General features: G+C 33.6%; 1 protein-coding gene across 3 annotated transcripts; it reads left to right on the forward strand.

Annotated features, from left to right (window-relative positions):
• The first annotated feature begins 7,041 nt into the window (after positions 1 to 7,041).
• LOC127718339 (organic cation transporter protein-like) lies at positions 7,042 to 54,931 on the forward strand. 3 transcript variants are annotated; one of them, XM_052224335.1, is made up of 9 exons: positions 7,042 to 7,088; positions 44,943 to 45,246; positions 47,027 to 47,448; positions 48,484 to 48,714; positions 50,214 to 50,345; positions 51,112 to 51,194; positions 53,289 to 53,406; positions 53,877 to 53,949; positions 54,619 to 54,931. In XM_052224335.1, exons 1-9 carry the CDS (start codon positions 7,084 to 7,086, stop codon positions 54,817 to 54,819), a joined length of 1,569 nt encoding a protein of 522 aa, XP_052080295.1. In that variant the 5' UTR covers positions 7,042 to 7,083; the 3' UTR covers positions 54,820 to 54,931. The 3 variants fall into 3 exon arrangements, with proteins under 3 accessions (XP_052080295.1, XP_052080296.1, XP_052080297.1); XM_052224336.1 differs by lacking the exon at positions 7,042 to 7,088 and adding an exon at positions 7,135 to 7,374; XM_052224337.1 differs by lacking the exon at positions 7,042 to 7,088 and adding an exon at positions 43,431 to 43,554.
• Positions 54,932 to 59,548: the final 4,617 nt, after the last annotated feature.

Here is a 59,548-nt window from a genome sequence, read left to right on the forward strand (position 1 = left end):
ACTGAGAACCTGCCGATAACGATTCAAATAATCATTCCCGGTGTAGATTCTGAAGACAACCACCATGATAGAAATTTCAAAGTTTTATCAACATCTGATATAATTCCATATAATTCAAAAGCTTCGTGGTTTGTCTATTAATGTCACGTGTTTGTATTATAAAAACATGTATTGCATGGATATAACTAAAAGTAAATGATAAAACGTCTTTTTGACAGGATAATTTTTTTAAATAGAAATGTCAATTAGATTGGATTGTGGCATTTAGCCAATCAGAATTGAGCTGTAAAAAATCGTTATGTGTGACTTATTGAAATGTGATATTCCGTTCTATATTAAAAGAACAATTCTAAAATATATATTCAAAAATTCACTAAGACTTAACTTTGATTATTTGGTAAATGATATAATTGACAATCTCGGTTTATAATACATATTGCTTCTGATTGAACCCTTGGTAGAATTAAATCTATGGTTTTCTTGAGGGGTAATGTTTTGCCAGCAAGGAGAAGACATGGTATAAAAGATTTAGAGGATACCAAGAGGACAAGTGGGTTGCAGTCTGGCATAATTATTTTCTCGTTTATAGTGTAAATCATGCCGTTGTCATAACTTTTCTTATATTGCTCACTATACGGTTTACGGCATGGGTCAGTTTGGTAAAAAAAAAAAGGCCATACGGTGACCAGTAATTCATTTGTTATTATTCACATCGTTGTCCGCAAGTCTTTCTGGATATTAACCTCATTGGCAATCATGACATGTCACATGACGTTTTGTTAGCTATTGTAATTGTAATTTTAACCTGCCCTTCATTGTTTTATATCCTTGTCTAGGATCAAACTTGTTAATATGTATAACTATATAAAAAATAAGGAGATGTGGTATGATTGCCAATGAGAAAACTATCTACCAAAGTTCAAATGAAGTGAATGTAAGCAATTTTAGGCAACTGTACAGCCTTTCAACAATGAGATTTACCCATACTGTATAGTTTGCAATAAAAGGCCCCGACATGAAAAATATGAAACAATTCAATACGGAAAACTAACGGCTTAATTTATAAAAAAAACAATTTACGAAAAACAAATACGACAGACATGAACCAAGGACAACCACTGAACTACAGGCTCCTGACTTGAGACAAGAACATACAGAATGTTGCTGAGTTAAACATGCTTGTGAGCGTTCATCCCTCCCCTAACCTGGAACAATGGTGCTACAGCACAACATAAGAACAAATACCTGTTTATTGGTAGGTTAATAAGATCACATACCTCTTCTTGTAATCCCTGAAGAACTACATCATATCAACATGTTTGTGAGCGTTCAACCCCCTCCCCCTAATGCGAGACAATGGTGCTACAGCACAACATAAGAACACATACCTGTTTATAGGTAGCTTCTTGTAATCCCTGAAGAACTACATCATATCAACATGTGTGTAAGCGTTCAACCCCCTCCCCCTAATGCGAGACAATGGTGCTACAGCACAACATAAGAACACATACCTGTTTATAGGTAGCTTCTTGTAATCCCTGAAGAACTACATCATATCAACATGTGTGTAAGCGTTCAACCCCCTCCCCCTAATGCGAGACAATGGTGCTACAGCACAACATAAGAACACATACCTGTTTATAGGTAGCTTCTTGTAATCCCTGAAGAACTACATCATATCAACATGTTTGTGAGCGTTCAACCCCCTCCCCCTAATGCGAGACAATGATGCTACAGCACAACATAAGAACACATACCTGTTTATAGGTAGCTTCATGTAATCCCTGAAGAACTGCATCATATCATTTGCGTATTTAGGATTAGTTTCATCATTAAACCTATTGGCCGTTACCACGTTAACATATACAAATGGATCCCTATTCCCATCATGCCATATCCGGATACCTGTCTTTACAATACAGTAGTAAACCTGTGTAAAAAGCAATAAAGGATCGTAAGACAAAGACTAACAATGAAAGTCTATCTAGACGAAATATAGCATTTAAGGATGTAGTCATTTCAGGTTTAGGAATTTTTTTGGCAGATTTTCGGACTTCTTTGGTTTTTTCCTATGATACAGGGTAAAATATTTTGCCCCATATCACCCACTTTTCTTTTTATAGAAGACTTCAATAATTCATTAAAGGTCATTTCCAAGATTTAAGCAAGATTTCTTTTCTTATGATTTGAGACCCAAATAATACCAAAGCTAAATGTAAGGTAATTAAAGTCCGAGTCAGCTTTTTCCCGCAATTTTTAAAAATCAAATATCTCGAAAAGAAGTTGTAACTCATCAACATGTTTAGCTTATTTTGTTCCTTAACTAACGCTCTTCTGATTTATAGTATCAATTTTAAATCCTAGATTTTTTTATTTCACCTGTCTACATCCTTAATATATCCTATATGTCATTCTATCAAATTGTTTTGATTTAAAAATTTTAAATAGGTTAAATGAGGAATCAATCACTCAAATTAAAAATTAAAGACTTCTTTTTGTAGTTTGTTCGGTTGTAAAAGCGTATTGTGTACGCTATGGACTGCTAGTGGTAGTAGAATTTGTTATTCTTATAATTGATTGATTGCTGTTGGTGTTTGCTAAACGTTCAATGGTAAATATTTCATTCATATTTTAGACGAAAACACACTTGCATGAGCTCCAAACGGTAGATATTGCAAAGTGCGTCGACCGATATGAAGCAATATTTAAGGAATAACTGTAATATTTTATCTGTCTATTCGAAATAACATCAAAAATGTGATGCACACTGAATAACCCGCGTAGCGGGTTATTTTAAAGTGTGCATCACATTTTTTATGTTATTTCGAATAGACAGATAAAATATTACAGTTATTTCTTATAATTTAATTCTAAATTCCATTTTAAACCGGAGTAAACCATGAAAAAACGTTGATGACGTCATGGTCACAAAGGCCAAATTATGTCTATGAGCTGATAAACAAAACAATGTCAGCCAATCAGAAGACGCGTTACATCCAAAATTAAATTATTTGTAAAAACACAACAAATATGTCACAGTTACCTCCAATGGATATTCCATAAGCTCCGCTAATTCCTTAGACACTGTTTCTTCAAATTTTTCTGGAAGCTCTTCATCCTTTAAGGTTGTGTGAATGACTACAATAACCATGGTGACGTCAACGTGTTTATGCTTAAAACTTTACTGAAACAATAAAGAATCCGAATTCATGAATTTGACCATTTCAATGGTACAGTTTATGCTATAACTACCACTGGGTCGATACCTCTGCTGGTGAAATGTTAGTCCCCGACGGTATCACTAGCTCAGTAACCAGTACTTCGGTACTGGCACGAAAATACGGATATTGTTTTATTGAAATTTGATGTTATATAATTTCGAAATCATTTAGAATTAAAGAATGTATCTACTTCATAGATATAAGAAGATGTGGTATGAGTGCCAATGAGACAACTCTCCATCCAAGTCACAATTTGTAAAAGTAAACCATTATAGATCAAAGTACGGCCTTCAACACGGAGCCTTGGTTACTTCATGTATAGCTCTTGTTTCTAGTCCGGATTTGTCATAACTTTTAGTTCTTTGATTTTATACGCTTGCGTTAGGTTTTAAACTGATTACTGAAGAGACATCAATTGTCGAAATGCGCATTGGATACAATAACATGGTTCCGTTTATTTTATTACAGCATGCGGGCCTAAACGAATAGTTGTTTACATTCACTCCATATGGTCTTTGGTAGTTATCTGTCTTATTAACAACATACCAAATATCTTTATTTTTACTTATTGACAACATACCAAATATCTTTATTTTTATATGCCAAAATATAAATTCATCAAAATATAAATACATAAGAATCAATGTTTTTCAATATGAAGAAACTGTAACAAGTTTTTAATTGACTGTTTTCTAAAATTACAAAAAAGGCAGCTAGAATTATTTTAAACGAACACGATATACGTTAACCATCTATTGAACTATTTAAGGAATCAGGAATTATTCCCGTTACTAAAAGAATATTTTACCACAAGTCATCATTAATGTATAAATCAAAACATGAACTGGCACCAAAATATTTATCAAATCTTATTGTGCCTACAAATAGTAAACAATCATACAATACTCAACTTTCATCATCAGATAATTTTATTGTTCTTAAATTAAATACAGAATTATACAAATCAAGTTTTTTTTTCTTTTAGGGGTCTAAAAGTGTGAAATTAAAAAAATCAAAAACTATATCTGCATTCAAATACTCTTACAAGTCATTATATTCTAAAATGTTAATTTTATAAGTTTAACTACAATGTATACTATAGGTGTATTATTCTTATTATATGTTTATATATATATATATTGTTTATATTTGTGTAATAGTAGATTGATTAAGTTTTATTCATGATGTAGTTAATATTGTATGTAGAGAGCCTTATTGAATATTGGTTTAATCCAAATGAGTTACTCTCTTCAGCATGTTTAGATAAAATTATTATTATTATTATTATTATTATTATTATTATTATTATTATAAATTTGTAGAAAACAAAACAACGACAAGCTTCTCCTAGAAAGAAGGATCCTGTTAAGGGAGAGTTTAATATTCATCGCTTGCATAGGTCAACCCTAAACCTTTTGGAAGGAATATCAAGGCTCCGTTCAGTGATTGAAGTTTGCAATTTATATAGTCAATGTGTTCGAAGCGCTTTTCTTTTTTTACCTTCATTGGGAACACTCAAATATATGTATGTACAGTAGTTGTCGTCTGTTTATGTAGTTCATACGTGTTTCTCGTTTCTCGTTTTTATATTGATTAGACCGTTGGTTTTCCCGTTTGAATGGTTTTACACTAGTCATTTTTTGGGGCCCTTTATAGCTTGCTGTTCGGTGTGAGCCAATGCTCCGTATTGAAGGCCGTACCTTGACCTATAATGGTTTACTTTTATAAATTGTTACTTGGATGGAGAGTTGTCTCATTGGCACTCATACCACATCTTCCTATATATATATACATCTGAATTCCTGGGGAGCTACATGTCCAAAATTGACATCAAAAGAAAGGAATTCAACTTCAACAAGTTCAATAATCAGTCAGTGGACGGTATATTTATGTGACAGTTATTTTTCAACACTATTTTTTTAAATAGTTCTGTAATACCTATATGTGTTTAAACAAAAAGGAAATACAGTAGATTAGCGTTTGGTTCGTTAAAAAAGAGGCATGAATCGAATTGTATCTTTACCAAGAACAAACGCCTATCAATTCTTTCTTTTTTCTTTTTTTTTTTAATATAGGTGCAAAATCATTTCCTAAGTTTCATTTCATTTGTTATTAATCCTTAGTATCGGTTAACTCAAGTAACCGGATGTGCACTTACATGAGCAAAATGAAGGGTGTGACATGTGGTGCAGGATCTGCTTACCCTTTCGGGTCACCTGAGATATTTCTGATGGGGTTCGTGCTGCGCATTCTTTATGTATCTTTGTTGTGTTTTGTAGACTGTTGGTTGTCTTTGTGTCGTTTTTGTCGGGGTTTTTTTTCTTTTTTTTTTTGTCATGGCATTGTCAGTTCGTTTTCGACTTATCCCTTATATTATATATTTGAATATCCCTTGGGTGTCTTTCGCCTCTCTTTTAAACACTTAACTCTCTTAAAATTGGGCACTCGCAAAAACTATTTATTTGTACATATAGAATACATGTAATAGTTTTAAATCATGAAAAATCTTTTTCTAATCCTGCAAACAGTATAAGTATTACGAACTTTTATTTCCGTTGAATGTTGATAATTTAGAAATGTATCCATAACTATGAAAAGGAAACTATCGAACCAATTATCAGGCTAGAAACTTTGTTCAGCAACTTCGACTTACATTCATAGTTATTCAATTATTGACCCGACAATAAATCGGATGAAAACCTGATAATATAAAGGGAAAATTCAGGAAATTCAGTAGTTTTTAACGGAATACCGTGTTACAAACATACAATTGGGAATTGAAGTGCTATAAAGCATTCAAGACACTGTGGAGACAAAAAATGAACAAATTATATGACATTATATGTAGTTAAGTCTGTGCAGGCTGACTGTATCGCCGACGTCAGCTGTTCTCCTAAATAATGTATCATATCATTTATATATCTATACATTATATCTATACGTTATGTTTAACGCTATAAAAAGGCTTTACAAATTCCTGTTTCTGCATGTGTAAAGTTCTACTAATTTACCCAAAGCCCCCCACCACCACCACCATTTTTATTTCTAACAAAGTACATTGTGAAGATCGGTCAATTCGCAGCTACTAAACAGAGCCAATAAAGAAACAAATCATTGAAAATAAATGTGGTATTCAATGTTTAAAATGTAAATTAGAAGACAAGAAATATAATATAAATGCCTATGGCCGGTAATGTAAACCTTGAGATGACCCTTCTAAAAAAATAAAAAAGGATACTTGTTGTCCTAGGCATAGGCGTAAGCGTAAGCGTCAGTATCGATTAGTTTTCGTAAATGTCTAATATTACGTCTGACGGGTTACTGTATACAAACATCGTATTTAGAAACAAATATGTACAAGATCTTACTGTAATTTTTTTTTGAAATATATTTCTGTTGATAAAAATGTAAGTTAATGAATATATTAGAATTGACATTAAATTCATTGAATGAAATATAAATAAACTCATCAAAGATACCAGAATTAAAATTGTGTACGCCAACCACGCGTTTTGTCTACATCAAAACTCACCAGTGGCGCTCGAACCAAAAAAGTTCTAAACCACTGTTTTCCCTTCTTTTAAATGTAATCTTCATGGTTACTAATAAGGCTGTAAACCCAAGCAAAAGAGATTTTTCTAAATTCAAGGAATATAAAAAGCAGACACTTACCTTCAACACAATCCACAGAAGCATGGGTAGTTCCTCATTACATCCGTCTCTTTTATAGTTCCTACATCGCATTTTTTTGACGTAGTAGGCTAATTGATATGACCCACTATAATGGATGCAAAACGCTGTCATCCTATCAAAATACCTGCTTTGATATACAAATAAGGAAGAGTGGGCATGGCTTTCAAGAATGAAGTAAGAACTTTACAGGTGCATGATACATTTAACTGCGCATGCCATATCTAATACGTTGTTTAAAAAAGTGCTCTTGATTAATGATCATATTTTCAACCCCTGCTTCTGTTTTTTGGAACGACTGAATTACGAGAATTAAAAATTCGTATCTAGTAACATTGTCAAATATAGTGAAAGAAATTCTATTGACCTTTTGCATGTTCTGTTATATCGACGCAAAATCTGACATTTAAAAACTCGTTTTGCGCAATATCGACAATTTCCGCAGAAGATAACAAATGTAAAGGTAAGAATGCGTACTTTTCTTTTGATATATATATATGTGTGCGTTTACTGTATAGTGTGCTTAGCCTTTTCAAGAAAAATGCTAATTTCAGTTTTCACTGTAGTCATGCAAGAACATGTATTGTATGACCCTAAGAGCTTAATTATGATATATATATATATATAATTTAATCTGTTAAATCCATGCAATGAATACAGTATTTTGATACGCAATATGTTGAATATCAACAAAAAAGTACACAAAAGCAGCAACAAATGGGGAAAAAAAAGATACATCTATAGACATGGTAGAAGGGCGCAAAAAACGTATTAATTTTTTTTCAAATAAGTCATTCAATAAAATATGTGTACTTATATGGATATTGTTTTATTGAAATTTGCTGTTATAAAATTTTGGAAATCATTTTAGATTAAGGAATGTATATCTGGTTCCTCGTCTGTTTTTGGTTTTACTTTTGATACTTTTTGGTTAAATCAGTTCTTAGAGGCTCATTTTTGCGCCTGTCCCAAGTCAGGAGCCTCTGGCCTTTGTTAGTTTTGTATGTTATTTAATTTTAGTTCATTTACATGTTTTGGAGTTTAGTGTACCGTCCATTTTCATTGAACTAGTACACATTTTTGTTCAGGGGGCCAGCTGAAGCCCGCCTTCGGGTGTGGGATTTTTTCGCTGTGTTGAAGACCCATTGGTGGCCTTGAGCTTTTTTCTGCTCTTTGGTCGGGTTGTTGTCTCTTTGACACATTCCCCATTTCCATTTTCAATCTTATTTCATTGTATTGGATTTTAAATTTCAAATAGTTTGGCCTTGAGGATCACTGAAGACATATTATTTGTCAAAATGCCCATTTGTGGCCGCGAGGATCACTGAAGGGATATATTATTTGTCAAAATGCCCATTGGTGGTCTCGAGGATCAGTGAAGAAATTTATTATTTGTCAAAATGCCCATGTGTGGCCTCGAGGATCACTGAAGAAATGTTATTTGTCAAAATGCCCATTGGTGGTCTAGGGGATCACTGAAGAGATATTATTTGTCAAAATACCTCTTGTGGCCTCGAGGATCACTGAAGAGATATTATTTGTCAAAATGCCCATTTGTGGCCTCGAGGATCACTGAAGAGATATTATGTCAAAATGCCCATTTGTGGCCTGGAGGATCATTGAAGAGATATTATTTGTCAAATGCCCATTTGTGGCCTCGAGGATCACTGAAGAGATATTATTTGTCAAATGCCCATTTGTGGCCTCGAGGATCACTGAAGAGATATAATTTGTCAAAATGCCCATTTTTTGCAATAAAATTAGTAGCGTCAATGTTACTATATAATAACTGATTTTTATAGTTTGTTCATATGTTGTGCTGTTACAACACTGCCCCAGGTTAAGGAAAGGGTTGGGCGCCCGCAAACATGTTTAACACCACCAAATTCTGTATGTGCATGTCCCAAGTCAGGAGCCTGTTATTCAGTGGTTGTTTGTTGCTGTTTATCATACATATTTGTTTTTCGTTCATTGTTTTGTACATGAATAAGGCCATTACTTTTCTCGTTTGAATTGTTTTACATTTGTCATTTCGGGGTCTTTTAAAGCTAGCTATGCGGTATGGGTTTTGATCATTGTTGAAGGTCGTACGGTGACATATTGTTGTTTATCTCTGTGTCATTTGGTCTCTGGTGGCTAGTTATATCATAGGCAATCATGCGACATCTTCTTATTTTTATATATGCAAGAGGAAAATACATTCTTTAGGTTAAAAAGAATTTTCAATTTGGTTTTAAACTGATACTTTGACATATACATTTTGTATATAAATGTGATTGTTATTTGCATCATCCAGATGTCAACTCTATGTTTATTCTTTATAGCTTATAAGTTTTTTTTTCTCATAGTTTCCCAGCACTTGTTCTTATTCTTGATAATAAAAACGGGCCGTTAGTTTCCTCGTTTGAAATGTTTTACAATTGCCATTTCGAGGCCTTTTATAGCTGACTATGCGGTATGGGTTTTACTCATTGTTGAAGGCCGTACGTATTGTTGTACCTTCTGTGTGCTTAATAGTAACTTATAATTCATGTCATATGGGTGCTTTCTTTATTAAGCTGTCTATTATATGTGCTTTATTGTATTAAGCTGTCTATTATGTGTGTTTTATTGTATGAGGGTCTGGATGGGAGGGGAGGGGAGGGGTCTTCATTTCTCTATTCTTTAAGTTTTAGCCATTGTATTTCAGCACCCCATTATTCTCTATTATTTAATCTCTTTTTTTTTTTGCCTATTTTCTCTATTCTTAATTTGTTTACCCATATTCCTGTAGTATTGGCTTATTATTCTCTATTCTGTAAACTTGAATTAAGCTGTTTATTATATGTGCTTTGTTGTAACTCTTTATTATACATTTATACATTTATGCTTGATATGTGCTATTGCATGAATGGATATTATATTCTATGTTTGATGATACTTCAATCACACATTATATGTGCAAAATAACATATGTCAATATTATTATTTGTTCATGTTTATTTTATATTCTATAAGTTACATTGATTAAATAAATACCTGTAATTACCTGTTGTACTATTTCATAACAAATTAATCTCTGTCAAAACAATTCCCGATTGTCTCACATTTAGACTTCCCAATTGTCCCACAAACATCTTCCCGATTGTCCCACAAAATTTCATTACTTTTTTACCTGTAATTTCAAAAAGTGGGACAATCGGGAAGACACCCTTTCATCATCCAGATGTCAACTTTATGTGTATTCTTTATAGGTTATAAGTTTTTTTATTATCAAGAATAAACAAGTGCTGGGAAATTATGAGAAAAAAAAACTTATAACCTATAAAGAATAAATATAAAGTTGGCATCTGGATGATGCAAATAACAATCACATTTATATATAAAATGTATATGTCAAAGTATCAGTTTAAAATCAAATTGAAAATTCTTTTTAACCTAAAGAATGTATTTTACTTCGGAAACACATTATTATTTTTGTTTGACTAGAATTATTATTTATGCATTTGCCGTACACAAAAATATTCATCATTCAAGATACTCTCAAAAAATCTAAGACCAATATTAAAATTATCATAGCGTACATTATGTATAACGCAAAAATAAATCTTCTACTACTGATGGCATGCTATCTGAATGTTGACCGAGTTTTTTTAAGTGCACTTGTTCTCACAGTCATGTATTTTAGAGTACTCACAAAGTATTTTGTCACCAATTAAGAAGCTTTTCAAGGTCGATTCTTGTTTATTCTCACAATAAGATTTTGCTGACACTAAAGAACTGTTCAGACTCACCCTAATTAGTAAATCCTTTATATTCTTGTTTTCATGAAAAGACCTTCACATTGAAACATAGGTTTCGTAGTTGTCTTTTATTTTTAAAAAAATGTTTGCTGTTGCTAAGCAACATGTGGGTTTCTATGCTCGATATGGAATTCGTCAAAAAAGATTAATGATAATCTAGATGTTTACATTATAGTTTGACCCCATATGAGAAAGTCTATTCTTCCAAAATTACTAAATTCATACTTCAGATAACATAAAGATCCCATTATTGAACGGTTGCTATGCACTTGTTATGGAGCTATAAGTTGTTGATAAGCATTAAGTGAACTACAATTATTTCAAACTAAAAGTTGTTCATTAACAGACAATCTGCATTTTACCTTACTTGGTATAATAAACAAAACTACGTATGGCAAAATTTATTTGAGATTGGTACCCCCAAGAAAATACCCCACCACCACCAATAACATACATATCCCCAGCATATAACAAGCAAGTACATGTAACAAAAAAGTCCAAATGCTAGTAATATATGTGTAGCAAGTCTATAATATGGCTAAAAATAGCAGCAGTTATCACGCAAACACAACACCCTTAGTAATGCTACTGGGAGGGTGGGAGGGAAAGCTAGCAAAATGTTTCGCGTGCAGCCATGAACAAAGTACTGTTTGAAAGCATGGTCCACTCAAACGAGGCTTGAAAAAATGGGGTTTGCAAAATGCTTGAGAGAAAGCGCGGTAAATTCAAACCTATCTGCTAAAACAAAACTACGCATGGTAATATTTATTTGAGCTTGGTACCCCCAAGCAAATAAACCCCCCAATAACATACATATCCCTATCATATAACAAGCAAATACATGTAACAAAAAATTCCCAAACCCAAAAAGGGGTAATTAACGTGGTAAAAGGGAATTAAAGGTAAAATGAAAAAAATGGTACCTAATTCTCGCTTAACCCCCGTTAACAAATGCTTAATATTCCAAGAACGACAACAGGGTCCTTTAGTTCATGCATCTTATGCAAAACACTAATAATGTGTATGTAGGAACGAATAGAGCCATAAGCAAAATGTTTCTTGTCAACTAAATAAGCAATGTAAAGTTCCACAATTTGTTGGTCAAACGGCACTGGTTTAAGCTTTTAGTCTTCACAAAACTTAACGTACGTCTTCAAGTGCGTACGGTATGTTCCGGAGGTGGAATCAGCCCACCCCTTGCCTTCTAATCGTTCTACAGCTATCTCTAGGTCCGATAGAAGATATGTGCCATCTTGAAAGATAAAAGTCTAACGAAACATGTGTCAGTAGTTCATGCATAGTAAAGGGAATGTAACTATAGCTAGTCAATATTTCATAAAGTTTAGAAAGTTGACCGTCCTCGTGAAGCCTCGAGGCAGCATCGGCTATGATATTACACCGTCCACTCAAATATCTTGCTTGAATGTCAAAATTATACATAGTGGACAACCAAAATAAATCCCTCAGTATGCACATTAACCACTTGTTGTTTGAGGTTCCTTTATTCAAAACGCATTTTGTCGTCATATTGTCTGTAAATACAATGACGAATTTGTTTGTCCATAAGTGACCCCAACGGAGCACAGATAGAATAACGGCGACTGCCTCCTTAACGTTAATATGTTCATTCTTGACGGCCGGAAACTCAATAGCCCAATTCACATAGTGGAAATCTCCGTTGTAATAGCCATCACCTCCCAATAGAGACGCGTCAGTTTGTAAGGAGTCACTTTCTTTGTGTCCATGAATTTTACAGTGCCGTTATCCACCACAATAAGTCAGCATGAAATTCGGCAGACAATATAACTTTGTCACTGCGATTAGGTATATTTGAAATAGAGTCTATCATGCGTCTCAAAAAAGTTCTCCCACCTTTCACCATTTTGCAGGCCCAGTTCAGTTTACCACAAAGTGACTGAATTTGTTTGACACTTGATCGTTTGCGCTTCTGAAAAGTCAATAAAAAATTGTAAAATTCAGACCGTTTCTCTTTTGGCATGGATAATGTTAAATTGCGAGTATCTATAATTATACCTAAGAAATTAATGCGTTGTGATGGTCCCTCTACCTTGAACCAATTAATATTAAAACCTAATTCTCGTAAAGTACGTATCAACAATTGTATAACCCTCTACTACAAGACCACATTGTATCTGCAATTATTAAAAAATCATCCAAATATGCAATACATACTATATTACATTATATAACCTTTTCATAATAAAACACACAGCTTTACTTAGCTTTTGAAAACATTTTGGACTGCGGGAATGGCCAAAAGGTAGCTTAGAATCATACATGTAAGTAGGACTATCATTGCCAGAAAAAGTCCACTTTAAGCCTGTTAAATCATGATCAGAACTGTGATAACGGACAGATCTGTATGCATTAAGATAAACTTTTGCTAGTTAAAATACACCTGTGACGTTAATCTTTTGTTCAAACTCTCCATTATTTTTCAGGAATGGAGAGTTATTTTCTATTGTCCATCTTCATTCATCAGGGCGTTTTGCCCTTTGGGTATTTCCATGGGCACTTTCTTAAAAAGTGTTCATCCATGAAAATAGTTATAAAGGACGTAACGCGATATTGAATGAAGATGAATTGTTTTTTTTCAAATTGGGATGAACTCGTAGTAATACAATGAATACCAAATATCTCATTATTGATAAACAACTTTTATTTGCGAGTCGTTATTCCATCGTATACTATATAGTATCATTTTCACTAAAATTCAAAAACATTATCCGAAATTTGTTTTCCGATGCAAATCTTTGCTAAATTTCTGTCACGGATAGTATCCAAGCGGGTAAAAACGCATATTTTCCATTGAGTGCCATTCCTCTTCTGTGCATCTACAAAATATCAAATGTGTTACAGCAGAATGCATTGAGTGTGTAGATAAAGGTAGAATCTTAGGTTAGCATGCTTGTTAGCTGAACCGTGAAGTCATTATTAGGTAGGTATACTACCCTCCTTTCTGAGTAGTCTAGTCCAACAGACATATAGATTGGTTATCTGTCGGACTAGTCTACTCTTAAAGGAGGATAGCTTACCTAACCTAATAATGACTTCACGGTTCAGCTAACAAGCAAGCTAACCAAAGATATTACCTTTACCTACACACTCAATGCATTCTGCTGTAACTCAGTTAGATTCTTTTGTAATATTGAACACATTAACATTATACAATAAGGAAAATTAGAGAAAAACTAATTTCACTTACAGATTTGCTTTTAATTTTACCGTTTAATATTTCATTTGCTTGATATTTAAAGAGTATTTTGATTTTGTACAGCACAAATCGTTTGTTCCATTTTAATATGTACATTAAAAAAAGAAATATTACTCAGATAGTTTCTACAATAATATTGTGGTTAAATAGAATAAATAGTTCAAGAAACTGAAATGATCAAAATGGCGTATTCGGTATATTATTTGATTTTTCGTTGTTATAATTTGAATATGGTACTAATGAATAGAATTTGGGGGGTATGGATAACACTGTGTTAAATATTAGGCGGGATTTTTATTTAAGAAATGACTCACGGTTATGAAGAAATAACATCAAAAATGTGGTGCACACTGAATAACTCGCGTAGCGGGTTTTTTAAAAGTGTGCACCACTGTGACATTTATTAGGTTATTTCGAATAGACAGAAAAAATATTACAGTCATTCCTTATAATTCAATACTAAATTCCATTTTTAAGGAGTAACTCATGAAAAAAACGTTGATGACGTCACGGTCACATAACAAAATTATGTTTATGAACTGATATACAAAAACTTTCAGCCAATCAGAAGACGTGTTACATCCAAAATTAAATTATTCAATTTTCAACAGAAACGCGTAACACAATCGAATTCCTTCACTGTTATTATATGTCCAGTGGCAAGTATAACAGTTATATCGGCAGTGCAAATGACGGCGTTAATCTTGAAACGTTTAAATGAAATCGAAAAGTGGTTTTCCACTTAAGTAAAAGACATACAAAACGCAATCTAGAAATGTTTTTAATCACGCGGGGTTTTTTTTCTGAAATTGTTTGCCTCCTTTCTGATAATAGGGAAGAATGAACAAATAGTTTCAGTTTGCTTTTATTGCTATTTAAGACTCTAAAAGATGAATAACATTTTTTTTTTCGTTGTTATGAGCAAAGGGAGCGAAAAAAAAATGTTGAATTATGCATGAAACATGAAATACTGTGTGTCTTGTTTAATTTTATTTGATCTAATAGAATGGTTTGAAATATAGAATCATATTTTGTTTCAGATATGACTTCAAATCGAGCACACCCTTATTAGTTAAATAACCTATACTAGACAGTATATGGGCCTCCGCTCCATTATTTTCCAAGGAATGGACAGTTATTTGGACTTTCTCTATAACATAATAATTAGATTTGATAAGTTTAAAAGCATGCCGCATATCCATGTAAGAAAAATTTGTATCACTTGTATAGGAATTTAAAGAAATTCCAACTGGCTGACTAGCATCATGTATTAAGCAAATATCACCATTTGGTTAAGGCACGGTCCCTAATGAACTGACAAGAGTTGGAAATTTGTTAGTTACAACATAATTGCCCAAGGCAATTTCTTTTCTTATTTGATTTTCTACTTGGGTGCGAAAATTAAAAGCGGGAGAATAGCTTTCCCGATTCACAGGATAATGGGGACCAAATTTTGTACTCAATTTAAAACCATTTTTTACTCCATCCAAAATGAATTCCCGATCTATAGTATCACTAGGTAAAAGGCGACACCAAGCCTCAAAATTCATGGTATTAATTGCGGAAGTCGCCTTGTTCTCTACAACTAGTTTTGAATTTGAGGCACATCCTGGTTTTTTGCTTTTGTCATCGGTTGACCATGGCCATTCAATGCGGAATGTGCACTAGAGAAACAAATGGCGTAGTTATGCATCATTTTGCAGTCATTACGGAAACAATAATTATAGTTGAAACTACAACAAATGTCTCGCCCATCCGGAAGAAAAGGGCCTTTGCGACGTTCCTCCGTCGTTGACCTCGAATTCCTTCCCCCTGCCCTTTGATACTCCAACAGACGCTTCCGAAAACGCTAGCTTTGTTGGATTCTCATGTTTTGCGACTAACTGAAAATTTCAGTTTTTACTGTAGTCATGCAAGAACATGTATTGTATGACCCTTAGAGCTTATGATATATATATATATATATAATTTAATCTGTTAAATCCATGCAATAAATACAGTATTTTGATACACAATATGCTGAATATCAAAAAGAAAGTACACAAAACCAGCAACAAATGGGAAAAACAAAGATACATATATAGAAGGGCGCAAAAAAAATATCAATTTTCTTTTTCAAATAAGTCATTCAATAAAATATGTGTATTGTTTTATTGAAATTTGCTGTTATAAAATTTTGGAAATCATTTTAGATTAAGGAATGTATATCTGGTTCCTCGTCTGTTTTTGGTTTTACTTTTGATACTTTTTGGTTAAATCAGTTCTTAAAGGCTCAGTTTTGCGCCTGTCCCAAGTCAGGAGCCTCTGGCCTTTGTTAGTCTTGTATGTTTTTTTAATTTTAGTTCATTTACATGTTTTGGAGTTTAGTGTGAAGTCCATTTTCATTGAACTAGTACACATTTTTGTTTAGGAGGCCAGCTGAAGCTCGCCTCCGGGTGCGGGATTTTCTCGCTGTGTTGAAGACCCATTGGTGGCCTTGGGCTTTTTTCTGCTCTTTGGTCGGGTTGTTGTCTCTTTGACACATTCCCCATTTCCATTCTGAATTTTATTTCATTGTATTGGATTTTAAATTTCAAATAGTTTGGCCTCGAGGATCACTGAAGACATATTATTTGTCAAATTGCCCATTTGTGGCCGCGAGGATCACTGAAGAGATATATTATTTGTCAAAATGCTCATTGGTGGTCTCGAGGATCAGTGAAGAAATTTATTATTTGTCAAAATGCCCATGTTTGGCCTCGAGGATCACTGAAGAGATATTATTTGTCAAAATGCCCATTGGTGGTCTCGAGGATCACTGAAGAGATATTATTTGTCAAAATGCCTATTGTGGCCTCGAGGATCACTGAAGAGATATTATTTGTCAAAATGCCCATTTGTTGCAGTAAAATTAGTAGCATCAATGTTACTATATAATAACTTTTTTTTATAATTTGTTCATATGTTGTGCTGTTACACCACTGCCCCAGGTTAAGGAAAGGGTTGGGCGCTCGCAAACATGTTTAACCCCACCACATTCTGTATGTGCATGTCCCACGTCAGGAGCCTGTAATTCAGTGGTTGTTGTTTGTTGCTGTTTATCATATTTGTTTTTCGTTCATTGTTTTGTAGATGAATAAGGCCATTAGTTTTCTCGTTTGAATTGTTTTACATTTGTCATTTCGGGGTCTTTTAAAGCTAGCTATGCGGTATGGGTTTTGATCATTGTTGAAGGTCGTACTGTGACATATAGTTGTTAATCTCTGTGTCATTTGGTCTCTGGTGGCTAGTTATATCATAGGCAATCATGCGACATCTTCTTATTTTTATCTATGCAAGAGGAAAATACATTCTTTAGGTTAAAAATAATTTTCAATTTGGTTTTAAACTGATACTTTGACATATACATTTTGTATATAAATGTGATTGTTATTTGCATCATCCAGATGTCAGCTTTATATTTATTCTTTATAGGTTATAAGTTTTTTTTCTCATATTTTTGTTTATTCTTGATAATAAAAACGTTTTAGTATACATTAGCCGAATTTCATGGCGTTAAAAGTACAAATGTGTATACAGGTATATCAAGGAGAAAAATGAAGTATCTCTCAACATCCAGATGTCAACTTAATATTTATTCTTTATAGGTTATAAGTTTTTTTTATTAACAAGAATAAACAAGTGCTTGGAAATTATGAGAAAAAAAAACTTATCTGTCATGCGTCTCAAAAAGGTTCTCCCACCTTTCACCATTTGGCAGGCCCAGTTCAATTTACCACTAAGTGACTGAACTTGTTTAACACTTGCGCGTTTGCGCTTCTGAAAAGTCAATAAAAAATTGTAAAATTCAGACCGTTTCTCTTTTGGCATGGATAATGTTAATTTGTGGGTATCTATAATTATACCTAAGAAAGTAATGCGTTGTGATGGTCCCTCTACCTTGAACCAATTAATATTAAAACCTAATTCTCGTAAAGTACGTATCAACAATTGTATAACCCTCTACTACAAGACCACATTGTATCTGCAATTATTAAAAAATCATCCAAATATGCAATACATACTATATTACATTATATAACCTTTTCATAATAAAACACACAGCTTCACTTAGCTTTTGAAAAATTTTTGGACTGCGGGAATGGCCAAAAGGTAGCTTAGAATCATACATGTAAGTAGGACTATCATTGCCAGAAAAAGTCCACTTTAAGCCTGATAAATCATGATCAGAACTGTGATAACGGACAGATCTGTATGCATTAAGATAAACTTTTGCTAGTTAAAATACACCTGTGACGTTAATCTTTTGTTCAAACTCTCCATTATTTTTCAGGAATGGAGAGTTATTTTCTATTGTCCATCTTCATTCATCCGGGCGTTTTGCCCTTTGGGTATTTCCATGGGCACTTTCTTAAAAAGTGTTCATCCATGGAAATAGTTCTAAAGGACGTTACGCGATATTGAATGAAGATGAATTTTTTTTTTCAAATTGGGATGCCCTCGTAGTAATACAATGAACACCAAACATCTCATTATTGATAAACAGCTTTTATTTGCGAGTCGTTATTCCATCGTATTCTATATAGTAACATTTTCACTAAAATTCAAAAACATTATCCGAAATTTGTTTTCCGATGCAAATCTTTGCTAAATTTCTGTCACGGATAGTATCCAAGCGGGTAAAAACGCATATTTTCCATTGAGTGCCATTCCTGTTCTGTGCATCTACAAAATATCAAATGTGTTAACTCAGTTAGATTCTTTTGTAATATTGAACACATTAACATTATACGATAAGGAAAATTAGAGAAAAATATATTTCACTTACAGATTTGCTTTTAATTTTACCGTTTAAGATATCATTTGCTTGATATTTAAAGAGTATTTTGATTTTGTACAGCAAAAATCGTTTGTTCCATTTTAATATGTACATTAAAAAAAGAAATATTACTCAGATAGTTTCTACAATAATATTGTGGTTAAATAGAATAAATAGTTCAAGAAACTGAAATGGTCAAAATGGCGTATTCGGTATATTATTTGATTTTTCTTTGTTATAATTTGAATATGGTACTAATGAATAGAATTTGAGGGGTATGGATAACACTGTTAAATATTTATTGGCGGGATTTTTTTTTAAGAAATGACTGTTATGAAGAAATAACATCAAAAATGTGGTGCACACTGAATAACTCGCGTAGCGGGTTTTTTAAAAGTGTGCACCACATTTATTAGGTTATTTCGAATAGACAGAAAAAATATTACAGTCATTCCTTATAATTCAATACTAAATTCCATTTTTAAGGAGTAACTCATGAAAAAAACGTTGATGACGTCACGGTCACATAACAAAATTATGTTTATGAACTGATATACAAAAACTTTCAGCCAATCAGAAGACGTGTTACATCCAAAATTAAATTATTCAATTTTCAACAGAAACGCGTAACACAATCGAATTCCTTCACTGTTATTATATGTCCAGTGGCAAGTATAACAGTTATATCGGCAGTGCAAATGACGGCGTTAATCTTGAAACGTTTAAATGAAATCGAAAAGTGGTTTTCCACTTAAGTAAAAGACATACAAAACGCAATCAAGAAATGTTTTTAATCACGCGGGTTTTTTTTCTGAAATTGTTTGCCTCCTTTCTGATAATAGGGAAGAATGAACAAATAGTTTCAGTTTGCTTTTATTGCTATTTAAGACTCTAAAAGATGAATAACATTTTTTTTTTCGTTGTTATGAGCAAAGGGAGCGAAAAACAAATGTTGAATTATGCATGAAACATGAAATACTGTGTGTCTTGTTTAATTTTATTTGATCTAATAGAATGGTTTGAAATATAGAATCATATTTTGTTTCAGATATGACTTCAAATCGAGCACACCCTTATTAGTTAAATAACCTATACTAGACAGTATATGGGCCTCCGCTCCATTATTTTCCAAGGAATGGACAGTTATTTGGACTTTCTCTATAACATAATAATTAGATTTGATAAGTTTAAAAGCATGCCGCATATCCATGTAAGAAAAATTTGTATCACTTGTATAGGAATTTAAAGAAATTCCAACTGGCTGACTAGCATCATGTATTAAGCAAATATCACCATTTGGTTAAGGCACGGTCCCTAATGAACTGACAAGAGTTGGAAATTTGTTAGTTACAACATAATTGCCCAAGGCAATTTCTTTTCTAATTTGATTTTCTACTTGGGTGCGAAAATTAAAAGCGGGAGAATAGCTTTCCCGATTCACAGGATAATGGGGACCAAATTTTGTACTCAATTTAAAACCATTTTTTACTCCATCCAAAATGAATTCCCGATCTATAGTATCACTAGGTAAAAGGCGACACCAAGCCTCAAAATTCAAAGTATTAATTGCGGAAGTCGCCTTGTTCTCTACAACTAGTTTTGAATTTGAGGCACATCCTGGTTTTTTGCTTTTGTCATCGGTTGACCATGGCCATTCAATGCGGAATGTGCACTAGAGAAACAAATGGCGTAGTTATGCATCATTTTGCAGTCATTACGGAAACAATAATTATAGTTGAAACTACAACAAATGTCTCGCCCATCCAGAAGAAAAGGGCCTTTGCGACGTTCCTCCGTCGTTGACCTCGAATTCCTTCCCCCTGCCCTTTGATACTCCAACAGACGCTTCCGAAAACGCTAGCTTTGTTGGATTCTCATGTTTTGCGACTAACTGAAAATTTCAGTTTTTACTGTAGTCATGCAAGAACATGTATTGTATGACCCTTAGAGCTTATGATATATATATATATATATATATATAATTTAATCTGTTAAATCCATGCAATAAATACAGTATTTTGATACACAATATGCTGAATATCAAAAAGAAAGTACACAAAACCAGCAACAAATGGGAAAAACAAAGATACATATATAGAAGGGCGCAAAAAAAATATCAATTTTCTTTTTCAAATAAGTCATTCAATAAAATATGTGTATTGTTTTATTGAAATTTGCTGTTATAAAATTTTGGAAATCATTTTAGATTAAGGAATGTATATCTGGTTCCTCGTCTGTTTTTGGTTTTACTTTTGATACTTTTTGGTTAAATCAGTTCTTAAAGGCTCAGTTTTGCGCCTGTCCCAAGTCAGGAGCCTCTGGCCTTTGTTAGTCTTGTATGTTTTTTTAATTTTAGTTCATTTACATGTTTTGGAGTTTAGTGTGAAGTCCATTTTCATTGAACTAGTACACATTTTTGTTTAGGAGGCCAGCTGAAGCTCGCCTCCGGGTGCGGGATTTTCTCGCTGTGTTGAAGACCCATTGGTGGCCTTGGGCTTTTTTCTGCTCTTTGGTCGGGTTGTTGTCTCTTTGACACATTCCCCATTTCCATTCTGAATTTTATTTCATTGTATTGGATTTTAAATTTCAAATAGTTTGGCCTCGAGGATCACTGAGGACATATTATTTGTCAAAATGCCCATTTGTGGCCGCGAGGATCACTGAAGAGATATATTATTTGTCAAAATGCTCATTGGTGGTCTCGAGGATCAGTGAAGAAATTTATTATTTGTCAAAATGCCCATGTTTGGCCTCGAGGATCACTGAAGAGATATTATTTGTCAAATGCCCATTGGTGGTCTCGAGGATCACTGAAGAGATATTATTTGTCAAAATGCCTATTGTGGCCTCGAGGATCACTGAAGAGATATTATTTGTCAAAATGCCCATTTGTTGCAGTAAAATTAGTAGCATCAATGTTACTATATAATAACTTTTTTTTATAATTTGTTCATATGTTGTGCTGTTACACCACTGCCCCAGGTTAAGGAAAGGGTTGGGCGCTCGCAAACATGTTTAACCCCACCACATTCTGTATGTGCATGTCCCACGTCAGGAGCCTGTAATTCAGTGGTTGTTGTTTGTTGCTGTTTATCATATTTGTTTTTCGTTCATTGTTTTGTAGATGAATAAGGCCATTAGTTTTCTCGTTTGAATTGTTTTACATTTGTCATTTCGGGGTCTTTTAAAGCTAGCTATGCGGTATGGGTTTTGGTCATTGTTGAAGGTCGTACTGTGACATATAGTTGTTAATCTCTGTGTCATTTGGTCTCTGGTGGCTAGTTATATCATAGGCAATCATGCGACATCTTCTTATTTTTATATATGCAAGAGGAAAATACATTCTTTAGGTTAAAAAGAATTTTCAATTTGGTTTTAAACTGATACTTTGACATATACATTTTGTATATAAATGTGATTGTTATTTGCATCATCCAGATGTCAACTTTATATTTATTCTTTATAGGTTATAAGTTTTTTTTCTCATAATTTTGTTTATTCTTGATAATAAAAACGTTTTAGTATACATTAGCCGAATTTCATGGCGTTAAAAGTACAAATGTGTATACAGGTATATCAAGGAGAAAAATGAAGTATCTCTCAACATCCAGATGTCAACTTTATATTTATTTTTTATAGGTTATAAGTTTTTTTTATTAACAAGAATAAACAAGTGCTTGGAAATTATGAGAAAAAAAACTTATCTATCATGCGTCTCAAAAAGGTTCTCCCACCTTTCACCATTTGGCAGGCCCAGTTCAATTTACCACAAAGTGACTGAACTTGTTTAACACTTGCGCGTTTGCGCTTCTGAAAAGTCAATAAAAAATTGTAAAATTCAGACCGTTTCTCTTTTGGCATGGATAATGTTAATTTGTGGGTATCTATAATTATACCTAAGAAAGTAATGCGTTGTGATGGTCCCTCTACCTTGAACCAATTAATATTAAAACCTAATTCTCGTAAAGTACGTATCAACAATTGTATAACCCTCTACTACAAGACCACATTGTATCTGCAATTATTAAAAAATCATCCAAATATGCAATACATACTATATTACATTATATAACCTTTTCATAATAAAACACACAGCTTCACTTAGCTTTTGAAAAATTTTTGGACTGCGGGAATGGCCAAAAGGTAGCTTAGAATCATACATGTAAGTAGGACTATCATTGCCAGAAAAAGTCCACTTTAAGCCTGATAAATCATGATCAGAACTGTGATAACGGACAGATCTGTATGCATTAAGATAAACTTTTGCTAGTTAAAATACACCTGTGACGTTAATCTTTTGTTCAAACTCTCCATTATTTTTCAGGAATGGAGAGTTATTTTCTATTGTCCATCTTCATTCATCCGGGCGTTTTGCCCTTTGGGTATTTCCATGGGCACTTTCTTAAAAAGTGTTCATCCATGGAAATAGTTCTAAAGGACGTTACGCGATATTGAATGAAGATGAATTTTTTTTTCAAATTGGGATGCCCTCGTAGTAATACAATGAACACCAAACATCTCATTATTGATAAACAGCTTTTATTTGCGAGTCGTTATTCCATCGTATTCTATATAGTAACATTTTCACTAAAATTCAAAAACATTATCCGAAATTTGTTTTCCGATGCAAATCTTTGCTAAATTTCTGTCACGGATAGTATCCAAGCGGGTAAAAACGCATATTTTCCATTGAGTGCCATTCCTGTTCTGTGCATATACAAAATATCAAATGTGTTAACTCAGTTAGATTCTTTTGTAATATTGAACACATTAACATTATACGATAAGGAAAATTAGAGAAAAATATATTTCACTTACAGATTTGCTTTTAATTTTACCGTTTAAGATATCATTTGCTTGATATTTAAAGAGTATTTTGATTTTGTACAGCAAAAATCGTTTGTTCCATTTTAATATGTACATTAAACAAAGAAATATTACTCAGATAGTTTCTACAATAATATTGTGGTTAAATAGAATAAATAGTTCAAGAAACTAAAATGGTCAAAATGGCGTATTCGGTATATTATTTGATTTTTCTTTGTTATAATTTGAATATGGTACTAATGAATAGAATTTGAGGGGTATGGACAACACTGTTAAATATTTATTGGCGGGATTTTTTTTTAAGAAATGACTGTTATGAAGAAATAACATCAAAAATGTGGTGCACACTGAATAACTCGCGTAGCGGGTTTTTTAAAAGTGTGCACCACATTTATTAGGTTATTTCGAATAGACAGAAAAAATATTACAGTCATTCCTTATAATTCAATACTAAATTCCATTTTTAAGGAGTAACTCATGAAAAAAACGTTGATGACGTCACGGTCACATAACAAAATTATGTTTATGAACTGATATACACAAAACCTTTCAGCCAATCAGAAGACGTGTTACATCCAAAATTAAATTATTCAATTTTCAACAGAAACGCGTAACACAATCGAATTCCTTCACTGTTATTATATGTCCAGTGGCAAGTATAACAGTTATATCGGCAGTGCAAATGACGGCGTTAATCTTGAAACGTTTAAATGAAATCGAAAAGTGGTTTTCCACTTAAGTAAAAGACATACAAAACGCAATCTAGAAATGTTTTTAATCACGCGGGTTTTTTTTTCTGAAATTGTTTGCCTCCTTTCTGATAATAGGGAAGAATGAACAAATAGTTTCAGTTTGCTTTTATTGCTATTTAAGACTCTAAAAGATGAATAACATTTTTTTTTCCGTTGTTATGAGCAAAGGGAGCGAAAAAAAAAATGTTGAATTATGCATGAAACATGAAATACTGTGTGTCTTGTTTAATTTTATTTGATCTAATAGAATGGTTTGAAATATAGAATCATATTTTGTTTCAGATATGACTTCAAATCGAGCACACCCTTATTAGTTAAATAACCTATACTAGACAGTATATGGGCCTCCGCTCCATTATTTTCCAAGGAATGGACAGTTATTTGGACTTTCTCTATAACATAATAATTAGATTTGATAAGTTTAAAAGCATGCCGCATATCCATGTAAGAAAAATTTGTATCACTTGTATAGGAATTTAAAGAAATTCCAACTGGCTGACTAGCATCATGTATTAAGCAAATATCACCATTTGGTTAAGGCACGGTCCCTAATGAACTGACAAGAGTTGGAAATTTGTTAGTTACAACATAATTGCCCAAGGCAATTTCTTTTCTTATTTGATTTTCTACTTGGGTGCGAAAATTAAAAGCGGGAGAATAGCTTTCCCGATTCACAGGATAATGGGGACCAAATTTTGTACTCAATTTAAAACCATTTTTTACTCCATCCAAAATGAATTCCCGATCTATAGTATCACTAGGTAAAAGGCGACACCAAGCCTCAAAATTCAAAGTATTAATTGCGGAAGTCGCCTTGTTCTCTACAACTAGTTTTGAATTTGAGGCACATCCTGGTTTTTTGCTTTTGTCATCGGTTGACCATGGCCATTCAATGCGGAATGTGCACTAGAGAAACAAATGGCGTAGTTATGCATCATTTTGCAGTCATTACGGAAACAATAATTATAGTTGAAACTACAACAAATGTCTCGCCCATCCGGAAGAAAAGGGCCTTTGCGACGTTCCTCCGTCGTTGACCTCGAATTCCTTCCCCCTGCCCTTTGATACTCCAACAGACGCTTCCGAAAACGCTAGCTTTGTTGGATTCTCATGTTTTGCGACTAACTGAAAATCGCGTAGGTCCTGTCGATAAGTACCCCATTCGAATAATTCATATGTTTGTTTCAGACGATATTCCTTGTCATACAATAATACGGAATACTACACATTTCTTGCCGCTAGACGGTAAATGTCAGCTGTATAGTTAAGATACCCATCTATATTCAGACGCTTTTGCTTAACTAATTCCTGCATGATTTCAATTTTGGCGTATCCCCATTCTTCAATTGTTACTTTATCCAAAATTTTCTTCTTGCCCACACGGAACTCTACTTCGCCTCCTTGAGTAAAAGTTTGAAATTGTTCGACAGGTTCTGGTCATATGAAAGACAAAATTTGTAGTGCTTTACGTTCTGTGTTAGCATGTTGAAAGTTAAATGTCTCTCCTGCTACTACATTTGTCGAAAGTAGCTGTGGAGACGCCTGTGGGCCGGCGGGGATCTTGATCGCTGAAGCCTGCAAAGTCCGTAAACTTTCCTTTTCCTTTTCAACTTGCTGGCGTAAATGCGCCTTTTTCCTTTCAATCTGTGACTATTTTAACTGCTTTTCGAGTTTACATTCTTCCTCCTCCGAGCTGACGGACGACGGGACAGTTTCTGTTGTGGGGTTGGCGATACCCCCCTTTCCCGGCTGAAACTCATCGAAAGAATTTTGAATTTCGTCATCAGATTCATTCAAATCAGGATTTTTACCTTTTCGGCGTTTAAGTCCTTCAATAATGTCGCTTAATTGTTCCCCTGGGTCGAGTCCTTGTGCCATTTTAAAGCTAGAAATATGTTTAGCGTGCAGCCATGATCAAAGTACTGTTTGAAAGCATGGTCCACTCAAACGAGGCTTGAAAAAATGGGGTTTGCAAAATGCATGAGAGAAAGCGCGGTAAATTCAAACTTACGTGCTAAAAAATTGTTTACGGATAAATACAATTGCATTTAATTTAATTTGTTCAATAAAAGGACTAATTGATTTGTAGTTGTCTTTAATTCAAATAATTTGTTTTGCTGTTGCTAAGCAACTTTTGTGTTGCTATGCTCAATACGGAATTTGTTAAAAAGAATAAAAATGTATATAATAGTATATTGGAATGCAACACCATATGGAAAGAAAAAATTTCAAACAACTGCTAAATACATACTCCAGAGGTGGAATACACCAATTTTTAACCGTTGCTAGGTTGTTTTAAAGAATATAGTAAACGAAATCAAAGGAACTTTTCATTTGTGACCTTAGACAAAGAATATTATTTGGAATTGTTTAAATTTGTATTGATAAAGCAATTAATATGTGATAAGTTTGATACTTAATAAAACCCGTTGTTAGGCAACCTTCCTTTCACCGGGACACAATAAAATCATTGAGCGTTTTTTCAAGTTTCTATACTAAGAACATCAATGATATTAATATAAACTTATTTGAGATGGTCAAAAACGCCCCTTATCGTACCTTGTCCTTTAGATCGTCTATCATTATAATTTTTTCACGTTTGACTCAAATTCTTTAAAATTGTTGTCACTACCACGCTCAACATGTGAACTATAACCGTTTACACGTAGTTAAGAAAAGAATTCTCGTTTATATAATTGGTAGTGTGGATCTGTTTAAATGGTATATGAACAATAAGAAACTTCATAAAGAATAGAATTTTGAACTTTTGTTGACCTACATTTCAATCGATGTCCAATTCGTCCATTGTTTAATCGGAGACAAATCGGAGTACCCTTTTGAACTTAGGTAAGTGATTTTTCTTTTTAAGAGATAATGTCAATATCATAAGATCATGAGCAAGATGTTTGCATCATTAAATTAAGATCCAAATGGAACTCTGAAAATTATGTGTTACGATTGCAAATAAGGTATGGAAGTATAACGTTCTTTTGTGACAACTAGAAAGAAACCAATGCAAGCTCGAATACTAAGGACACTTTAGATAGATATTTATAAACAGCAGAAACAATCACGTGAATCTTTTTTTTTTTATTAATTTCAGTCTCGAGGAATTTATATTTTCGTGGGTACCAATTTTCGTGGATTGAGGAAAAAATATATTTTCGTGGATAATTGATTTCATGGTTTTGTTTGTATACAAGTCTATATAAAATATATACTTCGTTGAACATTTAGATTCGTGGTTTCCCTATACCCACGAAATCAGCGAAAATTGGTACCCTATGAATAATAGTGAATCCACAATATGCTCATGATTCAATCGACCATCGTTGGTATTCTATATAAATAAGAAGATGTGGGATGAGTGCCAATGAGACAATATATATATTGAATGACAAAATAAAATACATGTCATTTATATGTCAACATACGAACGGTCTCCCACAAAAGATATCAATTAAGTATGTCAAGCTTTGAAAGGTGAGTACGATAAGGTTCTTATTTGTCAGCCAACATTAAATGGTATAGCAAATAAATATGAAAATATGTACAAGTAAAACAATAACAAACGATAACAAACGATACAGTATCAAGCTGTATGCTTAATAAAGTTTTTGGTAAAATTTGTTGATTCTCTTATGTTGATGGCCTCATAGTGAATTTTAAATAGCACTGCAGAACTTATCATCTTCTTTATAACCAACGACGGTCATAATGATTTGAAAAAGAATAGCGGCGAAACTAATATGTTTTGAATTTCAGCCGCTTACAATAGGTCTTATATAACAAATTACCCTTCTGAGTATTTTTCCTAAAAAGAATATATTCAAGAAGTCCAATAAAACCAAATAATATGAAAAAAGAAACATTTAATTGTAAGGATACTCGTTATTCAAATATAGAAAAAGAGGCGTGTGCCATTCCACATTGAATCCAACTACAATAAATAGACAAGATCTTCATCGACAACAAAAATAAACATACCTATATGTAAACTTAACATTTTGATGATCATTTTGAAAAGATGTGAGATACCGTTTGAAATATATTAATTGTGTTATTATATGTTAAAATTTTACTTCGTTTCACTCTCTACACTTTTTGATGCCTATTATGAACGAAAAACTTTCATTTGGAAGGGCCATACTTTTCTAAAACAAATAAATAAGCAAACACTCTAAGAAAAAGTAAACGAACAACTCCGATATCTGTTTGAAAAAAATAATCGATAAAGAGGTACAAACTCAGATGATTAAATGCATGAGAGGCGAATGATACCAGAGGAACATTCAAACTCATAAGTCAAAAATTAACTGACAACGCCATGGCTTAAAAAAAGACAAACAGACAAACAATAGTACACAAAACTCAACATAGAAAACTAAATACTAAGCAGCACGAACCCACCAAAAATTGGGGGGTCTCGTGTGCTCCCGAAAGATAAGCAGATCCTGCTCCACAGGTGGCACAAGTCGTTTTGTTCATGTTAGTAAAAACCCGGTATCAAGTCTAACTCGGTAGGTCACATTCGTGAAAAGGGGACGGGATTGTAGTTACGACATTAGGAACATATCCGCTATCATCTGTGAAACGAATATTCCATAACGGTCAACCAACACGTGATGGTGTCAGTAAAATTTACGAAAGGATGATTTTAACTTTACCATTTAGAACTCTTGGTTTAGACATTAACCCCCCCCCCCCCAAACCCCCCCAACCCCCCTTTTTCCAGTGTTAATACATTCTACAAAAAAAAACGAATTCGTAAATCTAAAAAAAATGTATAAGCCTTTTATAATATTTGTAATCCACTAAAATTTATATATATATATATATATATATATATACAAGTCTAAATTGAAAAGAACGTTCAAACCTATAATTGCGTTGGATAAAAACCGCAATTTTTATACGTGTGCATGCAAATCAAATTTCTGGATAGAGGGGTCTAAATACAGCACAAACAACATTTTCCAAAAGACCAAAAAAAGTGAAAAAGTATATTTTAACAAAACGCATTTGACTAACAGGTCGAACAACAAATGTTCTTAAATCCTGCTGACTGTCATTGGCGATTGCCAAATAAACAGATCACAAGGTGTAATAAATGGATCTTAACTATAAATTTAATACCAAACAGAAAACAATAAACTTGCAGCGAAGATGGTATACCGCAAACAAAGGTGCAAAGATTTTTTGTACACCATATCCGGATTTCGACTCTTCAGTGATGTTAGGAATCGAAACGGTTATTGGAAGGCCACATAATTTACCTCAATTTAGGATAGACTCTTGAATTTTGAGGAGTCAAAATAGGATGAAGGGATCATATAAACCCGAAGGCAAATATAATACAAGCCCAAACGAAAAAATATAAACAAGTCTAAAATGAAAAGAACGTTCAAACCTATAATTGCGTTGGATAAAAACCGCAATTTTTATACGTGTGCATATATATATATATATATAAGGCTATTCCGAACAAATCAAACAATAAAGAGAAAACATTTTCCACTTCAATCAGCTATGAGACGGCTAGCATTTTAGGAAAGCTATTACTTGTGCTTGCTTTTCGTTCATTTTTGTTGTATAAGTCAAGTTGTTTTCTCGTTGGTTCATGTCTGTCATACTTATTTTTTGTAAATTGTTTTGTTATAAATTATGCCGTTAGTATTATCAATTGCTCAATTCATATTTTTCATATCGGGGCATTTTATAGCCGATTATACAGTATGGGGTTTTCTCATTGTTGAAAGCCTTATGGTTGCCTGCAGTTGTTTATATCCACTTCATTTGAATTTTGGCGGATAGATATCTCATTGGCAATGATACCACATCTTTTTATTTTTATATTTTTCTTTTGAATTGTTAGCTTTCTATACGGTAAGGGCTTCGGTCATTGTTGAAAGCCTTACATAATAGAAAAACAAAGGATATGGGGAATCCATCCATGACACAAAATCAGTACAAACACAACAAAAAACACACAAAAAGCAAAAGAACAGCGCTTTTATTGCTGTACTTCATCTCAAAGTCACAGTGAGGCCTTCAACACGGAGCAAAAACAAACTCTCACCTCACTGCAAGTTTACGACGGCCCCTAGCACCGGTTTGAGCGGAATTCTTTGCCAAATGATTCGGATAGACTTTGTAACATGTAGCACCCCAAATCGGGCCCGGTCAAAAAAGAACATACCGGAAAGTAGTACATAATTAAAACAAAATAGTTCCTATGCATAGGTGTAAATTTAAAACTTTGTAGAATACATGTACATGTATTTATTCACTGATCTATTTATTAGTTAAAACATATTTTATTGTTCAAAAAGTACAAACGGATTTGACATAAGTTTTATAACTTAGTAACGTCTTCTCCAACATTTTTAATTTAGTTCCAACTTGACATGTGTCAGTACCAACTTGAAACAGGGATACATGACTGTCTTTATTTCATACAGGCTTATAATGAAGTATACCAAACGTGCGTTTTGTCTACATAAGACTCATCGGAAGTGATCATCTAAATCAAACAGTAGAAACCAAAAATGTATAAGTATGTTGCACTTAAAACTAAAAATTGCAAACAGTTGTGCCAAATATGAATTAGTTGAGATGAAGAACAGCAATTACAACGCTGTTCCTTTGCTTTTTGTGTGTTTTTGCTGCGCATGTACTGATTTTGTGTCATGGGTGGATACTCCATATCCTTTGTTTTTTATTAGTGCCATCAATGCCAGAGGGCAAAGAACATTACTGTTTCGAAATATTTTAACATTTTATGATCATCAAATTCACAAAAAATGACCAGTTCAATGATATGGCATCAGCTCAGTAGTCAATATTTCGGTAATGACATGATTTATAATAAACCTTTCTAAAATTGTCCGTTTATAAATTTTGAAATTATAAGAAACTAAGGTTTCAACTTCCTCGGGCAAAGTTGACCTTAGATAAATTTGGCTATTTTGTAGGTCCTTTTTGGTCATATAGCTCTTTAACTGTTTAGATTTGTATACATTCTTGGCTTTCAAATATTCGGCTTTGAGCGTTCCTGATGAAGGTAAATCCAGAAAACTGAAAAGCGCTTTGGACGCATGAAATTTTACGTGTTGTATTCATTTTTTTCCTACAGTGTTGACTACACCTGGGTGGGTTTTTTTTTGTTGTTAGGTTAGAGAGTATTTCTGGCTAAATTTAGAATAACTTTTTCACGTTTGACTTAAATTCTTTAAAATTGGTGTCACTACCACGCTTAACATGTGAACATTAACCGTTTACAAATAGTTAACAAAAGACTCTCGTTTATATAATTGATTCTGTGTATCTATTTAAACGGTACATGAACAATAGAAACTTCATTAAGAATAGGGGTTTTGAACTTTTGTTGACCTATATTTCAATCGATGTTCAATTTGTCCACTGCCTAAGACAAGTTGGAGTACCCTTTTGAACTTAGGTAAGTGTTTTTTCTTTATTAAGAAATAATTTCAATATGATATACTGTGTGAAAATGAGCAAAATTTTTGCATTATAAATTCAAGACCCAAATGGGTCTCTGAAAATTATGTTTTACTCAAGCAAATAAGATATGAAAGTATATATTTTGTGACACTACAGAGAAAACCATGCAAGCGCAGGTATGAAGAATAATGCGAGTAACCTTTTTCAAAGGATTGCTTAATTTCAAATTTTCCGTCCGTCATCTCTGTTGGTTTTTCTTTCTTAGGGATATGTTAAAAGGCAAATATTTTATTCCAGGTATGTATATCTGAGACATAAATTATATAATTCATTTGAGTTTGGTTAATCTTCAAAAATAAATTATAAAAAATAGAGATTTTGTAATTGTGTTGCTTTTTTGTAGTGTTTTTTTTTTGTTATATTACTAGAACACACACGCGAAATCGCGGGCATTTAGAGCGTGATTGACAGTATGTAAACTGTTGTAGGATGAATTCTTGTAAAAGATTTTATGACTGGAGAATTCATTTCTGTTATCTATCTGTTTTTATGCCATTTTTCTCTATTCTTTATGTTTTTGCCCATTATACTCTATGCTTTATGTTTTTCCATCCCATTATTCTCTAACCTTTTATTTCGTCCTATTGTTCTCTATTCTTTATTTTTGTCCATTTTTCTGTAGATTTGGTCCATTATTCTCTTTTCTGTAAACCTCATCCGGACCCTCATTACTACAAGATAAACAGGTCCAATGTTAAAAATTTCTTAACACGGTAAATAAAAAGTTATGGAGCGAATGAATTGACCGTAACAGCAGCTGGTCAGAATTTCTATTCATAACTCTGAACAACATAATTTAAATATAAATGGACATCATCTTGGTCAAGGCTCTTTCATGACGAGAACAAATTAACAATAGATACAATACATGTAGGTGGGGCCTGTAATAGAGGCCGTCTGTGATGAAGGTCGGGAAAGTTTGAACTGCCACTGGAAAATAAGGGCGTATTGAGTAGAGACTGAAATTTTACCTTGCAATAGGCCACCTACTATACCCACAGGACAATAATTCAATAGCAGTATATTTTTGAAGATTTTGATAACTTAAAGATAAAGTATTTTCTTTTACAAGTCCACTTACACTTGTTTCATAATAAAGCTTTGCTATTCAACTACATAAATCATATTCAACTTTTTAGTTAAATTTGAGGTATCATATAATTTTCAGAAATAAGAACATTTGTGTCTTTTTGCTTTTTTTAAAGGGGTATTATCTTGGGGGGAGGGGGGGATTGGTACACCTTACCTTGTCATTTTACCTTTCTGATATTCTAATAGTTATGTACACTTCTGTTCGAAATGATATTCTCACCATTCCTATGATCATGATTTATAGAATTTTAAAAACGGTGGACTTATATGATTTACTTAAAGAGTGTTACTTTCTTTCAAAGTCACTTCATGATCAAGGTATATACTCATGGTACTCATATGTAAATCATATAAGGTCCGACAATAATATTAGTAAACCCAAAGATGAAACTCAAAACAAATACAGAGCCTGTAAGAATTTTAGTAAAAAATACTATAAAAATGAACTTCAGCAAAGATATAAAGACATATATGACAATAAGATATCATCTCTTGACCAAAATAGCAAACTTCTTTTCTTTAAGCATATAAAAACTGAATATAAACAAGAATTTTATTTGCCATACCCTAATCTTGATACAAGAAAACTTATATGAAAAATTTAGAATTAGTGATCATCCCTTCGCTATTGAAACTGGAAGATATAAAAATATTCCACGCCCTCAAAGACTTTGTAATAAGTGCAAATTTCTTGATGATGAATCCCATTTCTTTTTATTATGTAAAATAAATAATGAATTAAGACAAGTCTTATTTAACGATTTAAGAACTTAATAAAATGAAATATATTCTAAATCCAACTACTAGTCAGCAAGTGAAATCTTTAGGCTCCTTTATTAAAACAGTCTATGGAACTGAGGACAGGGGCCATTTGTTGTGTTATGTGTTTATATTTTGTTTTATTTGTATGTCAATGTAAATGTCATTAATATATTGTTGTTAACAAATGTAATTGTTATGCCTTTGACCCTCTTATGGGTGTAATGTGTGCTTAATAAAGTATATAATTAGTGGATAGCGTTGTTTAACCGGTGTATTACATTTGCGCGTAAAAATCATCACGTTTGCCTGTAGCTTTTGATTCCATTTGCGCACGTTCATTTTACAGGTAAACACAGGTAAATTTAGGTAAACACATGTAAATAATACATATCTATTTTTTTTTAAAGTATTTACAAGAACCCCTTCCATTAGTCTTAGTCCTGTGTTCACCAACGAGCAGGTTGAAGTGGGGTTTCTAGCAGTTAAGCATGCACGAGCACTACGTTTGAAGACTAATATTGGATAGGGACTGAAATTTCACCTTGCAAAAGGCCACCTACGTACCCCCTCAAAGAGTTGCTATAAGGGTTTTACTGTGCGGAGAGCGTGTCACTCTCTCTAGACGAGACATCGGTTTAACGTCCCAATTCTGACCAGACGTGGCTGTGTACTTATACATCATTCCTCACAGCCAAACGGACTTTGACAAAGGTTTTACTGGTGGTCGGATAAAGACCAAAGTTATCATATTTCTATTCCCCAGTCACCTTTGGTGATATGAAAATCACACGATGTAAAACTGTTTTGTAGAGTAATCTATCTTGTCTTATAACAATGAATAAGTAACATCTGTTTCTTTGTTGTATTAATATGTTGTCTTTTCCTAAAACTTTTCAATATTGTAAGTTATCGATGGGCCATAAATAACGATAAGGTATGTAAAAAATGATATCAGAAATATTTTCTTTTTATTTGAGATAAACATATTAACATGATTAAAGTCTTATGAAACAAGTTTCTTGTAATTCTAATATTCATGAAATTATTGAACCAATGCATGTGTATATATACTAAACTAAGTCCTCTTAGCACGTTTTTTTACATTTATTACGAATCTATAAAGTAACATGGACAAATGATATGTCATTCAGTGATTGTTGATCGGAAGCTTATTAACTTTCGAGTTTGTTGTTGAAGTTTACGTAATAGTTATACACCGAGGGATAGGTGTGTCTGGATAAGAAACCCCGACGGCCGGAGGCCGGAGGGGTTTCTTATCCAGACACGCCGTATCCCGAGGTGTATAACTAACTTACACCCCATTCTAAACCCTATATTTGTTAACATTGATTATTAAATGAAAAAAAAAAAACGATAGCATATTTATTGACAATTTCAAAACCATGATTTATAAGAATATTTTTTTCTCACATGAAACCCCACTAGTAACATCTCTTTGGTTATCTTCGTTCAAACTTTGACAAGTGAGTATATTTTACAAATGTCAAAGTTGTTTTGCATATTCCCGTTAAATCCATGTGCCGCTAATATGGATCAGCAGGTCAAGGTTGACTGTTACGTGTATTCTTATTACAAACAAAAAATACACCATGCTCCTGGTATACAGCAGGGGCGGATCCAGGAATTTGGAAAGGGGGGGCGAAGTTTTTAAAAAATTTTGGGACCTTTTTTGGGCTAAAAAATATAAAATAAGTGTAAAATGCACTTTTTTAACGGTTCCTGGCGTGGGGCATGTATATTCTATAGTTGCTGTAAAGTGTAAGGGTTGGACATTTTTTATGCTGTATTCTCCCTATTGATTGTCTATCATATAAAATGATAGTATGGATCCAAAGCTATGTACTGATATATTTGATGTGGGACTTGTCATTAAAAAATAGACATGGAAAATTCTCGTTTGTTGTATGTTAAGTTAGCATAACCTCACAAATTTCTTGTTGTAAACAAGAAATACGCCGGGCTATTCGATGAAATTTACAATACGACCGACACGAGTTAAAAAAGTCAAACAAGCAATTTTTATCCAAATGTTTGGTTGATATGTTTCACCCAACAAAATTAAGGGAGGTGAGGTGTTCCAAATCAACAAAAGGCTACGAATGAGTCTGAAATGACAACGAATTTATGAATGACGGTCGACAAATGGAGACATAAAGGCCACACTCAGCAGTCAGGTTGCAGTCTGGTCTTGAAAAAAGTATTCAATATATCAGTTCGGCGAAACAGACATTCCGGTCAGACATACAAACCCCGGCCTCAAAAAAATACGCCTGTTTTTTATTCATCATGTTCATTTAATGCTAAATAATTCTGTTGGAAATTTTCGTTTCTAATAGCAAAAAAGTGGACAAGATTATTGTTTTCAATCCAGATACGACCAGAAATTTTATTTAATGCAAAAATCAGAGTCAGATTTTTTTCTCTCAAATACCTTAGACTGCCTCCTCAAATCAAATGGTTCGTACCTTAGACTTTAAATCTATCTAGAGATAGACTGACTGGGGATCATTATTCAGTTATCATGTTATTTTTAAATAGGCTGGGGCGTTTGGGGTTAAACATGTTTTCGTAGGTAAATAATATTGCTGTGGATTTTTTTTCATGAGAGTGTAATAATGTATTACTTTGTTTGGTTGAATTGTGAAATAGAAGTCACTACGTTCTTGCTCAATCCTTTGTCGCTTTGAAGGTATCATGGTTGTCATCCTCAGCCTAAGCAATGTGTTACTGTAATTTGAATTTCAAAATGACCGAGTGACGTTTTTTTGACGCACTGGTCAACTCCACCATAGCGAATCACATGACTTTGACATAATCAGTAAATACCAGCGAAAAATATCTTTATAAGTAAAGAATTGTCGCATAAAAATTAAATACACGGGAAATGGCAAAGTTCACGAAGTCTGGTCTGATTAATCATTTTACAAAAAAAAAACAAAAAAAAGTCCAAGCAAAGGGGGGGCGTACGCCCTCTACGTCCTCCTCTGGATCCGCCACTGTACAGTTGTCAATATGGACGGGTATAAGACTGACGACATTTTGTGGCAAGCGTTGGATTTGGTAGAAGAGACTAAAGATAAAGGCAATATTATAACCCAAAGTACTTACCTGTATCAGTTTAATAAAGGTAATCATAACTGTATTCTATATCTTACGATTTTATCAAAAACAAAAGCCCCCCCTCCCCCCCCCCCCCCCTCTTCTCGAGAATAAACAAAAATTCATATTCGAACATACTAAGGAATAGGTGTGTCTGCATTAGAAACACGACTACCAGACACGCTAAACATACAAAATTTAATGTAGAGGAACTCCTTTTTGAGGCAATCAGGGGCTGATCCAGCCGGAGGTTCCCAACTCAAGAGAAAAAGGGGGGGGGGGGGGTTCCAACCATTCAAATGCATTGATCTTTTAAATAAAAGTCGGGTCCAATCCGCGGAACCCCCAACCCCAGATCGGCCACTGGGTAACCGTGGGTGGGTTGGGGGGGGGGGTGTCTGGAGATAAGAGACATATGACTGGGATAAAAAAAATTATCTTCAAGCAAAGGAGTATTAAAGGGATAATTTTTTTATTCCATATAGATGCTTATTGGAGTTTCCTAAAATGTGTTTTTTTAATATCATGAAACAATTTGTAGTGAACACTATTAGAAATTTCTTATGTTCATGCTATTTAAAAAAATAATCAATTTCTATTGTTACGAATAACAATGGACTTTGTTTGCGGGATGTAGAAGCAGGGGGTTCCAGAAACCCCGCTCGTCACACCCTGTGGTCAAAGTCAATTGTTATTCGTAACAATAGATCTATTCAATTTACACTTGTTTCAGAAATAGAAACTATGAAGTATAACAATAGAACTGGGGTGTAACGGATCGTTACATTGACAAACAATCAACACAGATTCGTGGAGCACGTGGAAAATAAGTGAATTGACAGAGCGATGTAAACTTTATTTTATTTAATATGTTCCATGCGTTCCAATTTGATGATTAAACTTGTCCAAACAGTTGTAAATTGATTTGGTGTATTCGATTTGTTATTTAGGAATGAATTATTACTATTCACCATCCAGTGTACGTTTGTTTGCATTCTTTCATCACTGTTTCGCTCGCACTTGCGCTGTGCGATGGTCGAAGTTCTAACGAGAGGTCTCGTGGTTAAGGTCACTGCATACGGCGAATAAGAGTACGGAAAGACAATAATTCAATAGCAGTACATTTTAGATAGAATAAAGTATTTTCTTTTACACTTGTTTCATAATAAAGCTTTGCTATTCAACTACATAAATCATTTTCAACTTTTTTTGTTAAATGTGCGGCATTTTACAATTGCGCGAAAAAATCATCACGTTTGCCTGTAGCTTTTGATTACATTTGCGCACATTCATTTTACAGGTAAACACAGGTAAATTTAGATAGACACATGTAAATAATAGATATCTATTTATTTAAGTATTTACAAGAACCCCTATTAGTTCCGTGTTTACTAACAAACAGGTTGGAGTGGGGTTTCTAACAGTTAAGCATGCACAAGCACTAAATTTGAAAACTAAAAAGTTCTGATTTTACGTGTCGGTACGTGCTGAATATTTGAAGCCTACTGCTTTAAGAAAGGGAATTCGATCAACTTCTCCATTTTGGTATTTTCTGAATTGCTCCACCAGGCTAGGGGAGGAATGAGCGATCACAAACATTCTTTATGTGCCTGTCCCAAGTCAGGAGCCTGTAGTTCAGTGGTTTTCGTTGGTCCATGTCTGTCATATAGTTTTTTTTAAATTGTTTTGTTATAAATTAGGCCATTAGTTTTCTTAATTGGATTGTTTCATATTTTTCCTGTCGGGGCCTTTTAACGCAATCATAGGTTTGAACGTTGTTTTCAATTTAAACTTATTTATATTTTTTTGTTTGGGCTTGTATTATATTTGCCTTCGGGTTAATATGATCCGTTCATCCTATTTTGACTCTTTCAAAATTCAAGAGTCTATCCTAAATTGAGGTAAATTATATGGCCTTCCAAAAACTTTTGCACCTCATGTTTGCGGTATACCATCTTTTCCGCAAGTTTATTGTTTTCTGTTTGGTGATAAATTAATAATAAGATCTATTTTGTTACATCTTGTGATCCGTTTATTTGGCAATCGCCAATGGCAGTCAGCAGGGTTTAAGAACATCAGTTGTTCGACCTGCTAGTCAAATGCGTTTTGTTAAAATATACTTTTTCACTCATTTGGTCTTTTGGAAAATGTTGTTTGTGCTGTATATATAAAAGATAAACGTCAATGATTTAAAAAGAATTATGGTTCCGACTCCATCAGGCAATAACGGGCGCACTGCTTTTGTCCCAATTTAAAAAAAAGCAATATTTCATTTGCGCCAAAAATAGATATTGGCTTTTGCGCCAATTGACAGGTAAGCTCTTATTTTTTAGATAAGTTGTATCATAAATACGAGGCTTGTTGAAGAAATGTCGCAAAGTATCCCTCCCTTGAGTAAGTGAGTGAGTGCATACTCATTTCTCATACCAAACCTGAGAGTCACTTAAAGGTATGAAATTGTAATGTGTTTACATGTTCTTCGAGTTAGGGTCGTCAAGTTGGTTACTTATTCCGTATGTCTTATTCATGGCGCAAAGGAAATATGGTTTGGGGCGCAAATGAAAGATTTTTTGGCGCAAAGGAAATGGCAATTGGCGCAAAAAGTACCGATGATGATAGTCTCGATCATCCAGCCGCTTTATTTTTCAAAGTATAGCGTCTGGATGACAAGTGATATAGAAATGTTAATTTATGACAATCGGAATAGTATCGGCTTTTTTAGCTTGTTTAAATGGATAATATCCAAGACGAATAACCAAGAAGTTGGTTATTGACTTCGGAAGAAATTGCATTACGATAATATTATTGAAAAGTCCGAGTGTTTCGATTGTTGTTTGGATTAGTCGAATGACGTCGTTTAAACTATTTTTATTTGTTTGTGACGTTATACAAATCATGGAAAACACCAGACAGCATGGCTTGGCCGCGAAGAAAAATACCAGCACAGCCAACCTTGGGCTTGGTAAGATGTTATAACAATACAAACTGTAACATTGATTAGATATATTTTTTCATGCATGTCCGTGCTATGCAAACGAGTTAATAGTTATACAATTAAATGACAAATTTTGTATTGACTGGGACCACTCGAATAGTCGTACATGCTATAAATACAATTTGGGGTTGATATGTAGTATCTTTAACTTTATAAATATTTGATGAAAAGGGGCTAGGACGTCGAAATATGACCTTCATCCAAGATTAGATTGTTGTATCTATCTGTATAATGGAGTTTACATCTTGATATGTGTTAAAGAATGGGGGAGAGGAGAGATTCACAATGATGTACATATTCAAAGGAGGGAACGCAATCCAAAACCATAAGTAGAAGATAAACAGACAATATGTATCTAGAAGATGCCATTTTGTATATACACCAAACGAACAAAATGTTCTATACTCGATTTAAAAAAAACAAACATATGCACTTTGCTTAAACAATACAGATTAGAAATGGGACACGTTGTTGTGCAAAATAAGGAGATGCGGTATGAATGCCAATGGAACAACTATCCACCCAAGTTCAAATGAAGTGGATTTGAGCAATTATAGGCAACTGTGTTGCCTTCAACAATGAGAAAAACGCATGCATGGTTTGGATAGAGAATAGAAACAGGGACTGTCAAAGAGACACCAACCAGACCAAAGAGCAGGAAACAGCTCAATGCCTCCATGCAATGGGTCTTCAATGCAGTGAGAAAATCACCCTTCCGGAGGCGGGATTCAGCTTGTCCCTGGACACTAATTTATACAATATATTTGTATGATGTTTTTTTCTCAAACAATAATTATTTTTTCATATATATGCTATGTTTGTGACCAAAATTGATATGATTTTAATATTTATTTTCTTTTGTAGACAAACCAATGATGATTTCTGGACACAGATAAATGTCAAGAATAAAAAAAAATATAATGTTCAGGATATTCATTGTATCATGCTTAAACAGCTTCAATTTTATAAAAATAAGATTCAAAGATGTTTTTTTTAAAATACTGAAGTATAAATCAGTATAAATAAATCACAGTACCAAGAATGTTGGGTAAACATTATTTTGACAGCAACCATAAAGCCAAAAAAGGTACACAGACGTATATTAAGTCTATAAAACAAAAATCAAGAACAACATTGTTGTCAGACATGTTAGAGCATTAAGATTTGTATTAACAAATAAAAAATCATATGAACAATTAAACAGTTAGTTTTCTCGTTTGAATTGTATCACATTTTTTATGTCACGCCCTTTTATAGTTGACTATACGGTATGGAGTTTATCAATATTGAAGGCCGTGCAGTGACTATATTTGCTTATATCCACGTCATTTTAACTCTGGTGGGTTGTTGCCTCTTTAACAATCATACCATATCTCCTTATTTTTATATAAAGGTTTACAAGAGAAGATATTGTTCTTGTGAAGCTCTCCTTTCTTGCATACTAATACATGATGGATATTAAAATTATAGTAGAAATGATGAAGATCTGAAACAATAAACCAGTTAATTAATAACAATCATAAGGATATTCCTCTGGAGAAGTAGAATACACTTTTGTGTTGTTGTTTTTTTTTACAAGTTACCATGCAGTATGGGATAAATCCTATTCCATCTTCTCCATGTGCATGATACAAACATTCATTCAAAGAGTATTGGGTTTCATGAATGACTGGTTAAGTTCTGTATTTCCTCTATGGACACGGGGTAACATTGGCACAGTGGTATTGTGTGAAGGTTGATTCATAAATTTGTTCTTCCCAAAAGGATTAGGCGATACTATTCTGTCGTTTGCAGTTTATTTTGTAAATGAAAATTGAGTTGGCTCATTGTGTGATCTCACTGATCTGCAAGTAATAGCTGTTGAGGAGATTTTTTTACATTGCATTCTTAGTATTTGTATTAGTTTTCTTTACATAGAAGTAACTTGATGTGTGTTTTTTGTAAGGTAAGTGTATCCTGAGACTGCTATAACACATATAATAGTCTCAGGTGTATTAGATATCTGAAAGAATATATAACAAGGACAGCATAAATTATAACAGGAGTTTCAGAAATGAGAATAATGGAAAAAAACTAAGAAAAATGGACCAAAAAATAAAGAATAGAGACTAATGGTGTGCTACAATATAAAAAATAGAGAAAACTGGTGTGCTATAATATGAACAATAGAGAATAATGGTGTTTTATAGTATGAAGATAAGAGAATACCGTGGTGTGCTAGAATATAAGAATAGATTGATTGCTGGTTGCTTGGTTATCGTCTAGTGGTAAATAGTTGCAAATATATTGCATACATGTTCAGGACAAACAGAAATTAACAATAAATATAATAAGTATAAAAAAGAAGATGTGGTATGATTTCAAATGAGACAACTCTCCACAAGAGACCAAATGACACAGAAATTAACAGTTATAGGTCACCGTACGGCCTTCAACAATGAGCAAAGCCCATACCGCATAGTCAGCTATAAAAGGCTCCAAAATCACAATTGTAAAACAATTCAAACGAGAAAACTAAGGTCCTGTAATAGAGGCCGTCCGGGATACAGGTCGGAGAAATTATGACTGCAACCTGCAAAGGGGCAGAAATTTAGCCTTTAGTACAACGGTTCACCTACGAACCCCGCTCTTAGCGCACAGAGAGTGTGGTACCCTCTATACACGAGTGCTATAACATTTAGAACAGACATTCACGTTCTATATTGGAAAACTTGGACTGATCATGTATGAGCATTTACCAATTTAGTTTTTTTTTCTTTTTTTTTTCTTAAATATACATGTACAAAATTCAGGTCAAAAAGGTCACCGTTAGTTACAGTTTATAATCGTTTTTGTAGAAATTTAAGCTAGACAAGTAGTATAATGATAAAGTTTTTTAGGTAAAAATCATGGCAAAAAATGATTAAAACTTATAAGTATTTTTAATCAACGAAAAAAATATCCGAAATCTGAATAAGTACGGTGTAAAGCTTTATTTTGACTATAGATCTTAAATAAATGTATATAAACCACTGAGACAAGAATACGTGTGAAATGGTATTTGAAGCCGTTTTATTTATTTGACATCATGTCTCTATTAAAAATGCATATCACTGTCAAGTTGGGCAACACTGCGTCAGCTACAAGAACATGTAATGTCAGTTTAATAATCACATATAGATATACTAGTATACTGCTTACTGATTTTTTTATTATTATTATTATTATTTTGGGGATAACGGAAGTGCTATTTATGGATGATGTTCTATATTTAATTGTTTGTTACGCCCCCTATAAATATCTGACCAGTCCGGTTAATCAACCCAGACGCTATATTTATATATGCGTCTGGGTAATCGAGACTACGATGATGACATATCAATTTAAATCTCTTTTGGTCTTTAGCTCGTTAAATATATAAACAAAACGGCCTTACAAATGTTTTGTTTTCATGGTGTATACGTTCCTATTTGATACGATTATTAAATCATTATATTTAGAATTAAACATCAAAACATTGTAACTGTCAAAATCAGTTTCAAAATATAAGCAAATATCATTCACAATACAATAATATAATGTTTGCCTTTTCTAAATACAGCGAATTCGACATCTGTCAAATCATAATAAAAGAATTTAACAAATATGAAAGTAGTAAACCGATTTTTTATTTCACACATTTAAGCCCAGGAATAAACACAGATTCACGAGTTTATCCGAATTTACAGATTTGTTACAATTTCTTTCTTTTGGAACTTAATTGGAAAATCCAGTGCGGTAAGTCAACAAAAAAAATAATCGATAAATCTCTTATGTGGCAGCATACTCTTTTTTTCACCCAATTTCTTTATGAAAGCGAAGAAATAAAAATAAATCTAAAAAAGGTCGAAGATACACAGATATACAAGTGCGCTATCAAAAACTATAAGTTGATTTACAATAGCCATCAAAGAGAAACAACAGTTCACAACACACACAACTTTAGGTCGAGAAACATGTACTTATTGCTCTGTGCTTCTTTATTCTACATTGACTAGAGGTATAGGGGGAGGTTTGAGATCTCACAAAACATGTCTAACCCCGCCGCATTTTTGCGCCTGTCCCAAGTCAGGAGCTTCTGGCCTTTGTTAGTCTTGTATGTTTTTTTTTTATTTTAGTTCATTTATATGTTTTGGAGTTTAGTATGACGTCCATTTTCACTGAACTAGTACACATTTTTATTTAAGGGCCAGCTGAGGCCCACCTCCGGGTGTCGGATTTTCTCGCTCCATTGAAGATCCATTGGTGGCCTTCGGCTGTTATCTGATTTTTGGTCGGGTTGTTGTCTCTTTGACATATTCCCCATTTCCATTCTTAAGTTGGCTACCAAACACGGGGGATTAACTCGTGTGACCCGGAAGGATAAACAGTTAGGGAGCTACCATTTGATTTTTATGGGGGGGATGGGGGGGCTAGGATGAAATTTGAAAAAAAGGTAGGACAGGAGTTTTGAGTAAAAAAAAAGGCAGGATGAGTAACTTGGCAAAAAAAAAGTCAGGATAAACTAATAAAAAAAAGGCAGGACCGAATAGAGTGAAAAATACAAAGGCAGGACAGAAAAATGCAGGACAAAATTTTTCATCCTAGCCCCCCCCATAAAAATCAAATGGTAGTTCCCTTACTACTGCACTATTCACACCTGCTGTTTTACTCGTTTATGAATCATATCACAATGTACGAGATTATGTATAATACAAGAACTTTCTGGTCACAACGCAATATACTAAGCTTTGCCTTCTGCTTAATGTGGTCGTTACATCCGGGGATCTTGCTCTTATTGACTCAACCCAATCTTAGAGTCAAGATATCGTTTATACAGGTACTATTTCATATACTTCTCAGTACATTAATTTAGTTCTTAGTTTTTACAGAATACAGTATCTATCTATTAAAAAAAGTATTATTAAAACCCAGGGAAGTGAAAAAAGTATTACTGTATTAAAAATTACAATGAAATTGTATACCCGGGTCAGGAATATAAATTTCTAATAGATTATCTTGATGTGGACATCTGAAGAAGGTTATTAAATGTGTTATATTTTTTTTATTTTCAAGTCTGAAATGTGATGTTTATATGCAAATATACAGCCGACGGCATACATTTTGTATATTTTTTTTCTTTTAAGGATGTCTTCTGAATTAAATGAATATTTGGAATCGGTATTGACAGACCTTGGAGGTTTAGGACGGTACCAGTTTATACTAACATTAGTCGTCCTTGGAAGTAAAGCAACAGTTGCATGGAGTGTTTTAATGATGGCTTTTGGTGGAGTTATGCCTGACTGGTCATGCGAATGGCATACAGAATCTGGAGAAACATTTATGCCTAACGCCACGTTTGATAAAAAGTGTAGCTTGGAGAATACAACAGAAAAGCTCGATTGTGTTTCAAGACAATTTGATGCATCGATGAATACCATCGTATCTGAGGTATGAATGTAGGTGTTTATTAAAGAGATCATTTCAATTGATATTTTATAGAGTGTCTTTCTATGTTGTGATGTTACACTATTGTTTCAGGTAGGGTGAAGATTGGCGCCTATTAAAACTTTTAAACCCGCTGCAATTGTTTGCACCTGTCTTAAGTCAGGAACCTGATGTTCAGTGGTTGTCGTTTGTTGATGTGGTTCATAAGTGTTTCTCGTTTCTTATATAGATTAGACCGTTGGTTTTCCTGTTTGAATGGTTTTACACTAGTCATTTTGGGGGCCCTTTATAGCTTGCTGTTCAGTGTGAGACAAGGCTCCGTGTTGAAGGTCGTACTTTGACCTATAATGGTTTACTTTTACAAATTGTGACTTGGATGGAGAGTTGTCTCATTGGCACTCATACCACATCTTCTTATATCTATATATGAGCGACAACAGGGAGAGAAATGTTATTTTTTCCTAATTCAAATAACAAGACGAATGTTACATATTTGTCATAAATTTCCATGGCTAGTTTAGTATGACGGAAAAGAGTTTAATATCGAGTAGAGATACAGTTTTTCGGTCACGAAAGTTCGACATGATGTCATGATTTAAGAGTAAAAATATAACGAATTAGGTATACATGAGTTTTACTGTGCGTACTGCTGTACGTTTTTTTTTCTACATTGGCTAGAGGTAAAGGGGGAGGGTTGAGATCTCAAAAAACATGTTTAACCCCGCCGCATTTTTGCGCCTGTCCCAAGTCAGGAGCTTCTGGCCTTTGTTAGTCTTGTATCATTTTTAATTTTAGTTTCTTGTGTATAATTTGGAGTTTAGTATGACGTCCATTATCACTGAACTAGTATACATATTTGTTTAGGGGCCAGCTGAAGGACGCCTCCGGGTGCGGGAGTTTCTCGCTGCATTGGAGACCCATTAGTGGCCTTCGGCTGTTGTCTGCTCTGTGGTCGGGTTGTTGTCTCTTTGACACATTCCCCATTTCCATTCTCAATTTTATGTAAAGCATTAATTTTGTTATGTATGAAAAACGTAAATGAAGTCATGATTTGAAACCTATAAAATCCGTAACATTTGAGAAAGAGTAAACGGTTATCGTCACACAAATGTAATCGACTTGAATTGAACACGGATCTTGAGTACGTATTGTTTTTAAGATTTTGGGATGTTGGCTACCAAAATTGAAGGAGTGCATTTCCAGATTACACAGAGTATTTACTCGGGCTTCTTTTAAACTGAGTTTTACTGTGCGTATTGCTGTGTGTTTGTTTTTTCTACATTGGCTAGAGGTATAGGGGAGGGTTGAGATCTCACAAAACATGTTTAACCCCGCCGCGCTTTTGCGCCTGTCCCAAGTCAGGATCCTCTGGCCTTTGTTAGTCTTGTATGATTTTCAATTTTAGTTTCTTTTATATATTTCGGAGTTTAGTATGACGTACATTATTACTGAACTAGTACATATTTTTGTTTAGGGGCCAGCTGAAGCACGCTTCCGGTGCGAGATTTTCTCGCTGTATTGAAATCCATTGGTGGCTTTCGGCTGTTTTCTGCTCTTAGGTCGGGTTGTTGTCTCTTTGACACATTCCCCATTTCCATTCTCAATTTTATTTTTTTATTACATTGATTTGTATCATTAACTTAGACTAATTTCGTACAGTGACCTACAGTTGTTAATTTCTGTGTCATTTGGTCTCTTGTGAAGAGTTGTCTCATTGGCAGTCATACCACATCTTCTTATTTTTATTAGAATTTTATTTAAAACATTATATTGTATATTGCAGTGGGATTTAGTATGTGACAAGTATTGGATCGTGTCATCAATAACAACAATACAGATGTTTGGACTACTTATCGGCGCATTCGTTTCCGGCCAAGTAGGCGATTTGTACGGAAGAAAAAAGACGTATTACGTATCAATAATAATACTTCTTGTTTTCAATGTTGTCGGAGCCTTTTCTACAAGTTGGCACATGTTTGCTGTCGTGCGATTCCTTGTGGGTGTTGGTTGTGGATGGTACTTGACAATAGATATTACATATCTGGCAGAATTAATACCTATCAAATATAGATCTGTAATTCTATCCTTACCAGTGTGGCCGATTGGTGCCATGTCCAATGGACTCATATGCTATTTCTTGCATGATTGGAAATATATACAGATTGCTAATGCAATTTTTTGTCTTCCGTGGTTTCTAGGAATAGGGTAATTATTACTTTGTAAATTTGTATAAGTCTAAACTCGGCCGAATCCATTACTCAAGGTGAGTAGCGGATTCACCTGAGGATTGCTGATTGAAGTTTACAAAAATGGTGCAAAAAAAAAATTGCTTTTACTGTCAAAATATACACTATCAAACTTTGCCTATAGTGTTCTTAATTTCAAATTTACAATGATACAAGATGTGAATATTCACTGAAAACAGTAATTATTAGATAAACAGATATCAAAAGCTAAAATTAAAGAATTCTGTTAATTTTCTTATCCTAAAGTCTTTAAGAAAGTGCGAAACTCTGATCTATAATAGTATAAAAACAAGTCGACTAGCAGAAGCGCACATAAGGTACCCATTTGAATATTAACATTTTTATCATAAGTAACTACGGTATATCAAATATACTGGTTCACCTGTACTTGTTTGGGTTATGCAGATATCAGGAGCACGTGTTCTTATCAAATGGACCTATTTTTCTTTCGATTACTTTGTAAAAGATGCCTATCTTTGTGAGAAAATGTAATGGTGTGATATGCTATTTCGATTGCTACTTTCGTGGCTTTTAAAATAAGAAAACCGGACCGCAAAAAAAAAATCCTTAATTTATTCAAAACAAATGAGGTTGTGTGGATTAACAAAATGGAAAACATTTCATTTCGTAAAAGTCATACACAATTTCAAAAGAAAGGAGATAGAAAGGATGCAGTTAATGGTCTTAATGGAAACAGGCTATATAAAACAGCTGGTAAAAAGGGATAAATGAGGGTCTGAATGGTTTTTCTCTATTCTTTATATTTTAACACCCAATTATTCTATTTTCTATAATTTTTGGTCCATTTTTCTCTATTTGTATTTTCGCCCATTATTCTCTATTCTGTAAACACCCATCCATACCCTCATTAATACGAAAAATACACATTAGTCATCAGCTCCCGCTCCCGCTCCATTGGTGGTACCCGTTTACCTCAAGAAAACTATATAATAAATCATATTCCAAATATAAAATGTTATCATATATTTTTTAGCTTAATAACTGAAAGTTATCGATGGCTTATATCACACGGAAGAATTGATGAAGCATATGAAGTGATGATTAAAATAGCGAGAATAAATGGAAGATCACCTCCCAATAAACAGAAATTAATTGACATAGTAAATCTTAATGAACACGTGGCAAAGGAGAGAAAATATACTTTGCTTGACATCCTGAGGAATAAGCATCTATTAAAAGTCACTGCATTGCTGTCTTTTACCTGGTATGTATGCTATATATAATTTGAGTTTGAATATATCAGGAGCCTGATTGTTAAAAAATAAAAATATATAGATTTATGTGTATAAAAAGTAAAATAACAAAAATACCGAACTTCAAGGAAAATTCAAAACCTTATCAAATGGCAGAATCAAAAGCTCCAACACATCAAACGAATGGAAAACAACTGTCATATTCCTGACTTGGTACAGGCATTTATTTATGTAGAAAATGGTGGATAAAGCCTGGTTTTATAGCTAGTTAAAACTCTCTTTTCTGGAATAACCTCGTGATGAAAATTTTAAGAAGTCAGGTGCTCAAAAACAGATAGCCCTGATTTTTTTTTTTTTTTGTTCTTTTGTTGTGCTGTTACAGCTGTGGACAATGCTTCCGCAAACATGTTTAAACCCACAGCAGTCTGTATGTGATTGTCCCAAGTCAGGAGACTGTAGTTCAGTGGTTGTCGTTGGTTGCTTTATATATATTGCTCAGTCTTTAGTTTTCCATGTTGTGTTTAGTATACTGTTGTTTGTCTTTTGGTCTTTTTCTTTTTTTTTTTTTGCCATGGCGTTGTCAGTTTGTTTCGACTTGTGAGCAGTTTTAATGTCCCTTTAGTATCTTTCGCCTCTCTTTTATATCATATTTGTTTATTGTTTTATAAATAAATTAGGCCGTTAGTTTTTTAGTTTGATATATTTTACATTTTTCATGTCGGTGCCTTTTATAGCTTGCTATGCTGTAATGGGTTTGTTCATCGTTGAAGGCCGTATGGCGAGCTGTAGTAGCCGAACCCTACATTATTTGGTATGGTGGAAGGTTGTCTCATCGGCAATCGAACCACATCTTCTTATTTCGATGTGGAATGTATTCTTATGTCGATTTTATGGCGTTCTTCTCTGATTTTTTTTATTAGGCTATTAGCTACACGAATATACATAGTATTCAGAAACAGCAGTTCCGAATCATCGCCAACCACATTTGATGATACTGTAAAATTTCACCTAATAGATATAAGAAGATCTGGTATGAGTGCCAATGAGACAACTCTCCATCCAAGTCACAATTTATAAAAGTAAACCATTATAGGTCAAAGTACGGTCTTCAACACGGAGCCTTGACTAACACCGCACGGCAAGCTATAAAGAGCCCCAAAAATTACTAGTGTTAAACCATTCAAACGGGAAAACCAAGCATATTTATACAGAAACTTTCGTTTTTTGTAAATCTTCCAGACTTGTGTCTCTGTGCATATCTGCATTAGTTTCTGAGGAGTTGAAAATGCGATATATTTTACTTTGATTCATTGGTAAATTTATTTTATAATTATAAGCTGGTCAATAATATGCGGTACTGTAGTGTTCCTAAAATTGGAGAGAGAAAAATGTAATTACAAAATTTCGTCATTTCTCATAGATAGATGTCTGTAGCACACCATATTAGTATGATGTTACTAGTATTGATAAAGTATTATGGAAACAATATATGTTTCATATATTCACGCAGGGTTTCCTGTGGATACGGGTTTTATGCAATCTCGTTCGGAGTCGCACAGCTGTCTGGAAATCTGTATCTCAATATGGCTCTACTTGGTCTCATGGAGTCCACTTCATTTGTTGTGTGTTACTTCGCAAACTGGTAAGACAATATATAGGAAGTAAAACGATCATTAACATATTCGTTATTATATCATAGTCTTTGTTAAAAATGATCCATGATAACGCATTACACCTATATAGAACAATATAAATACAATAGGATCATACTTTCAATAGCGGTCAATCGATATTGATCACCAGTTCAAAATGATAAAATCTAAAGAATTAACAACATCAAACCTTAGTCTAAGTGTGCGGCTATTCATTTCTGCGTTCCTTGATCAGCATAAACTGTACTCGTTTCAATCATGAAAACCATTTTTTATGCCCCCGCCGCAACGGAGGGGGCATTAAATGTTACCCTTGTCCGTCTGTACGTCAGTCCGTCCGTTCGTACGTACGTCCCAAAAATTTCCGTTCTCTAACTTTAGTTTGCCTCAATTAACTGTTATGAAACTTATACACAATGTTTATTATCACAAAACACAGATCAAGTCCGAATTTGGGTTGTGTCACTTTTACAGTTCTTAAGTTATGTCCCCTTTATAACGTTATATGCAAGCGGGGCATCATCTGTGTCCCATGGACACATTCTCCGTTTGGTTTTTTTTAAAACAAACTTTCTTTTAATCATTTTGTTTTTGTTTTTTTGTTGTTTTTTTGTTTTATTTTTTTTTTTACAGTTCTTGATAGACCTAGAAGGGAATCTACAACTCAACCTTTATCACACTCCAAAACCGCAGCCCTTTTTATCAATACATTTTTGTCATCGTTATCAACTGTTGAATTGAATATTTTCTTTTCAGCATTGGAAGGAAAAAAGCATCTTTTGTGTTCTTTTTGTTGTCTGGTATAACTGGTATAACTATTGGAATTGTTCAGTTCCTAGGTATGTACTATATATAATAATGCAGAGTAATTTAGGTCCATACCACAACCATTTAAAAACTATTTATTTTGGTCTATTATTCCTGGATATTATATTTCCAGTTATGATATTTATGATATAAAAAAAGGGAGAAGACAATAAGGCAGGAACAAAATCAATGTGTTGAAGACAACATCTTGACCAAGAAAAAAATTAACAAACAGTTGACAATCAACGGAATACGTAACCCGAATACGGTAATTCAGTCGACAATCAACAGAATACGTATCCCGAATACGGTAATTCAGACGATAATCAACAGAATACGCAACCCGAATACGGTAATTCAGTCGACAATCAACAGAATACGTAACCCGAATACGGTAATTCAGTCGACAATCAACAGAATACGTAACCCGAATACGGTAATTCAGTCGACAATCAACAGAATACGTAACCCGAATACGGTAATTCAGTCGACAATCAACAGAAAACGTAACCCGAATACGGTAATTCAGTCGACAATCAACAGAATACGTAACCCGAATATGGTAATTAAGTCGACAATCAAAGGAATACGTAACCCGAATACGGTAATTCAGTCGACAATCAACGGAATACGTAACCCGAATACGGTAATTCAGTCGACAATCAACGGAATACGTAACCCGAATACGGTTATTCAATCGACATGTTTGCTTTACGATGGCTTCATTAACGTAGGAGGTGAGTCGATCACGAGGAGGGTCTAAATTATTCGGGTTACAGAATAAGCAAGATCGAGCAGCACGACCATCACTAAAAACCCCGGATGATCTCAGATGCATCTGAAGGGGAAGCAGTCACTGCTCCAATTGTGACAAATAAAACAGATGATTCGAGTGATTTTAACGTTTTCGTTATTTCTGAAGGCATTATACTTATAGGAATGATACCTTGTTATGTAAAATGAAAGTTATTCTTATAAATCTGTTGCATTTTGTGCTTTCCTTTTCTAACCTTAATCAGGACACCCAATAATGTATTAGCATGACTGAAAGGGACTTAAAACGAATATCAAAGTCCAACTAAGGTAAACTCTGACTGAGGGAGTAGGAACCTCAGTATGTTAATAATTTCTAAAATGTTCTATGGCATTCATTTATGAGCGAATAATTTAATTTTGGATGTAACACGTCTTCTGATTGGCTGAAAGTGTTTTGTCTATCAGCTCATAGACATAATTTTGTCATGTGACCGCGACGTCATCAACGTTTTTATCATGATTTACTCCTTTTTAGAATTAAATTATAAGAAATGACTTTAATATTTTTTCTGTCTATTCGAAATAACATAAAAAAATGTGGTGCACACTTTTAAATAACCCGCTACGTGTGTTATTCAGTGTTCACCATATTTTTTATGTTATTTCTTCATAGACAGAAAAAATATTACAGTCATTCCTTAATTATAATTCATTAGTACGCGAACATTGGAGTTATACATTAGATTTGATAAATTAAGTATTGTATGTATTCATATACGGGTATTTAATCATGCGTGTTAAGTGCATGATACTAATAAATTGCATCTGGTGAAGTAAAATTGGAACCATGTTTTTGTTATTTCTAAATCTGGGTTGCTACCTCTGCTTGTGGACTGTTAGTCCCGAGAGTATTACCACCCCAGTAGCCAGTACTCCGGTACTGGCATGAAAATTCGGATATTGTGTTATTGGAATTTGCTGTTACAATATTTTTGAAATTATTTTATATTGAGGAAAATATGTAACTCATGCAAAGCTCTAAACTCCTTGCCCGGTTTTGAACTTTTGGTTTTATTAGCTCTTCAATTTTTGAACAAGATTTGAATTTTCAAATATTCAAGTTGGCCTCGAGAATCACTTAAGAGACATGTTTTGTCGAAATGGTCACGTGGTGCAGTAGCATTGGTACGGTTTATGTTATTTCAAATAAATTAAACTGATAAATTATAAGTTACGTATATTCAGTTTTGCATTTTTGTATCTCAACGCCATAAAAAAAATATAAATTCAATGTATCAATGTTTTGAAAATTTTTCGGTTTGTTTCCTTTTCATTTTTTTAAATAATTTTGAATGCTTTATCTTTTGCAGACTTATCACATGAGGGTGCTTTGATAAATGGTTTAGCTTTGACATGTAAACTGTGTGTTGCGTGTGGCTGGATGGCGTTGATAATATTTACGTCAGAGTTGTATCCCACCGTTGTAAGGTACATACATGTATTAAATGACTGTTTTATGTTAGTTTATATGAATAAATGTGAGTGTAGAGTAAACTTAATTTAGACAGCAACCCACTGATACAAATGAACATATACAGGTCAACGTACAGGCTCTAACAATATGTAAATTGTCTCTACAGCTAGTAACGCTCTACATCGTCCCACATTCACGTAAACGTTTCACGATTGGTTTGCAAGTTCCTAAACAACGGCCATTTAACCAATGACGTGAAGTTATTTTGATATTGCAATATGACCAAAAACGTCGTTATTTAAATTCTGAAACGGTCTGCTATTTTTATCATTACGAACAATAACACCCCTAGCTTCGCCCTTTTTTTACTCAAGTCCTGTATCCATCACTGTGTCAAACTTGTGTAAAGATTGAATTAATTCAACGTTCTTCTATTCTAAAGTTATATATCATACATTATAACCAAATATTTATATTTTCACAGAAATATAGGCTTTGGATTCAATAATACCATGTCACGAGTTGGTTCTATGATAGCACCTCAATTAATATTTGCAGTAAGTATGATTTAACATTATTTCTATCTATCCCGGCCAGGCCAGGATGTTATGCTTTCGTCTTTTTCATTGCTTCTGGTTGAAATAGATATAGTTTGGGATGAATTAAAACTATGTATTTCAATTTCAAAGAACATATGTTTGCCGTTTGTTTTTGAAGAAAGTGTGCTATTATTAGGAATTGAATAGTATGTACGCTTTTCTAATGTTGACAATAAAGTGTGTCTTTATGGCTTCTTTTGTCGTTGGGTCGCTGTTTGATTGACGCATACATCACATCTATATAATTTGTAGACAAATATTGAAAACATGGGGTTTCAACTCTAAGCTCAAAATAATTTCAAATAAATGAACAGGATAGAAAAAAATTAAAACCAACACCTTCATGAAAGGATCAGAAATGATTTACCCTACATCGTCTTAAATTCGCGAAGCAAAGATTACATTCGTTTCAAAATACGTCTTTCCGTGATTTTTAAACAGTAGAAGAAAGTGAACAACCATTAACGACTAAACAAAAACCTGGACAAAAACGTGCAATACAAAATTTTTCTTGTTCACAGTTTGAAAATTTAATAATCCCCGAAAACGACTTTCTAGAAATCTTATATATTACTAGGCTAGTATGTGAATACCAAATGTCATTCATCAATATATTCTTTTTTTCAGAGCTATCGTTTACCAGGGATAATGTTCTTGCTGCTTGGCGGGTTTTTCACCATGTCAGCATTCTGTCTTCTTCTTTTAAAAGAAACGAACAATTTAGCCTTAAAAAATACGATAAATGATTTTTCGCTTCCAGTCAAACAAAACGAATCATTGAAAACGGTAGATGAAAGTGAAACTCTGTTTTCTGAAAAGTGTGGATGAGAAAAAAAAAGACTCTTATGTCAGTGCAAATAAAATTTGTATTTTTGTACTTGATTTGCATGTTGCTGCTGTCTATTTGTAACGTTTTATCAAAATAAGAATTTTGTTTTTATTTTTATATTTTCTCCAAGCCTTATACGTGGTGGGGGAGATGCCGGGGGTCTAATACACAACCAGTATATAATATATCCATGATACTGTCGAAATGCCTTTTCCCTTTTCGTTATAACCAGGTCAGATCTTAGAGGGAATAAGATTTTCATTGACAACATACAGTCAAACCTGTATATAAAGGACATGTCCCTTATGACCAGAGAAAACTGACCTTATATGAGAGATATCATTTGAATTACGATTCAAAATACGATGGTATTACTACAAAGGGACAAGTACATGTTGACCAGATAAGTCAGATATTTGCTCAATAGAGGTTTCTCTCTTTAGCAGGTTTTACTGTATTTGATATTTTTAACTCGTTTCGTCGGTTTTTCAAAGCTTGCGTTTTCTATTAAAATGTTTTGATAGAAAATTTGATACTCGAACATACTGAGTCAAGTCTTTTAAAAGGGAATTCAATTAAAAGACACAGAGAGAGGGGATAAAATATGATGTGGAAAAGGACAGACATCACCATAACAGAAAGTCAAACTTACATCCAGATTAAGCCAGAAGTATTCCCTCAAAACTTGACTGAACTCGGCCCGGGTGAATTTAAAAATCACCGGTACATACATGCATGTGAATTCTCTAACTCTAATTTATGAACCAATGTGAACGTTCCTTTGGGAACAGATAAACAACCGTGTAAACTAAAGAAGAAGAAAAAAACACTGAAAAATACAAAGTAGAACACAGTAAACTAAGGTAAGTTCACCGAAACTCCTTTAAAGAAATAAATGTCCTTTGTTTTTGTGTCGGTGGGTAGCTGTCTTATGCATACCTCAAATATCATTTCATTCAATTTGAAGTTGCTTCTTTGTAAGTTTTACGGGAGCCATCATGACTATTATTGGTGACCAAAGATTTGTCCCATTTGTCGATATCACAATTTGGCCATCCTTCCCCGTTCACGCCTTAAGTCAAAATATGAAGCAGAATTAGCTGTATATCTGTTGCATCCTTTTTTTCAGTTCGATGGAATACGTTTAACAAAGTCACACAACTGTATCATTAAAGAAGAGGACATCTTAACAGCAGAGCGTAAGGTTAAGGGATTAGGCTAGCTTTATTTTGTTCTTCCTGATGAGCTTCTTTGTGAAGTCTGTCTCAAGTGATTAAAGGAACAAGAAGCAAAGAAGAGCAGTTGGTTCCTATAATAATGCCGATTGTATCTTGAAAACTCTTCCTTCAGAATTAACAAATATGTTGTCACACAAGAAATAAAGCATCTTGATGCCAGTCCTCGAGATTTTTTTGTTTGAATCGGGAGTGTTTTGACAAAGTATGATTTTTCCTGGACTAAAACATGATATTTGTATCTACTTTGGCATTTTTTTTAATGGAACAAAGGGCTAATTTCTCCAATCATTTTTTTAGGTTTAGAATGGGGAATACTAGTGTAAAGGGTTTAGAGAAGTCATTTTTGTGTGTATACCGTTTCAGGAGGAAAGAGACTCCGATTGTATGCAGTTTAACAGATCTTTGAATATTTTGTAATATCTACATCTCCTCTCATACGAAATTCAAGAGCTTGCAGCTGCTACTCATGCTTTATAAAACGTCATTGGTGTATGAGCAAAAAAATTAACGAGCCAGGGTTTTTGTTAAAGAACGTCTCATCCTTTTTTCTCAATACGAACCAAGACCTAATAGATAAATATTCAGTGTCTACTTCACAAATAATACACGATGGTGTTGAGTTATAGATGCTGAAGTTGTGAATCTTTTTATTTCACTTTAGTTTCCCCGTTGTCTACTTGCTATAATGTTTCTTTTGGTTGTACGATTTTTTGACGTGACTCGGTATTTATGCATCCCGCCATCAGGTTTTTGTCTCTTTTTAACTTTGGCATTCCTGGTGCAGTTTGGTCTTGAGGTGCGATTCGGACACATAGGATTTTAACATTGTTGTTTCTATTTATTTTACCCATTTATCTTTATAATCTTTTATTGCAAAATTACATCCATAAAGGCCAAAGCAATACAAACAAACAATACAATTAAATACAATACAATGGAATACAATAGAACATATTTTAAGAAACAGTTCAATTAACAAAGGAGTAGGCCCAGTAAGACCCCTTTTTGGCCCCAAAATATAGCAGTTTTACAAAATTCTTTAAATGTAAATTTTTAGCTATTTGTTGAAAAGAAGAATACTTCTGTAACATAAATATGGGCTGTTTTTGATAATACAATGCACAAGTATCGGGTACTAACATCATTAAGTCATGCTAAATTACTGAAATCTTCAAAATTTTAGCATTTTGGTTAATTTTTAGACGGTTTCCGTCTGAAATGGAAGTGGCCGCATTTGTGTTCATTCTTAATATTTAAATGTAAGTTGTATATTTGATGATAATACATAACATATTTAAAAGTTGAGAATGAACACGGATGCGGCCACTTTCATTTTTGACAAAAACCATCTGAAAAGTGACATATTATGGCATATTTGATAGATTTTTCATATCTAAGCTTGAATTTGAGCGTCTTTAATGACTAAATCAGTTCAAATCTTTCACATAAACTAATTGAATCGACTGAAGAAGACACTTAAGTGTTTAAAAAGTGTCCAAAATCTTTCATCAAATGAACTTGAATTTTGAGGCCAAAATCGGCCCTTACCGGACCTACTCCTTTATGAAAAAAAACACAATTATAAAGTTGTCTGACATGGGTCTGACCCCTCAATTCTAAAGACTGCTTAATGAAGACTCCAATTTGCCAAACAAGTTCAGGGGTGGGGTTTATCTAGAACGTGTTTTAGTTTATTAAATGCATCAAGAAGTTGAAATAATGGTACGTAGTCTTTTAGATAAGCAAACAAATTTGAACGCAATGCTATGTTAATGTCACAATACAAAAAGAAATGAAATTCGTCATCTAGGACTCCACATTTTTTACATAATCGTTGTGCGCTTGGAATGTTTCTATATCTACCCAATGCAATGCCTAGAGAATGATCACTAAGTCTAAATTTTGACAGTAACTGCCTATGTATAAAATTATTGCAATTTAAATATTCCTCAGACTGACAATTAGTTTTGAATTTCCCATAAAGACAAAGTTTGGATGAGGAATCTAATTTTGAAAGATAATTTAAAGTAGTCTTTTCATATTCTTCTGAAACACACTTTTTAGTATTACATTTTAACCCTTTTGTTGATTGTTTAAAAGGTACATCAATATTGGAGTGATATTCTGGGTATTAACTTAATTTTTACTTTATCGAGAAAGTATATATTATATACAGTATGTACTATCTGAATATCCTTTTGGTATCTTTTGTCTTTTTTTCAATTTTTTGTTGGCGTCTTTGTTAGAATTATTTGTTTGATTTTTATAGTCAGTTGTTTTGTATATCTGTGATGTATGTCTACACAGTTTTGCATGGCTGCTGGATCCCAATTATGGTCCCTTTAACCTGGTATGTCTGTTTGGGTTTCTTACCCAATTTTGTCAATATAAGAGGGGGCAATACCTTTTTATGTTATATAAAAAAGAAGATGTGGTATGATTGCCAATGAGACAACTCTCCACAAGAGACCAAATGACACAGAAATTAACAACTATAGGTCACCATACGACCTTCAACAATGAGCAAAGCCCATACTGCACAGTCAGCTATAAAAGGCCCCGAAATGACAATGTAAAACAATTCAAACGAGAAAACTAACGACCTAATTTATGTACAAAAAATGAACGAAAAACAAATATGTAACACATAAACAAACGACAACCACTGAATTACAGGCTCCTGACTTTGGACAGGCACATACATACAGAATGTGGCGGGGTTAAACATGTTAGCGGGATCCCAACCCTCCCCCTAACCTGGGACAGTGGTGTAACAGTACAACATAAGAACGAACTATAAAAATCAGTTGGAAGAGGCTTAACTCATCAGATGGATAAAAATACAAATAGTACAATTACAAGTGGACGTGGCCGGGTACTTGTACATCCAAACAACAAAAAGACACTAAGTACAGATCTGAGAGTACTCGCAGTTACTGACAGCTAGTTCAAAGCCACTAACCACTAATAAAAAAAATCATGCACCTAGGACTAAATTATCAATCCGTACACATCCAACATCCAATGGATTTAGTGTAAAGACGTCATAAACAGTCAGAGAAAAACATGACCTTGTACAATGCCAAGATACAGGTATCGACAGATTGTAGATCCATGAATGTGTATATGTATATAACAATAATATTTAGTTTGCTTTTAATTTACTGATAACAAAATCAATATCAGTACCAATAAAAACAATATTTAATGATCTAATTACAGTGTTGAATTGATAACCTTTTAGAATAAGTTTATTTAAACGATCGATAAGTTTACCAGGATCGTTTCTAAATTTCTGGGCACGGTAAACAATATTGCCGTAAAAATGAGGATGTGCAATCCCGTTTGAAATAAGTTTTCTACAGGTACAACCAAACTTCAAAACCAAATCTTTATATCTGTGGAAGAATTTAGTAAAGGTTTTAAATAATTTGTGGTAACGAAATCCCTGGCTTAATAATTTACCAGTAGTACATAGATTACGTTCGTT

The sequence above is a fragment of the Mytilus californianus genome, unplaced genomic scaffold (assembly GCF_021869535.1).
Source record: "Mytilus californianus isolate M0D057914Y unplaced genomic scaffold, xbMytCali1.0.p SCAF_10, whole genome shotgun sequence".
Lineage (NCBI taxonomy): Eukaryota > Metazoa > Mollusca > Bivalvia > Mytilida > Mytilidae > Mytilus > Mytilus californianus.

What these genes read in the sequence shown, in the direction of transcription:
- LOC127718339 (XM_052224335.1), top strand. An exon ending in TGGAATTGTTCAGTTCCTAG is followed by an intron (nt 51,195 to 53,288) that starts GTATGTACTATA and finishes TATCTTTTGCAG; the next exon opens with ACTTATCACATGAGGGTGCT. An exon ending in CACCTCAATTAATATTTGCA is followed by an intron (nt 53,950 to 54,618) that starts GTAAGTATGATT and finishes TCTTTTTTTCAG; the next exon opens with AGCTATCGTTTACCAGGGAT.